Genomic DNA, 72,089 nt, shown 5'->3' on the forward strand with positions numbered 1-72,089 from the left:
AAACATGAAAACATCCTAATGACCAACAACAAATAACTATATAGGAAAAATCACTATTCTAAAAAAACCCCACAAAAATTAAAATATAACGAGTTTCACTTTTTCTTTGCCCATGAAAGAACTCTGCTTTTCTATGAATATAAAAGTGCTGCTCTTAGGAACCTGCTCATGAGCTTTTCAGTGTTCTTCAATTTAACTTATCACTGTTCAACTAGACCCCCTCTTTTGATTAGGTATACAAATCTCTCTCTAGAAGAAACAGTCCCGTCAATGGAAATAGACGGTATAGATGTATAGGCTAAATTCACTTCTAGTTAAGAACATAAAGAGATAAAGAACTGTCATTTCCTAGAAAGGAGCCCAAAGGATCCAGAGAAGCAGGTGATCAAACATTCCAAACCAGAGCTGCTGACCTCTTTCTCTGAACGTTTTCACGAACCCTCACCTAAGCTCCCTCACCAGCTAGAAGCTAGAAATACCTTGGAAATCCTTACCAAGTCCTAGGCTCGGGTAGGGGCCCCCACTATTTTATACAGCAAAGATCCTTGGGGTGGGGTGGGGCAGTGGTCTCAACACCAAAAGCTTATTATTTTTCCCTTCCCCATTTAGGATGTATCCATTCTTGAAAAACCCCTGGGGTGAAGGTGAGATGGTCCTTCCCAATATAACTGTCTATCTAAATCTAGGAAATACAGCAGCTGGTGATAGTATTACAACCAAAAAAGTAAAATGTAAACATGCAGGTTAGAAGAGCAAAGTGAGTGAAAACAATTAATAATAACTAACATTAAAAATTCTACCTAACTGATGATTTTCTATAGCCAAATACTCCATTTTCCAAATGAGGGAAAGAGGGAAACGAATTCCATCATCTTTCTGTAGCAGGACTTAGTTTGATCCTGGTTTACTCTAAAATACTGAGTCTTAACCACTAAACCGTGGATATTTCCACGCTAAGCAGGCAGTATGGAGCGTTACGCTACAGCAAGTTCAAAACCTTTTCGTTTTCTTACTCTGTTTCTTCCTTTTTCTATTGTGGCTTCTTTCCCAATCTTTTTAAAAATCATTTTATTGGGGGCTAGTACAAGTCTTATCACAATCCATACATGCATCCACTGTGCCAACCACATTTGCACATTTGTTGCCATCATCATTTTCAAAACACTTGCCTTCTACCTGAACCTTTGCTGTTAGCTGCTCCTTTTATCCCCCTTCCTCCCCACTACCCCCACCCTCTCATGAACCCTTCATAATTTATAAATTATTATTATTTTGTCATATTTTACACTGTCTGACATCTCCCTTCACCCACTTTTCTGTTGAACATCCCTTAGGGAGGAGGTTATATTTCCCCACCTTTCTAACACACCCTTCCTCCACCCTCCTAGTATCGCCACTCTGATGGTCCTGAAGGGATCATCTGTCCTGGATTTCCTGTATTTCCAGTTCCTGTCTGTACTAGTGTACATTCTCTGGTCTTGCCATAATTTTAAGGTAGAATGGGGACCAAGATAGTAGGGTGGGGGAAAGCATTTAAAAATAGAGGAAAAGTTGTCTATTTCACCATTGCTGCACAGCACCCTGACTGGCTTGTCTCCTAGCCAGGACCCATCTGTAAGGGGATGTCCCGTCGTCTACAGATGAGTCTTGGGTGCCCAATCTGTATTCCCCCTCATTCAAAATGATTTGATTTTTTTGTTCTTTGATGCTTGATAACTGATCCCTTTAACATCTCATGATCACACGGGCTGGTGTGCGTCTTCCATATGGGCTTTGTTGCTTCTGAGCTAGATGGCCACTCGTTTTCCTTCAAGCCTTTTTCTTACTTTTATATTTCCGATTTAACTTTCTGGCATCAAGATCCCAGCTATCATAGCCCATGTGTGCAGAGTGGATCTGTAGGATTTTCAAGGTCATGACTGTTCAGATGCAGATTGTCAAGTCTGTCCTCCAGGGTACCTAACAGTGGACTCAAACTGCCAACCTCTGGGTTTGCCTGCCTCAGGAATTCCTTTATTTATGCTACACTGTCTTTAAATGGAACAAAGGCAGAGAAAGTGTAAAGTATTTGTCAACAGAATAAGTTTAGACCAACTAGCAAACCCCCAAACCAAACTCATTGCCATTGTCGATACTGACTCAGCAACCCCGGTGTGTGTGTTTGTGAGAATGCAACAGGTGATGGGAGTAGAAAGCCCAGCTTTCCTGCCAGAGAGCTTTGCATGAAGAAAGGAGTGCCTGGGTGTGCAAGGTTAGCAGCTGGAATCCACCTCAACACCCGGCAGGGTTTCCTTGGGTTGTATGCAGGGTCAGTAGGTCTAGAAATCAACTCTGTGGCACCTACCAATGATGAGGTCATTATTAGTAGCCTCCAGGCAAAAGCTAGCATCTCTTTCAAAAGACTATAGAACGAGCTCCCCATGCTGTCTACTACCATAATGCTAAAAGTCTCCATCAATTCGAAGACATGTTATAAAAGCAAATGACATTAATTGAAACAGAGCATTGTTGATATTGGAACCAAAATCATCTTTCAAAAAAGGAAATGGGAAAGTATACTTAGAATGTGTAGGATTCAAATGATAAATGCACATATTATTAGTGAAGAGAGAGAATCGTGTTTGGGTGATTTGGGTGTCAGGTTTTAGGACCACCCAAGAAAAATAAGGTGCATGTCAGAGAATAATGACCAGACAACATGGTAACTCTTACCAAATCCACTGCTATCAAATAGATTCTCACTCAGAGAGACCCTATAGAAGGTTTCTGAGATGAATCTTTAAGAGAGAAGATATCCTCACCTTTCTCCCTCAGAGGAGCTGGTGGGTTTGAACCACCACCCTTGTGGTCAGCCAGCAAACAACAGACCCACAGCATCACCAAGTCTTTGCCCTCAACCCTGAACTGCTGATATAAAAGGCGGAAACAAACTAGACACAGCCATCAAGTCAATGCCAACTCACAGCTACCCACTGAAAAGGGGAGATTTTCCAAGACTGTAACACTAGGGCCTTAGAGAGCCCCATCTTTCTCTCTGCGCTGGAGGTTTCCACTGCTGATCTTGCAGTTGGCAGCCCACCATGCAACCCCAGTGCCCACCAGGGCTCCTTTCTAAAAGACAGAGAGGGAGAAGAATGGATGAGGAAGACAGCATGAATTTCCCATGTCAGAGAAACTTCAACTCAGTAAGGTATACTATGCAAAATGATGAGGGTGGGTGGCTGAGCAGTGGGAGGAAACCGAGAGTCAATGGACAACCTAGAACAGCGGTTCTCAACCTGTGGGTAGTGACCCCTTTGTGGGTTGAATGACCATTTCCCAGGGGTCACCTGAAACCATCGGAAACCACATTACAATTTACATTATGGTTCCTAACAGTAGCAAAATTGCTGTTACGAAGTAGCAAGGCAATAATTTTATGGTTGGGGTGTCACTCCAACACAAGGAACTGTATTAAAGGATCGTGGCATTAGGAAGGTTGAGAACCACTGACTTAGAATGTTTGAGATCTAGTAAAAAGTTTAGTGAAGGAAGGGAGGAGTAGAAATATGAGCTATGGACTAATTATGTACAGGATGTTTGGAACTTAATTTTACACTCTATTAGTTTTGTTTTTAGGGAAGAAAAGGGTGAGTGTGCATCAAAGTCTCAACTTTGAGGCACTTGATTTGAAGGAGTCTCTAACTCTAGCTTTAGATATCAGTATCAAGTCAGACCCTATTGTAAGTTAAACTTAAGCTATTTCTCTAATGCCTCCTGTCTTAAAGCAAACTTATGCCGCTAAAAATGTTTTTCCTTTGTGCTTACGCATTGATGTAGAAAGAGTATAGAAGGAATTTCTTCCATAAGAAGGTGCCAAAAAATGCGTGGGTGTTAGTGTTCTCTTAATGCCTTGTGAATTGAGAAAGACATCCTGATAGCTACTAAAAACCCATAAGAATTGTATCAGTTTACAATTATGGAAGGAGCCCCGATGTCTCTGAGGACTCATCACTGTGCTGCTCGCTGAATCCAAGTCAGTGGCTCAAAACTACCCGCTGATCCGCAGCATAGAAAGGAGGCACTTTGCTCCCATAAGATTTACATATTGGGAACCAATGGCAGTGGGCTGGGTTAGTACTTATATAGGGTGGCCAATCCCTACAACCTACAGTCAAGTATTCTCTAAATCAATCAAAGCCAAAACCTGCTCTGAATTGTCCCTCCTCTCATTTCTCTAATTTCACATTCTCCAGTCAAAATTTTATCAACCGAGTTCCTGATTTCTGCCTAGTTAAAGGTGCTGATAGCTGGGCTACCTCAGACTGCTTGGTTTCTAAAACTTGAGCTTTCATATGAGCAACCGGTATGTTCCACAGTGGCACGCTGGAGGAGGATTTTTACCCTAAGAGTCTGACTCCCTATTCCACACTCCCAGCTTTCTCATCCCATACTCTGAGACAGAAATAAATTCTAAATGTACTGTGAAATGAAAAGCGATCTATTCTTAATGTATGCACACCTGTTTGTATAGAGACAAGTGTGTAAAAAACAAACAGAATTACATAGAGTGCTTTCAAAAAGTAGTGTTAAAAAGGACCCTATCATTCCATTCCACTGTCCCATGAACCTCTTAGAGCTTGTTCATAGATAACGCGAGAGATATAAAAAATCGCACTATTGTCGTGCCCAGGAATGACAGCTGTCTCAGTAGGATATGATCTGGGGTGGAGGTGATATGGGAGGATCACTAAAGGTTGGGTCCGATAGAGGGAAAGCAGCAGCATACGCAGATTTGGGAGTGACAACAATCCTTGCGATACTCATAAGGAGTCTAGTTTGGCTAGATGCTAGTTCAAAGGGGGAGAGTAGGGAGGGTGACAAAAGCCAAGGCTGACTAAGTTGCCAAAAAGCACAGTGATTACTCTATTTTTATTCTATGATGAAGAATTTGGAACTTACTCTGAGGTCAAATGGGAACCAATAATTAAGTGAATGATCAAATATATAAAAGGTCACAAATGAGAACGATTTGCTTGATACTAGATCAGTCTATCTTCCTTGTCTTTTATTGCAATCATAAGCAGCAGGACTAGATGTTGCCCTTATTTTCTGAACCAAATATCTGCGTTCAGGCTAAGAGTTTTCAGAGATGTCAGAAAAGAATGAAAGGCTATAGGGAGCCGAATACATTTCAAAGCTTTGTTAAAGATATGGAACATGATGGGAAAATTAGGAATAACTGACTTCATTAGGAATGCTTTCTTCATTAGGGAACTTCTTCATTAGGAATGCTTATACATCATTATATTTTCTTAGATGTGCCTAGAGGGATGTGTAATATGATTTTTATTATCTCAACAATGAAGTGGGGGGATTCATTTTCTATTTAGAATTCAAGAATCAATATTAAAATTAACAAATCTTATCGACACACCTTTATCTAGGTTTCCACCTATTTTTTCCATCTACTGTATCAGAAGTGAGTCCTATATTCTTTTTTTCTCTACCTGTGTTCTTTTAATGTTACAAGACACAAATTTAGTTGCTTAAATGAGTGAACATTAAAAAAATGAGCTGAACGTGTCGATGTTGCTTCTGTCAAAATCATGTTCTTATGTGCCACTTGGGCGCAGTCAAAGTCATATGCATTTGTATGCACATATTACTATGTCAGCAGGTCCACCTAGACAAGATAGGCTGGACAAATAATGAGAGAAGAAAACAACAGGAACAACGGTCCTGGAGGGACATGAGAGCGTGGGAGGTAGGGGAAGGGAGGAGGTGTTGCCCAGCACAGGGACAAGGGAACAGCGAGTGGTTCAAAACCAGAGGCGGGAGGGGAGGACTGGTAGGGAGTGACCAAGAGCAAGGTAACTGAGAGGAATTACTGAAACCAGAATTCAGGCTAAACATGGTAATGGAATGGGAGGAAAATGAAAGGAAATAGAGGAATGGAGTAGGAGGCAAAGTGCATACAGAGAAGCCTAAATACAGACATGTATATATGTAAATATATTTATGATTATGGGGGCAATAGACTTATATGCATATATTTATAGGTTCAGTAGTAGAGTAGCAGATGGACATTGGGCCTCCACATGCATAATCCCCCAATACAATAGCACCTCGCCCTGCTAAACAGTCATTGCAGGATACCCACCTTCCCGACATGATCACTGAAAACAGACGTGTGTGTAAGCAAACGTGGTGAAGAAAGCTGATAGTGTCCGGCTATCAAAAAGATATAGCGTCTGGGGTCTTAAAGGCAAATAAGCGGCCATCTAGCTCAGAAGCAACAAAGCCCACAGAGAAGAAGCACACGGCCTAAGCGAATACAAGGTGTTAAATGGACCACGTAGCAGACACCAAGGAACAAAAACAATCATTGTGTGATCACTTTCCTCACATAATGGCTGAAGACGAAAGTGTGCATAAGCAAGTGTGGTGAAGAAGGCTGATGGTGCCCGGCTACTGAGAGATATAGCGTCTGGGGACTTAAAGGCTTGAAAGCAAACAAGCGGCCATCTAGCCCAGAAGCAACCAAGCCCACACAGAAGCAGCACACCAACATAGGTGATCGTGAAGGGAAGAGGAGACCAGGTCTCCAACAACAAAGGTGGGGTGGTGGTGAGAATCACATCACCGTGAAAGAGGGGGAGTGTGTGATGGGGACCCAATGCCCATCTGTAGACAGCTGGACACCCCTTCCAGAGGGGTAGTGAGGAGATGGGCCACTCAGGGTTCAGTGTAGCAGCAATGAAACTCAAAACCTACCTCTAGTTCCTGAACGCTTCCTCCTCTCCCAATCATCATGACCCCAATTCTACCTTGCCTTGTGGACCTGGTTATACCAGAGGATGTACAGCGGTGCAGTGGGGATCTGGAGGCACAGGGAATCTAGGACAGATGAACCCCTCAACACCAGTGGTGGGAGTGGCGACACCATGAGGGAAGGGGCTGTAGAAAGGGAGAACCGATCTCGGAGATTTATGTGTAACCTCCTCTCTGGGAGATGGGCGATGTGGAGGCGGGTGAGGGGAGACGCCGGGGAGTGTAAGATAAGATATAATAATTATTTATAAACTATCAAGCGACCAGGGGTGGGATCGCGGAGGGAGGGGGACGGGGGAAAAAACAGGAAACCGAGCTGATTCCAGGAACCCAAGTGGAAGGTGAATTATGAGAATGACGAGTGCAACAAATGTATAAGGGTGCTTTGCTCAATTGATGTATATACAGACTGTGATAAGAGCCTTATGAGCCCCAATAAAAATATATTTTTTAAATGAGCTGAAATGGGAAAGCCGACCTAATTCTCATTGAGAAGTTAAGAAACAGAGAAGAAAGAGAGTCTATGTAAGGATGATGCATATCTTTATAATATGCAGTCATCATTTATATCATATTTTAGAGATTAGAACTCACTTGGGAACTGGCTAAATAGAAAAGTAAATGCAAACATATTTTCAATTTATCTTCATTTTAGGTAATAAAGGAAAAATGTTGCTTAATCTACTCTGATAAACATTCAAATATTGATATATATATCATTTTAGAAGAGTGAAGCCTGGTCTTACTGACATAAAAATTAATAGTTCAAGTCATGGTTTAAAAGCTACAGCAGGTTTTTGTACTTTATAATATTTTCCTTAAAACCAGAATAAACTTTCCATTCGGTATTTTTAGAAATTTAATTACCTATAAAATGTTTTTAGAATTAAAAATATCTTTGAAAAGAAAATTAAGATTTTTCAGTGAATCTGAAGTACACAACTGCAGAATGTGGTAATGCCCTGGTGTCACGTGAAAATCTGATTGATAAAAGATGTAGTGAAGTTATTAGGAAATATGTATTGTGCATGTAACACTTCATTCATGTGTACATAAAGATTCCAGGCATACCTTCATGAAGAAAGGATAAGCAGAAGTTAATGTTTCTATGAAGAAAGGATAAGCAGAAATCTAGTTGGTTTGCTTTATGACTCTCTGGAATTAGAAATCAATATATCCAGGGGCTTGAAAAGCACCACTAGCTTCTCACTTCATTTTACCCCAAACTTCATAAAGCCCCGAGTTGTGTACAATTAGGAGATCCCAAAAGATCATGAAAATGGATGTCAGTCTCTATTACCCTTCTCTTTGAAAGCTGGCCTGGAAGTCTTAACCCATGCTAGCAGGCAACACACAGACAAAAGGTATTTCATTGGCAAAGAAGCAAAACTTTACTTGTGATTGATATGATTATATATATTATAACTTCCAGACTTCTTCAGAAAGAATATTGTTGAACCCAATTATGACAATTCAACACAACTCCAGGATCAGCCTGTGTGATCATGGGATGTCGATGGGATCAGGTATCAGGCATCAAGGACCCAGAAGAAGAAATCATATCAATGTGAAGGAAGGTGATTGCAAAATGGAGACCCAAAGCCCATCTGCAGACAACTGGACATCCACTTACAGAATGGTCACAAGGAAGAGATGCGCCAGTCAGGGTGCAGTATAACACCGATGAAACATACAACTTTCCTCTACTTTAATGCTTCTCCCCGCTGCCCCATCCCCTACTCTCATGATTCCCAGTTCTCCCTTACAATTGCGGGTAGAGCAGAGCATGTACACAGGTACAAATAAGAGCTAGAACAGAGGGAAGCCAGGACAGATAAAGCCCTCAGGACCAACAACGAGTGTAGCGATACCAGGAGGGTACGGGGAAGGTTGGTGGGAAAAGGGGGAACCAATCACAATGAGCTACATAGAACGCCCTCCTTGGAGGCTGGACAACAGAAAACTGGGTGAAGGGAGACCTCAGTCAGTGTAAGACATAAAAAAAATAATAAAAGTTTATAAATTATCAAGGGTAAGTGAGGGAGGGAGGGGGAAAAGTGAGGAGCTGATACCTTGGCTCAAGTAGAAAGAAAAGGTTTAGAAAATGATGATGGTAACAAGTGTGCAAATGTGCTTGTCACAACGTATGTATGTATATATGATGATAAGAGCTGCATGAGCCATCAGAAAAATGATTAAAAAAATAAAGTGACAGAATCAGCACAGGAAAATCAGCTGGATCCCTTCCTATGACACAGAGTGGTGACAGGACCAGGGCGATGCAGACCCATGTAGATCATCTCACGATCCAGGACGGACGGCAAGGTGGTAGTTTCAGCCTCAGTGCCCAGCAGTGGGAGAAGGGATACTTAACCATGCAGCATGCTGCAGTGTTCGCAACAGCAAGGAATCTGAGCCACACTGCACAGAACGGATGGGCCTGGAGGTCATTCTGCTGAGTGAAATTCCTCGAGCACAGAAGGACAAACATGACAGGAGGCAGGCTAATTATAGATCACTTTTTACAACTAACATAATGACTCCCCACAACACTGCCTCAGTTAATACGGTTTCATGAAGCTCCTTTAACACCAAAAACCAAGGTTCTATTTCTTTATTTTTCGTGTGTGAAACGTAATGATTTAGTCAACTCCCTATTTGACATTGGAGAAAATACAGACTCAGAGAGACTATCGAGCTTCTCAGAGGTCACAGAGCCAATTAACAGCAGACCTTTCCTCTATTTAAGCCGAACCCCCTTCTACTATGCTCGCTGTTTCCTCTTGTTTGGGGAAATGGAGATTGGTAAAGGAAACTTAAGGGAAACGAACCCATAAAACGTGTTCTGTAGCTCAGTGATGTACAGGTATGAGATATGAAAGAGTTGCTATAACCGTAGTATAAATACTAAAGTTACTGAATAAAATAAATAAACACAACCTATTAACATAGCTTCTGCTACTGGACATGAGCACACAACATGTGAGTTGCAACTGGACACATACTGTATGAGATTCCATGTACGAAACAAGCCCATAGACAGACGCCACCGCTGAAATTCAGAATAAACTTGATGATGGAAACCGGCAGTCTATTTCTATTTCTAGCTGGGGAACAAATGTGACCCAAACAATGTTCTACCTTGAGGTTTTATTTTTATCTTTGATACATTTATATAACAACATTTAGAGAAATAATTATTGGAGGAATTAAATGGACATTGGAGGAATTAAATGGACATTGGAAGAATAGCAACATGACTAAGATAAACGGAGAAAATTCTGAAATTGATAGTGCACTAAAATCCAGAGTAAAATTAATCTTGTGATTTGAAGCCGATGAAAACCATTTACTGAGTCGTCTGTGCCATGCATTGTCTTGGGTGCTGGCTGTACACACAGGTACTAGTAAAGCTTTGATAAAACAGTATCAGTTATATAGCTTATAATGCTTATACGATTTATAAAGCTGTCTGAGATAAAATCTTAAGTTCAAACTCAGAGGAAGGACTCATACTGAGAAAACAATTTTATGTGCTGTAAAATCTCACAATATTCTTGCTCAGGTTAATTTTAACTTCTGTAGTTATACTAATATATCCTTGAATGAGGACCCAATGAAAATGTACAATTCCTTCTGACACAGAGGATACACTATTTCACTAGGGAACTCGAATGTGAAATCTGAAACCAAAAATCAGCAAAAGGCATATGAAGTTGTCTATTTAGCATTCAGACAATATCAGCTGACTCACTCATTGACGAGGAGTCACTGCTGGCCCATCGCCACCCTAGGGGACAAGGCAGAACTGCCTCTGTGTGTTCTCAAGACTGAGCCTCCTTATGAGCCCAGAAAGCTTTGTCTTTCTCCCAACATTATCAGCTGGCGAGGCAATTGTAAAAGATGAACTACATGCAAAAGATTACTTGCATGGCCAAAGGAAGCGACCTCCAACCACTAGTTCAACTGAAACAGTGATACAATTCGTTTCCTCCACGTAAGAGAGACCCAGCTACTTAAAGAGAGCCACAGCAACAGAAACCAGCGTGAAATGTAGGTCTCTTTCCTGCATGGCTACGCAGGACATTAGCTTAACATGTACAGACCAAATAAACAAGTGATTATTTCACCAAATTAACAGCCAGATTAACATTTAAGAAATCTGCACCTTAAAGTATAACATAACAAACCTTACCCAAGTGGTCATCTGTGCTGTCATCTGCATCCTGGTGCCTACTTGCGGGAGGAACTCCCATGTAAATTTCTATGAAATATAGAACTAGTTGGAGCAGTTCCAAGGAAAGATGCCTCTCGGGCTTGCTGCATCACAAGGCTGTTGAACAAGGTTTGGTTCTGCTGCTTTTCCAGGGCTAGATTTGCACTGACCTCAGAGAGCCTCTCAGTGTTTCTGTGAAGATGACAAAAAGCAAACGGCTCTTACTCCACTTCTTTGTTCCCTAAATGATCCTTCAGTCAAGCTCATTAAGTTAAATGTTGCTATAATGGAGAAACTATACGGAAAGGTGTTTTTTTTCCTTCCTAAAATGCCCTCTGGTGATAATAAAAGTATTAACAATTTCACAATGCAAGTTTGAGATGTGCCCTTGGGATAGAAATTGTGCTGTTGGGCTTTCTACTCCCTTAAACAGTTCCACCTTCTGAAACCCACAGGGAGTCGCCATGAGTCACCTTGGCAGTGAGTTTGGTTTTCCGTTTGTTGTCAGGAAGAAACCCTGGGGGCAAAGTGGTTGAAATGCTCAGCTGGTGGCTGACAGAGTGACTGTGGGCACCCCAGCTGCTCCACAGGACAAAAATGTGGTGGCCTGAGTCAAAGAGAGCCTTGGGCCATATGGGCCAGCCCGGGCCGGAATACCTTTTCCCAGTGGGCTCCCAGGGAGGGAGTAGATTAGGGTTCAGTTTGGCTTGAGGTTTGGTGCTGGTGAGTCCCTGCTGACTCAGAGTGGCTCCCAGTGACCGAGTCGAATGGCCCCAGGGTGCTCTCTTGGCTGTGATCTCTAGGTAAGCAGAGTGCCGAATCTTTCTCCGGTGGAGAGGCTGGGTGGACTCAAACTGCCAACCTGTTCCTAAGAAGCTCAGTACCCAACTGCTTGCACCACCAGGCCTCAGCTTCTAAAACATAGTTCGCTCTGTTAATGTTTCTACTTCAGGGAATGCTGAAATGCAATTCTATAATGTAAAGTGTGTATACATTAGAAAGCTCCAGCAACCACTGTATACTAGTAGTACATCAGGCTTTCAAGAAGACCATAATATAGGAAATGATAATAATAAAGCCAAACAAAGCCCAAACAGGAAAGAGATGTAAGCTGTCCGACAGGAGACTATATTAGAACTGAAGAAGGCCCCGTTCTTTTCTATTGCCAAATGTTTCTTTAGTCATTTGAAAGATAAACAGATTTGCTGATGCTGTTTCCCACATTATACTGCCCACTTTGCACTTCTTAAATCACAAAACCGGCTCACTAAACCTTAGGTTTCAGAAGTCTGTCAATGAGTTCAATTTAGTATCGGTGGTTCTCTTTTGACTTACTTGTCTAGTTGTTTTGAGAACTCTTTCTTCACTTCTAATTCTTGAAGGTAGAGTTGTTTGTATTTCTCTGCTTCTGTTCTTTGTGAATAGATTTGGGAAGAGAATTCATGCTCCAGCCCCTTCATTCTCTGTTCCATCTCCCTTCTCAGTGAAGCAGTTTGTTCCTCCCATAAGTGTTCTCTATGACCCTGGGATTGTGCTTGACGCTACAATCAATCAAAGGGATGCATTTAAAAATAATCATCAGGCATTTTTATCTTTAGTTCTTCTCAGTGAACCTGAGAGCAACTTTAAATAAATCAGAAGTACATTTTTAAAAGTTGAATTTAAAAATCATCAATGTCAGCTGCCACATCGGAATTATAAACCACACTATCATTGTCAAGCTATTGCTTATGTGGTTTTGTCTTTGAAAGCAATGTAATTCATTTTAATTTAAAAATATAATACAGTAAGTTCTAAACCAATGTACGGATCATTTGTAACATCGTAACTTTCTTTTGGTTAGCCTCTTAGGAGTCTTCTGTATGATAACTAGATTTAATCATCAAGGGATTTTGTAAAGAGCATCATTATCCTCTAAGAGCAACTCAGTAACAATCATGATGGCGCTGACATATTACAGAGAGCAGCAAATGTCACCATCTTTCTAATAATCTACAAACAAATGACTGAACCGAAGTAAAGGAAAGACATGCAATGTCATAATCTGACATATAACTTTCAACTCCATGAGTGAAAGCACAGAACAGATCAAAGAGTTCGAGTTTACCTGTAAACTCATTTTGACTTGTTGGAGTTCATAGACTACTTCCTCTGTTTGTTCCTCAACTCTCCATGTAAACTGGTCCACTTGGCCAAGCTTGCTCTGGTTTTGGTCTAATTCCCTTTGGAGCTGGACGACCTTTTGTTCCAACTTCCCTTTTTTCTTCTCCAGTTTTTCACACTTCCGCTGTGTGTCTTTCATAGCTGACAACTCCTGCTGAAGGGCTTGATTTTGTATTTCCAAAGATTGCCATTTTGAATAAACAGTATCCCATTTGCCTGTAAGTGGGTCAATCTGCATGAAATAAAATAATATGATTTGGTAATAAAGGAAGTTAGCTGAGAATTGTCAAAGTTGGTACTGATAAACAAGTTTAAAATGAATTCACTGCAAGAAGCATTCTCTGTGCTACAGCAGATTCTCAGAAGGTGATGACTTTTTCTCAGTCTCAAACATCACTGCCATTGAATCAATGCAGACTCGCAGTGACTGCCTGTGGGTTTTCTGAGACTGTGACTGTTCATGGGAAGGGAAAGCCCAGTCTTTCCCACAGAGCTGCTGGTGGTTTCCAACTGCAGCCAGGAGGTTCACAGTCGAACTCTGAACCAACCAAGAAGGCAATGAAAAGACACAAAGAGCACAACACATGTTTCCTGTGATTAGTTGTGTTGTAAATTTCTGCCCTGGATCCTAGTTTTCGATGATGTGTCCTAAGCTGTCCCTCCTCCAAGGGGTCACCGGTGAGTGAAGGAGAAAGCAACCTGTCCACAAACGTGCCAGCCACTCACACCCATTCACATGTGGAAGACAAGGGCTGGTTTCGCTGCTCCTGAGCATGTCTATGTTCCCTCTGAGGCACTTCGTGTTCAAGTGGCTTGTGTCACAAAAGAAGTAATTGCTAATGACCCTGAAGAAGAGGGTGCTGTGCCTATCCCAAATCAAGCAAACAAATCAGAAACACATGGGAGGGGCTTGAGGTCCAGGAGGCAGGTAGAAGCTGAAAGCCCATAGGAAGGGCATCACAGAGAACCAATGGGCTCAGAGAGAGGGGCCTGGTGGCCCAAGAGGGGTCTGACTGTCAGGATATAAAGACAAGTAAATAAACAATATATTAAAATCTGGAAGAAAGGACACTTGCTTATTAGCAGCTGAAAGTAGAATATTAGTGGCTCTGGAGAAGCTAATGAAACATTGGTCAATAGAAAAGAACGGGGCCTTCCTCAATTCCAATATCATCTCCTTTGGTTATTTATAGGTTCTCTTCATGTTAAAATGAAGGAACAACATCTGACTCCCATCAGTCCACAGGCTGTCAGGAAAATATGCCCCAAAGCCAAGGATGACTCTGTAAAACCCTTGGTTAAAACCTTGGAAAGATTTAAGATGGCATCTCAACTTCATGAGGGAGTTTACTGAAGTGAGAACCTTTAAGAGTTTTGTCCTAGGCAGATTCACAGGAAGCCCAACATGGTGAAGAAGGGCTCTGTTTCTGAAGGTATCTCTTTCTTGGCGTATGTAAATTGAATGATCATAATTATGCAAAGGAACATACGCAAGTCTCACATGCTTAATGAGCTAAAACAAATAAAACGCATAATAGCAAGGGGAAGAAATATCAGAGGACTGGAGGATAGCGATGGATTTCCTGGGTGCTATTCCGCACCCTGGATTTATTTTTCTTCCTGTGGGGCTCTTCCGAGAAGGATTGTCCAATGATCTGGCAGGTGGGTTTTGGGTCTACACTACATCCCCACCCATTCACATAGATTTCCTTGCTAGTTTTTTAACTTCTGATGCCTTTCCTGCCGACACCTTATCTCTGGCCTCTTAAAACTTTATCCACTGACTCCTGCACCAGTCATAAAACATTAGTCTTGCTTCCAGATTATGTTTTATCAGATGAATAGGCAAGCTCACTGAACTGGTGAGATTGAGAAAGATTGGAAATTACATTAAGAATTTATCTATCCTGCGTGATACAACTGATGTATGGAATGTTGTAAGAGCCTCCAATAAAAGATTTATATATCCATATTCTAAGCACCACATCACCTACCGTTTTAAATCTGCACATACCTATGTGTCTATGTCTATGTCAGTGATTATTCAAGTTCATAAGTCGCTGTACGTGACCAGATTTTTTTCACAGAATACCGTAGTTTTGGAAGTAGACTAAATACAGGAGCCAGAATGGCTGACTGTAAATCCCAACTCCACTATTTACTAGTCCTGTGCCCTGGAGCAAATTCTGAAACATCTATACAGTCCCTATGTCTGTATAAGGAAGATAAAAATAGTATCGACTTCTTAGGGATGCTGGGAGAATGACATTAGGGCATATAGGTTACGTCGTTATAAGAGTATCTGGCACACAGTGCACGTTGTGAGGGATTGCTTCTAGCGTTATCATTGTGACTGGCCTTTGTGTTTAGTCAAATTTGTTCTTTCAATCTGGTGGTCTTCCAACAGAAATGGTGCCTAGAAAGTTACAGTGTGTCTTTTATATATCATTAATAGGGGCATTAAAAAAGGGTGGGTGTGAAGGCTAGTACTCAATAAACCTTTCTCCAATCTCACTAAGACTAGAATCTCTCTTCTTTTCATCTTATTTTCCCTTTATACCACGCAAAGGGGATGATCCCAGACTATCAGGCACTACAACTAGTACCTCCAGCATGAAGCAGTACATAATGTAGATGCCTGTCTGAATTGAGCTCAAGGCATTAGGCCCTGAACGTATGGGAGTCTATTACTGAGATACGGTTAGCATGCTCCATAGAGACAAGGATGTTGAGCCATCATGGTGCACACTCTGGATGTGCTGTCAGGAGAGACCAATCCCTGGAGAAGGGCATCCCCTCTGGTAAAGTAGAGGGGCAGCAAAAATGGAAAGGTCCTCAAGGAGATGGACCGACACAGTGGCGGCACAATGGGCTCAATATTGTGAGTATTGTGAGGCTGGCACAGGATTGGGCAGTGTCTCTTTGTTTGTGAGCAGGGTTTCTATGGGCCAGAAGGGACGCAAAGACACCTAACAATGACAACAACAACAACAACATTGCTGAAATAAGGTTCATGAATCCACTCCTGCTCAGCAAGTGTTTATGTTGAGCCAGCACATTGAGGAGGGAAGGCTATTTGGTAGGGTACTTCAGAAAGCCAGGGCCCAACATTTTATAATGAGTAAAGTGCTGTTATACATCTGTAAATCCCAGTCCTGGCAGCTTGATGAAGAAAGGCCAATTTAGATTTTTATTTTTAATAGTGTGGGAAAACAAAAGAACAAGCAAACAATGAGCATATGATTATATAATTTTCCACTATTCGTTTTAAAGGCTTTCAATTTTCACTAGATTGCATTCAAAATTTTAAAAACTTATTCATATTGGTGTTTCAAGGAAACTCTCTGGTGTGGTAAAAGTGCTGAGTATCATCCTAACTTTGTTAAACAATAATATTTTCAGTTTATACCATGTACGGGTGCCATAGACATCAGCTACTATTTCCTCTGGGAGTAAAAATCTCGTTTAAGTGACTAATCTCTCAGGGGGAAAACAGTACAAACAATCATAGAAATAATGAAGCTCCTTTGTCCTGCACTGACTGGATGGCAAGTGCTGACAAAGGGAAAGTCAATGAAAGAGCAGTTAGGGGAAGCTTCCGGTAGATGGAGGTATTGAGCTACCTGGGTTTGGATGCAGATTAGGCTGCGTGAAAAGAAACTGAAAAGTTTGAGAGAAGGCACCAAAACAAACAAAGAAAAAACACCACATGACAAACTTAAGCCATCACGTTGAAGCCAAGTCATCGTGAGCTTACAGGACAAGGTACAAATGCGCCTGTGCGTTTCTGAAACTACAACGCTGTATGGGAGTAGAAAACCTTGTTTTTCTCCTGCAGAGGGCCTGCTGATTTCCAACCACTGACCTTTTGAGTAGCAGGCCCGCAGGGAACGAGTCCACCACTCAAGGAAGACACAGACATGGCAAAGTAAGCACAAACAGTTCAGCATGCAATCCAATGACAAGAAAACATGCCCAAACAAGACTTATACACACACGGCCATTGCAGTAGTATTCATGATAAATATGTACAAAATGTGGTATGCCCATAAAATGTTCTATTACTTAACGAGAAATGAAATACGGATAACAATGATGAGCCTTGAAAACACTGTGTGACTTTGAAGAAGCCAATCCCAAAGACTATGTATTTCTGGACTGCAAATCTCACAAGAAGTAGACTGGGGGGAGGCCATGGGAGCAAGGCATGCAATGAGCTACATCCTACGTGGGAGGGAGGGCTTTCTTTTGGGATGGATGACAAATTTGCAAAGCATAAAATGTCAACAGAAAGCTCAAAATTAAATGGTTATATGAGTTGTACTGGTTTGGAAAATTCTAGACTGTACAACAATTTCTCTTTTTTTCATTGCAATTTAACTTTCACTTGTGAGTACCTCACATAGTCAATCCTCTGCTGAAATCCTTCCAACAGGGGCCTAGCCCATTCAGTATGACCATCATTACAATAGGCTTCAAAGGCTCTGTGGACTTCAGCCTCTACTTCACACCCTGGCCTCGGCTCTTACAACCCTCATCCCACCATGCCATTCCCAACGGCTAATATTACTGCGAAGAGGGAACCAAGCACAATACAAAAAGTGATAGACAGTTACAGTGATCATCGCATTGGGTAAATTCTTGTGAAATTATCATTGCTGAGACTTGAACTGAGGCTTATTATCCAGTTACAGTCCATTCTCATTACTCATGGATTCTGCTTTCACAAATTCACCTAATTTGCTAACACACACACACACACACACACACACAAACAAACAACAACCATTTTATTGGGGGCCGATACAGCTGTTGCCACAATCCATATCTATATCCATTGTGTCAAGTACATTTGTTGTCAGCATCATTTTCAGAACATTTTCTTACTACGTGAGCCCTTGGTATCAGCTCTTCATTTGTTCCCTCCCTCCCATACCCTCCCTCATGAACCCTTGTTAATTTATAAATTATTAATTTTCCATTTCTTGTACCCTCCAATGTCTCCCTTTTCCCCCTTTGCTGTTGTCCATCCCCGAGAGAGGGTTATATGTAGGTCATCGTTATCAGTTCCCCCTTTCTCCACCCATCTTCCCCTGTCCCTCCTGGTATGGCTACTCTCATTATAGGTCCTGAGGAGTTTATCTGTCCTGGATTCCCTGTGTTTCCAGATCTTTATCTGTACCTATGTACATGCTCTGGTCTAGCCAGATTTGTAAGGTAGAATTAGGGTCCTGATAGTGGGGGTGTGGAAGCATTAAAGAACCAGAGGAAAGGTGTATGTTTCATCCATGCTAAAGTGAACCCTGACTGGCCCGTCTTCTCCTCACAACCCTTCTGTAACGGGATGTCCAATTGTCTATAGATGGATTTGGGCCTCCACTCTGCACCCCACCCTCCCATTCACATTGACATGATTTTTTGTTCTGGGTCTTTGATGCCTGATTACTGATCCTGTCAACACCTCATGTTCACACAGGCTGGGGCCATTTTTCCATGTGGGCTCTTTTGCTTTTGTGCTAGATGACCACTTGTTTATATTCAAGCCTTCAAAACCCCAGATGCTCTATCTTTTGATAGTTGGGCACCATCAGCTTTCTCTACCACATTTGCTTATGCTTCCATTTGTCCTCAGCAATCGTGTTGGGAAGGTGAGCATGATGGAATGCCGGATATTAGAACAAAGTGTTCTTGTGTTGAGGGAGTACTTGAGTAGAGGCCCAATGTCCATCTGAGTCCTTAATACTAAACCTATAAATATATGCACATAGATCTATGTCTCCATCACCATATATAAGTATATTTACAAATGTGCATGCCTGTATCTAGATCTCTGTAAATGCCCTTTGACTCCTAGTTCTTTTCTCTATTTCCTTTAAATTTCCACTTGTCCCACTATCATGCTCAGCCTTCATTTGGGTTTCAGTAATTCCTCTCCATTACATTGTCCTCGGTCAAGGCCTACAAGGACCCTACACCATCCTCAACATTGATTTTTGGTCACCTGTTTTTCTATTTTCCCTGGGTTTGTTAGCACCCACTTCTCTTCCCCCACCTCCCTGTCTCCCATGTTCCCGCTGGCACTGTCTTCCAGATGTTTTCTCCTCCGGTTTATTTATTCAGCCTATATTTTCTAGATATACATGCAGAGATAATAATATGCACAGACACAGACCAAGCAAATCAAAGCAACAATAGAAATTAAAATAACTCCAACAATAACCAAAAAACTAATCACACACACACACACACACACACACAAAACCAATCAATAAATAGGGTTTTCCAGTTGAGTCTGATCGAGTGTCATGCCCTGACCCCACAGTCTAATTTTGGTGTTCTCTGGGGAATTCACTGCTCTGCTCCACTTGCTGTTCTGGTGTATGACATTAGTGTTTCATCTCAGCATCGTGGGGTCAGAACAGGCACAATTCCCACAGGCTAACATATTTTTTTAATCCTAAAACCAAGAGCTCTAGTGTCTTCATAGTCATTTGCTCGCACTGAGTGGCTACCAAAAACAAGTTTCCCAAATGGACAAGGCTGCCTCTGAATCAGCAGGAACTTCATAAAGCATAGCTTCTACAAATAATGACAAGAGACTTTATCTGTAACCAGGTTCAAATCAAATTGTAACTAATAGCGAAATATTTCATCTACTATGGTTTTTTTAAAGTTTGCCAAACATGTCCCTAAGTAGGATCTAAGAAATAACAACTATTTTCAAAAATTTGAGATGTTATAAGAAGACAAGATTTTAGAGGGAGGGTGAGGGCGAAAAATGAGCTGCTACCGAGGTCTTAACTGGAATGGAAATGTTTTGAAGATGATGATGGCAACATATGCACAAATGTGCTTGATACAATGGATGGATGGATGGTGATGATAGCTGTACGAGCACCCAATAAAATGATTTTAAAAAGAAGAAGAAGACGAAGAGGAAGCAGAAGCAAAAGAAGACATGCTTTTGATTCTGAAGTCATTTTGAGGGATAAGCTGCAGGGACTGGGCGATCAGGAATATGGTCTTGGGGGCATCAAAGTGTAGCGGCCTAACAGTTTCCACAAGATCATGTTGTACGTTTGACTTCGGTGAGGAGTAACTGGTGTCTTAAAAGTCCTTGAGTCTCCATCAAAAGAGGCAATCAGTTGTCTTTTCTGTCCAGAGGAAAGAAGACTGATGAAAATCAAAATACATATGGAAAGGATCAGTTCAACGAACTGATGGACCACAAAAACACCCATGCCCCCAAGCCTGAGAACAGAACTAGATGGCACCAGCGATTTGCTTTGAAAAGCATCACCTTCGAAGGACCTGGATAGGATGGGAAAAGCAGGTAGAGCACAACTCAAAATCATAAAAGAGATCAGGCTTACTGGATATGGACAGATGAAATCCCAAGATTACGACCCTTTTGTCACTGCGTAGGTCAGACACTGAACCCACCTCTGTAACAGAATCATCAACCACTGAAGATCCGAGATGCAACACTGAAGCTAGGACAAAATTCAGAGGGCTGGAAAGGAGGAGAAAGAGGCAACAGGCATAAGGGATGGAACATTGAGGGAATTGCATCAGAGGAGCAGAAACAAAGTCTGTCTGGGTTGTTGAATGTAAAACCGATGATCTGCTCTGTAAACTGTCACCTCCTTCACATGAAAGATTTCAAAATACATGATTTTGAATTGAACAATGAATTCAAATCGACATAAAGAACACGAAAATTACTCTATTAAAAGCTTCTGAAGGAAAACTCTTGCAAAATGTATAGCATTTAAAACCAGTTCATCTGGGAAATCTTGAATTGAATATCAAAAATGTAATCTACTCAACTGAATCCTCATTTCAAGTGTTTTACGTATACACACTTCTGCCTTGTATGGCCTTGTAAAACATACGAATGATTATCTTATCAAACACTGTAATTAGTCTCTACCTGTGAGCAATTTAGGCTTTCGCCTCTTGGAATTTTACAGCTGAGAGATACCACTTATTCAAAATAAAGCGTGCCTCAGGTCTAATGTTTCTTTGCTGGACAATAGGCATAGTTTGGAGAGCTGTAGTAAATACATTGGCATGCTACAGATTTTCATCAATTCAACATTTCACCATAATCCTATATTATTTTGAATTTTCTTTCAGGAAGTCTGAAAACCATTCATCTCTCTGTATACTTACTTTTCTTTCCGCTTTCTCCTTTTCACACTGACATAGCCGTCCTTGTAATAGATCACACATATTTGATAACTCTTTAATTCTCTCCTCAAGCTCTTGCCTTTTTTCGCTTTCATTGTGGTATGTTTTGACCAGTAAATGAAATTGATCTTGGAGCTTCGTGACTTTCTTTTCTTCAGTGTCCACTTTATTTTCAGCTTCATGCACTTTCTGTTGAAGTGAGTCATTTTCACCCTGGAGACGAGTGAGTCGTTCATAGAGGAGCTTCTCTGCGTTCTTGGATTCACACACTTTCTCGGGTGCATTTTGATATCGGTGTTCCGTTTCCTTCAGTTGACTCTGTGATTGATTTAGGTCTCTTTGCAATTGAGCTATCTCTTCTTGGAGAGCATCTTTTTTTTTAGTAAACTCGCTTTCTAGGCTACTGAATTTCGTTTCCATTTCAGAAAGCTTTTGGCAAAGAGTGTCATTGGTTTCTTTTAGCTTAGACAGGTCCGTTTTGAATTTCTTCTGTATATGTAGACACACATCACGTGCTGTCTGTAAAGACAGTTCTAATTCGCATTTTGATTTCTGACTTCTCTCATGATCCTGCACAGCAGCCGCCACTCTAGACTGTAAGGAATCAATATCTGTTTCTAGTCTTTGTTGGTTTAACTTTTCGTCCTCCAATTTGGAGTGTAGCCTGGCATTCTCAGCTGTGAGTTCCTTAAGCTGTCCGCTGTATTGAAATGTTGTTCTTCTTAATGATTCTTCACTCCTATTTAGGTTCTGTTGAAGGTCATCATTTTTCGCTTTCATAAATTCCATGTCCTCAGCATATTTCTTTTCTTTTACTCGAATCTGATTTTTCAGTGCATCTATTTCCAGCTGTAGATTGTCAATTAAGACACGAAAGGGACAATTTGGCCGTGAATCCGGTTTTTCTTTGCTAGGATTCTAAGGAACACAAAGGAAAGTCAACACTCAATAAGATGCAGATCATTTTCTTTGAAAGTTACCATTAACCTGTATGTGCAACCAATAAATAGACCACAATAAGTAGATATGCAACTGCAAAAGCTGGACTCAAACATCACATCTTTCATGAGCATGAATTCCGAAACTCAAAAATTTAATTAACAGAAAAAGGAATTCCTGAGATTAAAAGAAAGAAACTATGAAATAATAATTCTGCAGAATTTCAAACTCAGATCTTTCTTGAATTATAAACATCCAAATGGTATAAACTAAACGAACAATATACTGGACTACGTTAAAAAATACATCTGACTACATTAAAAACATCGACTCAAGAGCTACGTTATAAAGCTACACTTTGCTCTCCATGTATCTGCGAGGTTAACAATATTAAGTCTATTCTCCTCTGAAACACACATGCAATCACATTAGGATATAATACATTTGAAAAATCTTATCATGTTATGCAATCTCCTTGATTTATCCCAAATATTACTGCGACTTCCTCCACCTGAATTAATTGAAGTGGGTTTATGTTGTGACACCTAATCTATAGAGAAGGGGGTGCAAGAGGGCATAGAGGTTATTAGCTTGGGTAAAGGGAAAGGCAATATCCAACATGAGAGCGAAGATGTGGCGCATATGGAAGAATGGAAACAGGACAAGCCATTTGGAGGTTTGCTTAGATGTTGAACATAGAAATGATGATCTTATCTGTAAATTCTCACTTATCACAAAATAATTTTTTTAAAAAAGTGTAATGGCCTCATGATCATCTTGTGTCCTGACAGAAAATAGATTAAGAGAATCCCCTTGGGAATCTCCAAAGCCAGTTACCTCACTTAACCTTCTGAAATCATCTTTTGCCTTGCATTGTTTCTCCTCAGTAAGTCTTCCAAACCACCGCTAGGCCAAGACCATGTTTCAGAAGTCTCCCCACGGTCAAAAAGACAAGTGTATTTCTCAAAGACCTTGTCTGTAGCTGTATCTTTTAACAGAGATGTGATTAAACAAGTTTCCTTGGAATTAAACTCTTTAAATCAACTGGAACCACAGTAGCAATATTTTTTACTTATCTTCATATCTACACATACAAATGCATACAGACATTGAGTTGAAGATAACAAAAAGAATAACTCAGAATTCTTCTGTTCCTTGTGAGCCATTTCATGTTTTATTAATATTTGATTCTGAGCTTAATTGTGATTATTTTAAATAATAAGATGATTTTTGTTTGCTTAATGGATTATGAAAAGTGAATGGCATTTCTTAAGCTTTTCTGTTGGAATTGAAAAAGTAGAATTTCGGAAACCTTCACAAAGATCTTCTTGATTTTTGTACTCTTAACTAACATTGCCAACCCATGTATGACTGGCAGACACACAGATACTTAAAAAAGAAGATGCTACAAAATGGTCCCCTGTGGCCTGTAACCCCTCCGTTTCACATTCAGACACTCAACTGAGGAGGAGCAGCTCTACAGTCTTCGTCACAGAGATGAAGCCTTTATTTTCTGCACTACACGACCCACACCCACCCTCTACCGGCAAGGCCAATAACAATTCTTCCTCTCTTTATTACCTTTTGGATCCTGGGAATAGCAAAAGAGTGGAGGTGCTCACCGAGTGATAGAAGGACCAAATTGGACCAAAACACAAGGAGCAGGGTGAGTTGGCTGGCTGCTTAGTTAAGGATTCTGGAACATGAGGAATGCGTCCTCAGCTTCACATGCACAAACCATAAAACATTGCAGCTGGCGTGCATACAAGTAATTAGCTATTAGACTTTTACCATCTACTGATATGGGGATATAACCCAGAAAGGGGAAATGATTCCTCCATAAGTGCCTAACATGGAAGTATCTAGCAGTTTATGGCATCAAACCAGATAGATCAATTGTATATCTCTCAAGTCAATCAATGAATCAGATCAATTGCCAGATAAATTTATCAAATTAATGACATCGGTGAATGAAATGTGTGACTGTGGCAGCATCATTTAAAACCTTATGAGGAACTTCATTTACATTTTTTTTATTTTAATGGAGAATGGCTCTATTTGTGTGTGTTTGTTTTTTCCTCTATCTTTAAAAGTCAATGGACCTTTCACAGTAAAGTGGAAAAGAACACAGAGTAGCAAATGTAGGAGAGAGTGCAGAGAAATCAGAAACCTCCTACATTGCTGGTGGGTCTCTAAAAACATACAATCACGGTAGAAAGGGGACACGACACTACCTCACACACACACACACACACACAAAAGAGAAATTCCATGAAAGTCAGCTGTCCCTCTGCTGAGTTTAAACCCTAAAGAAGTAAGAGCCATAGCAGAAAAAGACATATGCACCACCATGTTTATCACAGCCTTGTGCACACAATAAGAAGTTGGAGACACACCAAATGCCCATCAGTGGAAGAATGCATAAATGAACTTTGCAACTTATACATAACACACTTCTATGCACTGCTAGAGAACAATGGTAAAACTAGAAGCACCTCGTGGGATGGTTGGACCAAGAGAACATTATGCTGAGTGAAATTAGTCAACCGCTAAAGGGCAAATAATGTATGTCACCACTGCTATAAAGGAAAAGTCAAGACAAAGGTTTCCATGACAAAAGAAGCAGATTTTGATAGCCAGAGAAGGAGTGGGGCAAAGGAGGGAAGGTAAAGCAAGAGGTCGGAGGGTGGACAAGTGTTAACTAAGGTCAAGACGAAGACTGTATTCCAAGAGAAAGAGAAAAGAAATCAAAGGCCCAGGAGGGTTGGGCAAGGTACTGAGGGCTTGATAAATGGCTTCAATTGTTGAATACAGAATAGATGATTTAGGATGTAAACTTCCCACCTAAGTCACAATAAAAGGTCTTTTAAAAAATCAAGGCACAACTTTTACTTTGGAATTGTTTTGAACTTTATACGGATGGTTGATGTTATGCACATGATAAAATAATACACTTGAACATTTTACCATAATTAACTCCACAAAATCATGCCTCAGGGAAAAAGCATTTGAGAATGGTGATTTTGAAAATACTGAAGAACATATATTCTGTAAAACACACCAAAGTGGTAATTTTGGAATTATAGATCCCACGGGTATGGGTAAAGCAGGTAAAATGGTACACACAGTAGGTAATAGATGAGTTTAGCTGGGAATCATTTTTATACCTCTCAAGATGAGGCAAACGTTTGTATATCCTTTGTTTCATTTATTGCTCCGTCTCATTTTATTGTCTAAAAAGCAATTACCATTTATACAAGAATTGGGAGAAAATGTTCCTTTATTCAATCTAGATGCTGAGAAATTAATTGGATCACCTGCATTATATGTAAAGAGACATGACTTCAGGATTGGAGGAAAGCTTATTAACAATCTGTGTATCCACAAGACACAGTCTTGTTTGCTGAAAGTGAGGAAGACTTGAAGCACTTGCCAATGAAGAACAAAGATTGTAGCCTTCAATATGGATTAGAACTCAAAACCAAAATCCTCACAACCAGAAGAATAGGTGACATCACGGTAAAGAGAGAAAAGACTGACATTGTCAACGATTCATCAAGCTATAATCCACAATCAATACGAGAGAAATAGTCAAGGGCTCAAAATAGCACATTGCATTGGGTAAACCTGCTGCATAAGATTTGGTTAAGGTAGGCAAAGCAAGAATGCTATCGTAAGTACTAGGATTTGACTGATTCGAGCCATGCTATTTTCAGTAGACTCATATGCATGTGAGACAGATACTGAACAGGGAAAACCAACAAAGAACTGAAGCGTTGGAATGGTGGCATCAGTGAAGAATATTGAAAGTCCCGTGAACTGCCCAAAGAACCAACATCGGTGTCTTGGATGGACAGCCAGAATGCTCTTTGGAAGCAATGATGGGAGGCTTCGTCTCATATATTTTGCATAGGACATCAGGAGAGACCTGTCACTGGAATGATTCGGGCGTAATGCGTGGTCAAGTAGAGGGGAGCAAACAAGAGGATGATCCCCGATAAGCTGGATTAGCATAGTGGCTGCAATGATGGGCTCAGACAGATGCACAATTGTGAGGTTGTCACAAGACTGTGCACTGTTTCCTAAGGTAGTACATAGGTTCGCTTTGGCTCAGAATTGACTCAACAGCACCCAACAAAAACACACGTTTTTGCCATTTACTTAGTTTATCCTCGTTTAGCAGGTCATGTGTTCTTGTGGTCAAATCCCTCGGGGTCCATTGCAACCTATGTGCCCCTGTATACAACAGAACAAAACACTGTCCTGTCCTCCACCATCCTCACAATTGTTCCTATGCCCGAGCCCATTGTTTCGACCAGTGTCCATCCATTGCTCTGAAGACCGTCCTCCTTTTCACTGCCCCTCCACTTTGCCAAGCACGAGATCCTTCTCTAGGGACCGGTCTCTCCGGACACCATGTCCAAACCATGTCATACAAAGCCTTGCCTTCCATGCCTCAAAGAATCCTGTGGCCTTACTTCTTCCAAAACAGGTTGCTTTTTCCTCTTAGCGGTCCATGGTGCTTTCGATCTTCTTTAGCAACACAGTTCAAAGGCTTCAATTCTCCTTTGGTTTTCCATACTCAATGGCCAACTTTCACATACATAGGAGGCAACTGAAAATGCCATGGCTTGAGCCAGGTTCTCCTTAGTGCTCAAGGTAACATCCTTGCTTATCAACACTCTAGAGGGTTCTTGTGTACTCGGTTCACCTAATGCAACACGTCCTTTGGCATCTTTACTGATGCTTCCATGAACATTGATTGTGGAATCACGGAAATCAAAAACCTTTGACAGCTTCAAGATTTTCTCCATGTACCATGATGTTTCCTTTAGGCCATGCTGTGAGGATTTGGTCTTCCTTTTATTGAGTTGTAACCCATACTAAAGGCTATAATCCTTGATCTTCATCAGCAAGTGTTTCAAATGCTTCTCACTTAGAGCAAGCAAGGTTATGTCATTTGCATGTCACATGTTAATTAGCTTTCATCCGATCCAGATGTCACATTCTTCTTCACAAAGCATATGGCAAAATTAGTCAGCCAATTCACAGAAAACTTAGGATACTTGATCGGCAGACTTTCGGTGATTAAAAAACACAAATTATGAGAATGCTTCACTCTCATTTAGGTGGCAGAACTAATTTATCACAATTACATATTTAGACAACATCACATTTTACACAATTTTTTATGAGTGGAAAAATCAGAATAGTTTAGACTATAGGTTAAAAAAAAGTAAATTTCTACCTCATTTTGAAGTTGAACTTTCTCTTTTCCAGAGGCCGGGAGTACTTGTAATGGGCTGATTTCATGAAGAAACTTCTGCATATGCTCCTGTAGATTTTCATTTGGATTTATCTCTAATGTTTCACAGCTCTTTGGTATAGTAGCACTCACATTTTCTAATTGAGGTCCACCATGTTTATACTTATTTTCACTGCGATGTCTACACAACTGGTTCTGGAATGAGTCCTGTGCTCGTACATGGTTATCATTTGAGACTGGAACCACAGGTTTCATGTCATTTGGGCCGAGATGATGTTCTGGATCACTGGGCTTATGCTCATGTTTGATGTCTAATTCTCTTTTGCTAGTATATTTACAAATGTATTTCTCCCTTCCCATGTGCAACTCTTGTCCTCCTTTCATGTCAACGGAAATTTCGTCTGGGTTCCTTAGGTTTTCGCAACTAAATAAAAGGCTTGCTTGGACTTTGTTACGTGCTGTTTTGTGATCAGCTTCAAAACCAAACTCTTCATTGTCTAAAGAAAGCTTAGAACACGATTGGGAAGTAGATTTGTCAGACCCAGAAGAGGAAGGGCCGGATAAGACATTTTCGAGGCTCGGTTCTTGATGGAATATTACTGAGGTAGCCACTTCAAAGTCATCCCTTTCCTTCCTGCTAGATGTAGAACTTGTCTGATTTTCCTTTATGGTTGATCTTTCTTTCGAGTTGCCAGGTACTGGTTCTCCCTTGATGTGAGCCATACTTTTGTACTTTGAGTACATATCACTAAACGTCTGCTTGACCACATTTTTGATGGTTTTCATGCCATTTTTCAACTTTCCTTTGCCTTGGTGGGTCTGCAGAGAAGACCGTGGTTGCACATGAGGAATCACTTCTCTATCACCCCTCTTCTTTTCTGGCTCCAGAGGCACTTGTGTCTGATGAAAAAGTGACAGAGGAAGGGTAAATTGATTTGGTTTCTCTTCAGCTGTATATCCTGTTGGGCTGCATGTTTTTTATAATACCTCTATCCTTCTATAGTCAAATATGGATAAGGGATCATTAGCAGCTGGAGAGTAGGTAAACTGAAAACTATTTAGGAGTCACAGTCAATACATGCAACTCAGAAAGAAAATGCTTAAATTTTGATTGAAATGATGCACAATGATTTTTTAGTAATCCTGCATAGACTACCTGCAGGAATCCACTTGAAATGTATTTTAAATTCCACCAGGAAGAGTGGACATGAAATTTGAAAATTGATATTTTCTGATTAACTGTTCTAAAATGAACTATAAGGAAGGAAAGCATTGAGTTGAATAAGGTGGAAAACCATTGTTTGTGCTCTTAACATGAAATGGCCCATTCTGGAAGATTTGATTCTCTAACTTGGCATTTGGGTTGATTTTATAACCCATTGTCTTCCTGGATATAGAGTTTTAAGTGAATTACATGGTGACTACGGGCAGCTGATGCCATCTTTAACCTTGGCATCTTATTCAGTGCCATTGGGTTGATTCTGACAACTTAGAGTAGAACTGCTTCTGTGGCTTTCTGAGAACGTAAATCTTTATGGGAGCAGAAATTCTCGTCTTTCTCCCATGGAACAGCTTGATGGTTTTTAACTGCTGACTTTGGTGTTAGCAGCTGAACACCCAACGTCCCATGCCACTAGGGCTGCTAACCGTGGATTAGTGGTAGGCAATAGGAAATGGTAAATTCTTAACCATTGAGAGTAATTAGGTATTCCTACACAAATTCAACTCAGTGTTTATCAACTTCCTGTTGATGTGATTCAATATTTAAAGTTACCTTCATTATCATATCAGGTGAAGTTATTAAAAGAAGCAAGCAATCAGAAAAACTTATTTCCCTCATTCTAAGGATAAGTTTACAGTAATGTTACAAGTTACTATATTCTCCTAAGAGTTTCAGCTGCAAAACTAGTCAAAATGATGTACACATCAAATGGTACGAGCTAGTTTTTCTTTCTGCTGTGCATAGGGTGACTCTGGATTTGAGCCCATTGATGGTTCCTCAAAGCAATAATGAAGTCTCCAAAAGACAGTTCCAGACGGCAATTTCACTGAGGCCATGCTATGCAATAAGCTATAGAAATATTAAATTCAAAACATAAAATTTTACAGACCTTTGATTTGTTATCTTTACATTCTCCAGGTATGTACTTCTTCTTTGAACTCATTTTAAAGATGTTTGCTGCTGACAAATAGACTCACTTAGTTATAATATATACTTAGAACACTTAGGTAAAACTTTGAGCTTTCTCATAATTGCTAGAAGACAACATTTTATCACATGAAAATATACGGAATATTAAGTTTAAGCTATAAACTAAGTATTCATTTGTTGTAGAAATAAACTTCATTGTCCTAAAAAGTAGATAATCTACTTAGGAAACACTAGCTATCATGAAGTTTAAAAGATACAGATGTATCAAAATTCATTCACAAGTTCATCTACTCAACATCAATCAAAAACAAAATTCAAAAATACATTAGGAATGTTCAAAGTCACATTGTGTACATTCTTGTTTTAAATTGATTTAATATTTTTACAACTCAAGTAGCATATAACACTCGGTATTTTTATTCCTGAATCATGGCTCTCTTTGTCCAGGTAAAGTGGGTGTCCCTTTCTTGGTGCTATATGAATGCTTAAGACATTTTTCTTCTGTGTTTTTACCTGCCTGAATTATAATTATTTATTTACAGGTCTGACCCTTATGGGCCCAGACTGAAGAAGACAATGGTTCACATCATCTTTGTACAAATATTTTGTATTTCAGTGGAGCACATCCTGGCTCACCAGGCCTTGAGGATGATGTTCCCACTCAGAGTAGCCAGTCCACAGAGAGGACCACATGGCCAGCCCCACTATTAGAAACAACGTCCCTCACTGACCCATAGCCCTACCGGGGACAACACTGGAGAAATAGTGTGGGAATTGCACTCGATCTGTTCCTGCCACGCTGAGGCAAAACACTCTGGGGGTACCACAGAACAGCAAGGGAATTGAATGGTGAGGTCTCCAGGGAATGCCGAAGGTGGACTTTGGGCTAGGGCTTGGTGCCCCAACAGACTGGACTGGAAAACACGCCTAAAGGCCAACAAAAAAATCCTTGAAATAACTACAACTTTTCTTTCTTGTGTTTTTTTGTTTCTGTGTCCTTGGTTTGTTGTTGTTTTGTTTTATATTATTGCTCGGCTTTGTTCTGTTTTGTTTTTGTGCATGTTATTATCTCCGCAGGTCTGTCTAAATAAGATAGACTGGATGAACAATCTGGAGGAGAAAAGAAGGGGACCGACAGTTCTGGGGAACATGGGAGAAGGCGAGGTGGGGGGAAAGGAAGGGGTGTTAACAAACCCAGGGACAAGGGAACAATAAGTGATGCAAATTGGTGGTGAGGAGGGTGTAGGAGGTCTGGTAAGGCGTGATCAAGGGTAATGTAACCAAGAGGAATTACTGAAACCCAAATGAAGACTGGGCATGATAGTGGGAGAAGAGGAATGTCAAAGGAAATAGAGGCAAGAGCTAGGAGGCAGAAGGCATGTACAGAGGCCTAAATAAAGGCATGTACATATGTAACTATGTTTATATATGAGGATGGGGAAATAGATGTGTATAAAATTATAGGTTTAGTATTAAGGTAGCAGATGGACATTGGGCCTCCACTCAAGTACTCCCTCAGTGCAATAATACTTTGTTCTATTAAACTGGCATTCTATGATGCTCACCTTCCCAACACAGTTGCTGAAGACAAAATGGGTAAATAAGTAAATGTGGTGAAGAAAGCTGATGGTGCCCGGCTATCAAAAGATATAGCATCTGGGGTCTTAAAGGCTTGAAGGTAAACAAGTGGTCATCTAGCTCAGATGCAAGAATGCCCACATGGAAGAAGCACACCAGCCTGTGCAATCAGGAGGTGTCGAAGGGATCAGGTATCAGGCATCATCAGAACAAAAAAATCATATCATTGTGAATCAGGTGGAGAGGTGGAGTGGACACCCAAAGACCCTTTATAGGCACTGGACATCCCCTTACAGAAGGGTCTCGGGGAGGAGATGAGTCAGTCAGGGTGCGGTGTAGCAAAGATGAAACATACAACTTTCTTCTAGTTATTAAATGCTCCTTGCCCCACACTATCATGATCTGAATTCTACCTTACAAATCTGGCTAGACCTGAAGAAGTACAGTGGTACAGATAGGAACTGGAAACACTGGGAGTCCATGGCGGATGATCCCTTTGGGATCACTGGTGTGAGTCCTGATACTGGTAGTGTGGAGGGAGAGTGGTTTGAAAGGTGGAACCGATGACAAGTGTCTACATATAACCTCCTCCCTGGGGACTGGACAACAGAAAAGTAGGTGAAGAGAGATGTTGGACAGTGCAAGATATGACAAAATAATAATTTATAAATTATCAAGGCTTCATGAGGGAGAGGTGAGCAGGAGGGTGGGGAAAATGAGCTGATGCCAGCGACTTAGGTGGAGAGCAAATATTTTGATAATGATGAGGGCAATGAATGTACAAATGTGCTTTTCACAATTGATGTTTTATGGACAGTGCTAAGAGTAGTATGAGCCCCTAATAAAATGTTTTTAAAAAATGAAGGAAAGGAAATCACCCATTCATTGTATCATTAAACATTTGCTGCATGTGTTTGTTCTCTCAAGGAAAATGAGAGAATGCTAATGATTTCAACCTTTACCACTACTTTTGCATTCAATAATAAAACAAATATTGAAATCAAAAACTTTTATTTAAAGAATTTGTATTTCTTTTACTCAGTAAGTATCTGAGTTTCTGCTGTGTCTAGGGTGCCGGGGTTTCAGGAGGAATTAGGGAAGTATCGGTGGAGATAATGAGAACCAGGAGTGGATTTTTGGGGAATGGCTTTGCGGAGACAGTGAAGTTTGCCATATGAAAGGGGTGAAAGACAGGGAAGGGTGAGAGCATGTGAGGAAGAATCCATATGGTGAAGGAAGTATTAATTAGAACCATAAATCATCTCTGTGTTATATCACATCCATATATACATGTACATGTACATACATGTATATTTATACATATGAGAGATAGTTGACGAGAGTATGATCAGCAGTTCAGTCATGTCTGAGAAATCAACACCAGGGAAATGAACTCAATATGGAGAGTTAGGGAGAGGGCAGATTAGGAAAGGTCCTGTCAGCTTACTCCTTGGACATGAATTATCTTTGGAAGCGTAGTCCATGGGGAGAATGACATTTAATAGAAATCATGTTACGTTATGTGGGACACTGACTGTGGCGAGCATAAGGATAAGTGCAGACAGGGCAGAAGGCATTCGTGTAAAGTATAGGTAACACCAGTCTGAGGTGGAAGGGCGCTGTGGGATACAGAATGATTAATGCTCATGATACATAAACTTTCATCAAAGGAATCCATGTGCATATGCGAGAGTGCTGGTAAATTACCATGGGTCTCGTCATAGCCAAAGGTATGAAGCTACACTTGCAGATTTCAATAGCATGGGTGAAAGCAGTAGTGGGTCTGTTTCAGCGGTGCCATTTTGATTATAAGTCTGCTTCTGACTTCTAACAAGCACACATAGGTACATAATGATGGCTATATTTATAGATGAAACATTAACCTAATTTCCGAGGACAAAAAAGATGCTGTAGCTGTAAGGTATAAATGATATTGAATACTTTATGAATATAGACATCATCAAACCACCAAATACCCACTGCTATCAAGTCAATTCTGACTCATTGCAAGAGAATCCCCAAGGGTGTAAATCAGTCAGGACATCATTCTCGCTTGGAGCACTTGTGGCTTTGAACCGACAAACTTGCAGCTGGCTGCAGATAGCTTACAAAACAGCACAGCCAGGGCTCTTTCCGCCACCTTGTGGTACTGGTTAAATTAAGGCCATCAAATCTATCTAAAGTGTAATGATGTACTAAATCAAGAAAATGGATATAGTAGTAGAATTAAAACTGATTATCCCTATTTCACTATGAATGGTCTCAGCACTCCTTAAAATTAATATTTATATTCAAATATATTCTTTATTGTTATTGTTATGTGTTATGGAAGTGATTGCAATTCATAATGACCCTACAGGTAGGTCAGAGTAGGGTTTCCAATAAAGTAATCCTGTTGGTTGCAGACTGCTACGTCTTTGTTCTGGGCAGCCACTGATGGGTTCCAATGGCTGACCCGCTAATTAGCAGTCCAGCACTTGTCACCACTGTGCTCCCACGGTTCCTTTATTCATTAGAAATAGTTACATGGGTATTCAAAGGTACGCAGGTACATGGACACACCTGAGAATAAAGAACTCTTAGAGAAAAGTTTCAGTAATTCTCATTAATATTGGAACAGCATTCTTAATTAGATAAAGTGATAACAAATCAGTTCAAATTTCTCTTCAGAAGTTGCTGGTTATGCTGCTTTGGAAACAGTAACATGTATACATCTAAAACTCACATCTATAGAGCTAAGCAGTCACAATGCGTTGGAGGGCTCCATCTTTATGCTCTACCTCGTTTTCTCGAGTCCCAAAGGTCAACAATTATGCCAATGTTTGGGAGGTACTCCAATTATATTTTATAACCAGCCTACAAGCAAGGACTTCACCTCCAAATTGTCCTTGGGATTTACTTCCTGTTTTGGTTCAATGAGGAATGCAAATGGAGTTCAATAAAAGGTGTGGTTGCATTGTAGGTTGCATCGAGAGAGTAAACATGAAAAAAAATATGCACTAAATGATTTGGAAAGTCAGAAGTGTAGACTGAAACCAAGAGAGGGTCTAGGATTGAATTCTCCGCATTTACTTACCTTTTCTGCTCTTTCGGTGTTCTGGGCACTCTGCTTTACCGATGTTATGGACAAGTTCATCTTCTGTTATACATATAATTCCAAAATTGTCCTTTTCCTTTTCTGCTAAGGACATTGTCCTATATTTTGTCAATGTTGGCTGACTTGTGGTTGGTGATGTTGACTTAGATGGACCCTGATCATCAGCGTTCAGTTTCTTGGAAAGTGTTTTACTCACATGGGGAGAATTCCAAACTGAAAAAATGGAAGGTAAAATGTTCCCTTATTGGAAGGTAAATATTAGTATAAATTTGACCGGCTTAACTAAAATCAAATTGTGTTTCAGTGAAGCAGTTGCACGTCTCCTTCTCCCTGAAAAACAGAGATCTCTCTGTCACACTGCATGTGGCATGGCGTATACCTTTTCTGGTGAGCCCCTGTGTTTCCATCAAGCCAGAATAGACTTAACAGTGACCAACAATACATTAGTTCTTCATTGAGATAATCTTATTAGCAATTGTATTTTTTTGTAGTTTATGTATTTAAAATTTTTATTTTGTATTATATGAAATGAATCAATTTCTTTATTAATTCTGCCAGAATTCATTCTTAAATAAAAAATATACGCTTAAACTTTTGAAGATTAAATATGCATAACAGTATATTTTGTATGTTCTAGAGATGCCATTTCTTAAAGCCTTTTTGAAGTAACTACTTTACATTTGAATGCTATTTTCATTGCAATATGATGGCTTCATGGCAATACACCATCTTCAATGTTCATTTTGTAACCTTTGGACAATCATCATGGATTAATCAAAGAAACGATAATCTTTAGCAATTGAAGCGTTTCCACTTAAGACAAGGCAATTCCAAGTCAACACTAGTGATAAAGGATAACTACATGCTCTGTGTGGCAGTTATATTATCTCCTGTTAACTTGCATAGGGTTGGAGCCTAACTCGACAATCAGGTGGCAGCTTGATGACCTCATTTGAAGGTGCCAAGGAGAAAAATAGCTCAGTAGAGGCCAGATACCGACTTCAGTTTATCTTCTTGATGACAATACACATAGAGATGCCTTAGAGCCCTGGAGCTAGAGTCGCCAAGTGGAGACTCCTGCCAGCACTGACATGCTTCCACTGCCACTGAATCCACAAGAATTTCCACCCAGTGGCCTGTAACCTTCCTGCATTCGGCATCATTGCCTGTGTTATGTGAGACTGAAGAGGACTTTATAGATTGTAAACTGACATATGGGCTAATATCATACTGATGGGCTTGATCTGGACTGGGCTGTAATATTTTCTCAATATATAATTTCTCTTTTACCTAAAGCTCTTTCTTATGTACCTATGAATGTCTATAAATATGTTTCTCTAGTCAAACCCTGACTAATACACTCTGAAACAAGAAAAGAGTATAGTAAGAAAAATAACTTTTAAATATTCTTTTTGAAACATCAAATATGAATATCATAAAGGGAAGTGAAAGAAAAATGATGATAACGTAGAAGTAAAACTGTAAAGACTGTTTCCAGGACACCATGATCATTTTACACCACGGACACTGTCTGGGTTTCAACAGCAATCTGTTGCCTTCGCGGTGATTTCATCTCATTGAACCACATGTGTGTCAAAACAGAGCTGTGCTCCAGTGCTTTCAAGGGCCATAGCATCATGGGACAGCAACACCAGGCCCAAATGTTCCAATACCTCTCATGGAAGGAATAAAAATGATGGTGCCACCCAGGGTTTTTAAAGTATAAAATGATGATTCTAAAAGTAGAAGCTGAGAAAGTCCAGACACCCAACCTCTGTTTCTGTGAGCCCAAGTTAGCCATACTGTTCTCATGACAATACAAAGTGTCATTGGTCATTCTGATTTCATTCTCTAATAAGTGCTCCTGGGAGGATTTCAGACACAACAAGATGTTTGAAAGCACCACATTCGAATGACTAATGGCAGTTCTGACAATATACCCTGGTAATTAACTTTGTTCGGCTGTCTTTGCTGATATGGAAATACGTATAACTGACTGAACACAACCATTGTGGAAGTCTAAATAATATTGAATACCTTAAAATGATCCCACGACTGAAGAGTTACAGAATCCATTATTTCAAAGATGACATAACAAATAGGCACTAAGGAATGATTAATGACTTTACCCTCATTATATATATGCATACCAAACAACCTCTGCTAATGAGAAGATTTGACTGACAAGATAAATACTAGGATTCTACAAAAATGAAGTAAAGTTAAAACACACACGAGTAAGTAAGGTTTTGCTGAAGAAGAAGTTCAGAATTCAGGTGAGCATTTTAAAGCATTAAAAAACATGTTTAGAGTTCCACAAGTTGCATGTGTGAATTTCTCAAAAATATAGAGTTACCAACGATGGGGAGTAAAAAGCATCCTCATATGTCGCTAGATATTTCAACACTACATGAATAGCAACATAGGCATATTCGTGATTTCTGTTAAGCCTGACTCCTAAATTTCTAAAAAGTGAAATAAATAACAAGAATCCTATAGACATGTGAAATAACTTAATGTCTTTTTAACAGAGTGAAATATGTATTGTGAAATTTACCTGGTTTGGGTGTGTGTACATGCTCAGGTGCTAACTCTGTATCATGAGAAGCATCTTTGATAGCCTAAAGGAAAACAAATCAAAGTGTATTAACAAATAAGGTACACAACCTGTAGTCTTAAGGTAAAAATGTGGAAATTTCACGTAAAATTATTACCTTCAGATGCATAAATTTCATCAGAGAACCTACAGGGCAAAAAGAATGTAATCAATTGGGTGAAAATATGGCAAAAACTGGTCACACAGACATGAGGAATGAAGATCACGCTGAATCCTCATACTGGGCCTTAGGAATGTGTAGCTTGCATGTTTTGGAGTGGCTGTTTGGTGCATTGGATAAAAAAGAAACATGGTACAAATCTGAATCCATCTGGAAATACTGAAGAAATCATAGGAACATAGGATAAGTAAACATGGCAAGAAGATTTAAAAAGAGATATTCTGGTTCTAATCACAGCTACTGAAAGCAAAAGTGTCCCTAAGTCAATGTGGGCATGCTGACTGATGAAGACAAAGGTGCTCTGTAAGCTGAGGAGCAAATCATGACCCTGAGAAAAAGTGCGACAAATATAGTGTGCGTATGAAAACTAAGCTAATTTTACAGTTAGGGAAAGATGGCATAACTAAAGGGCACAAGTGAGAGTGAACACTTAATGAACAAACTCATAGCAAGAGGATCCCCAAGGCTCCACATGTTTCTGGGCACAGTTAACCTTATGTTTCTCCTGTGGTGCAGCTAGTGGCTTTAGGACTTCCAGATAAACATCTGACGGGCTGAAATTTACTCCACAGTGCCACCAGGGCTCGGTAGGCTTACTTACAGAACTAGTTAAATTTAGCCCATTAAATCTACATAAAGTAAAACACATTGGATGCAAGGAATGGAGAAAATGCAGAGAGTAGCAGTATACAAAAGGATAAGCCCTATATCACTATTCAGGGCTACAGCATTGTTAATAATTAAGAATGTCTGAAAACTATTTGTTCAGTGTTGTTATTTTCTCTGTTTCTATGAGTTGATTAAAACTCATAAGGAACCTAAAGCCATGTCATAAACGAGATTTCACGTTGTAATTGTTTGGTTGCAGTTTTCTACATCTTGTTTCTGTGGTGGCACTGATGGCTTCCAATTGCTCACCAGCCAATTAGCAGCCAAGCACTGTGAACCCGGTGAAACCAGGGCGCCTATAATCATTGAAAACAAAAATGTGCATATTATATGACGATAGAGACATAGTTACTCCGGAGCATGAGAACTGCATAGCGAAGTTTCAAGGATTCTCAATAAGTGATCAACAGCATTGTGAATCATGCACACTGATAGGAAGTCATTCAGCATTTCTCTTCATAAGCTGTGAGTCTGTTTACAACGGAATACATTAGTATTTAAGCACCTAATTTCAGACATAAGCAATTGAAAAATCAGTAGTACTGTGTTCCTGTGGGCCATCTATAAAACTCTACCTAATGTGCTCCTCTAGTCCCAGAGTTTGACAATTTACCCACCGTTTAGTATCTACTCTCAAGTATATACCTACTTTTTGCTACCCTACAAGAAAGAATGCCTCCAAACACTCCTTGAAATCTACTTGCTGCTTTAGTTGGATGAAAAAAGCAAATACCTAGTAAAAGACTGGTTGGGTTGTAGGTTACATAAGAGAAGTAAAACCAAAGCGAAGTTTGCACAAAATGGTTATAGAAAGTCAGAAGTAGGCTGAAGCCAAGAGACTCTCTGATTGACTTCTCTGTGCTTGCTTACCTTTTCTGCTTTTTGGTTCTTTTGATCTCTCTGCTTTATCAATGTTGTGGACCGTTATGTCTTCTGTTACAAGCAGAACTTCAATATTGTCTCTTTCCTTTTCTTCTAAGGTCATCCTTCTACATTTTGTAGAGGTTGCCTGATTTGTGGTCTGTGATGGTGGCTTAAATGGATCTTGATCATCAACGCTGAGTTTCCTGGTACATTCCTGGTTCACCCGAGGAGAACCAGAATCTGGAAAATCGGAAGATACAATGTTCATTTATAAGAAGGTAAATAATAACATAAATATGACCAGCTTAGGTTATCAGAAATCATGCTTGAGTGCAGCAGTCACTTGTCTCCCTCTCCTTGACATACAGTGGTCCTTTATGTCACACTGCATGGGTCTTGTTTACACTTGTTTAGGGGAAACGCTGTGCTTCCATCAGGTCACAGTAGACTTGACAGTGACCAGAAGAACAGTGGTCTTCATTTAAATAATCTTATTAGCAATTGTCGTTCCTGTTGTTTAAAAATCTTCAATTTTTCTCGGTTGGTTATTTGTGATCACTCAGCACATTCAAGGATTTTTTTTGTATTCCATGAAGTTTCCTCATTAATTCTCCTGGAATTCGCTCTTTATTCCTAATAACAGACCCCTTGCCTCCGCATTTCAAGCTTAAGTATGTTTAACAGTCTGTTTCCTTTATTCTAGGGACATTACTGTGTGCATGTCATCCTTTTTGAAGATACTATTTTACATTTAAAAACTATTTTCATTACAATGAGCTAACCAAACTTCAGTTCACAGTCTTCAACATTTATTATATATCCTTTGGGTAAACATAATGAATATACCAGAGAAGCAATAGTCTTTGGCATTCCAAGTGCCTCCATTGAAACATAGGGTAAGTCCAAACTGAGCCTAGTGACCAAGAGGAACAACATGCTCTGACACAAGAAAATCATATAGTTAAAATAATGTGTTTTTTTCTCTTTTGTGAAATCCAAATGTAAGTATCATGTGATAAGTGAATGAGAATTACAAGGGACATTTCTGACAATGTACACTCATATTTACATTTGTTTGGCTATCATTTCTCATATGGAAATAGGTAAAAGTGCCTGAACAATACCTTTGTGAAGTATACATAATAATGAATACCATAAAAGGATCCCAAGGCTGAAGAGTTACAAAATTCAGTATTTCAATGGTGGTGTAACAGATCATCTGTGGGGAATGATTAATGACTTCACCTGCATTATAAATACACGTACCACACAACACACTACTTCAGCTAATGAAAACATCTGGCGGACAAAATCAGCTCTAGTACTCTCCTAAAATGAAATACAGTTTGAAAACACGTGACGATATAAGGCTGTGCTTCTGGTGAAGACAAGAATTCCAACGAGCATGGTCAAGAATGAGGAAAAAATGTTAGAGTGGCATAATTAACATCTGTATATTTCCAAGCAGTAGAGAAATTCCAAAATGGGAAGTAGAAAGCATATAAATCACAAGATATGAGTCCATGCTTCCTGTGGTGAATTCTTCCACTTATGCCGCCAGGTATTTAGATCACACATGAATAAAAATATGGGCATAATTCATGATTTCTGTTAAGCCTGTACCTGAATTTCCAAAGAGTGAAATAAATAACAAGAATCCTGTAGACCTGTGAAATAACTTAATGTCTTTTTAACAAAGTGAAATATGTATTGTGAACTTTACCTGGTTTGGGTGTGTGTACATGCTCAGGTGCTAACTCTATATCAGGAGAAGCATCTTTGACAGTCTAAAAGGAAATTAAAACAAAGAGTATTAACAAATAAGGTACACAACCTGCAGTCTTAACTTAAGATAAAAATGTGGAAGTTTTACATAAAATTATTACCTTCAGATGCATAGATTTCATCATAGAACCTAAAGGGCACAAAGGACATAATAAACTGGGTGAAAATACGGCAAAAACTGGTCACACACGGGCATGAGGAATGAAGATCAAGCTGAATCCTCATACTGGGCCATAGGAATGTGTAACTTGTATGTTTGGGAGTGGCTGTTTAGTTCATTGGTAGAAAAAGAAACATAAACAAACCTGAATCCATCTGGAAATACTGAAGAAATCATAGGAACATAGGATAAGTAAACATGGCAAGAAGATTTAAAAAGAGAGATTCTGGTTTTAATCACAGCAACTGAAAGCAAAAGTGTCCCTAAGTCAATGTGGGCGTGCTGATTGATGGAGACAAAGGTGCTCTCTAAGCTGAGGAGCACATCATGACCCTGAGAAAAAGGGCGACAAATATAGTGGGCGTATGAAAACTAAGCTAACGGTACAGTTAGGGAAAGATGGCATAGCTGAAGGTCACAAGTGAGAATGAACACTTAATGAACACAGACATAATCTTACCCACCCAAAGCCCACTGCCATGGAGTCAAGTCTGACTCATAGCAAGAGGATCCCCAAGGCTGGACACGATTCTGGGCACAGTTAACCCGATGTTTCTCCTGTGGTGCAGCTAGTGGCTTTAGGACTTCCAGATAAACCTCTGACGGGCTGAAATTTACTCCACAGTGCCACCAGGGCTCTGTAGGCTTACTTACAGGACTAGTTAAATTTAGCCCATTAAATCTACATAAAGTAAAACACATTGGATGCAATGAATCGAGAAAATGCAGAGAGTAGCAGTATACAAAAGGATTAGCCCTATATCACTATTCAGCGCTACAGCATCATTTATAATTAAGAATATCTGAAAACTATATATTCAGTGTTGTTATTTTTTTCTGTTTCTATGGATTGATTAAAACTCATAGGGAACCTAAAGCCAGGACATAAGAGGGATTTCCCGTTGTAATGGTTTGTTTACAGATTTATACGACTTGTGTCTGTGGTGGCACTGATGACTTCCAATTGCTCACCAGCCAATTAGCAGCCAGCACTTTGAGCCCCTGTGAAACAAGGGCTCCTGTAATCATTGAAAACAAAGATGTGCGTATTATAAGGCGATAGAGGACATCGTTGATGCAGAGCACGCGACCTCCATATCGAAGTTTCAAGGATTCTCTGTAAATGGACAGCAGCATTGAGAATGATGCAAACTGACGGGAAGTCATTCAGCATTTCTCTTCCTAAGCTGTGAGTCTGTTTACAACGGAATACATTAGTATTTAAGCACCTAATTTCAGACAAAAGCAATTGAGAAATCAGTAGTACTGTGTCCCTGTGGGCCATCTATAAAACTCTACCTAATGTGCGCCTCCAGTCCCAGAGTTTGACAATTTACCCACCGTTTAGCATGTACTCTCAAGTATATATCTGCTTTCTGCTACCCTACAAGAAAGAACGCCTCCAAACAGTCCTTGAAATCTACTTGCTGCTTTGGTTGGATGAAGAAAGGAAATACCTAGGAAAAGACTGGTTGGGTTGTAGGTTACGTAAGAGAAGTCAACCCAAAGCGAAGTTTGCACAAAATGATTCTGGAAAGTCAGAAGTAGGCTGAAGCCAAGAGACTCTCTGATTGACTTCTCTGTGCTTGTTTACCTTTTCTGCTCTTTGGTACTTCTGATCTCTCTGCTTTATCCATGTTGTGGACCGTTGTGTCTTCTGTTACAAGCAGAACTTCAATATTGTCTCTTTCCTTTTCTTCTAAGGTCATCCTTCTACATTTTGTAGAGGTTGCCTGATTTGTGGTCTGTGATGGTGGCTTAAATGGATCTTGATCATCAACGTCGAGTTTCCTGGTACGTTCCTGACTCACCCGGGGGGAACCAGAGTCTGGAATATCGGAAGATACAATGTTCATTTACAAGAAGGTAAATAATAACATAAATGTGACCAGCTTAGATAAACAGAAATCATGCTTGAGTGTAGCAGTCTCTTGTCTCCCTCTCCTTGACAAACAGTGGTGCTTTATGTCACACTGCATGGGGCATGTTGTACACTTGTTCTGGGGAAACGCTGTGCTTCCATCGAGTCACAGTAGACTTGACAGTGACCAGAAGCACAGTGGTCTTCATTTAGATAATCTTATTAGCAATTGTCGTTCCTGTTGTTTAAATATCTTCAATTTCCTGGGTTACCTGCTTGTGATCACTCAGCACATTCAATGATTTATTTTGTGTTCCATGGAATTTCATTATAATCCTCCCAGAATTCGCTCTTTCTTCCTAATAACAGACCCCTTGCCTCCACATTTCAAGCTTAACTATGAATAGCAGTCTGTTTTCTTTATTCTAGAGACAATACTGTGTGCATGTCAGCATTTTTGAAGATAATATTTCATATTTTAAAACTATTTTCAATACAATGAGTTAACCTCACTTCAGTTCACAGTCTTCAACATTTATTACCTAACCTTTGTGTGAACGTAATGAATATACAAGAGACGCAATAGTCTTTGGCATTCTAAGTGCTTCCATTTAAACATAGGGTAAGTCCAAACTGAGCCTAGTGACAAAGTAGAACAATATGCTCTGACACAAGAAAATCATATAGTCAAAATAAGGTTTTTTTGTCTTTTTGGAATTCCAAATATGAATATCATAACGGCAGGTGAAAGAGGATAACAAATGACATTTCTGAGAATGTACACTCATATTTACATGGGTTCGGCTACCATTTCTGATATGGAAATAGGTCCAACTCCCTGAACACAACCTTTGAGGAAATCTATGTAATAATGAATACCATAAAAGGATCCCAAGGCTGAAGAGTTGTGAAATTCATTATGTCAATGGTTGTGTAACAGACCTTCTCTGGGGGATGATTAATGACTTCACCCGCATTATAAATACACATACGACACACCACACTACTTCAGTTAATGAAAAGTTTTGGCTGACAAGATCAATTCTGGGACTCTATAAAAATGAAATAAAGTTGAAACACACATGAGGCAGAGTAAGGCTTTGCTTCTGGTGAAGACAAGAATCCAAATGAGCATTGTCAAGCATTAGGAAAAAAAAGTCGCAGAGTGCCATACTTCACATCTGCCATAAGGAACATCTGTATATTTCCAAGCAGTAGACAAATTCCAAACTTGGGAAGTAGGAAGAATATAAATCACAAGATATGAGACCATGCTTCCTGTGGTGAATTCTTCCACTTATGCCGCTAGGTATTTAAATCACACATGAATACCAACATGGGCATATTCATGATTTCTGTTAAGCCTGTCACCTAAATTTCCAAAAAGTGAAATAAGTAACAAGAATCCTGTAGACGTGTGAAATAACTTAATGTCTTTTTAACAAAGTGAAATATGTATTGTGAACTTTACCTGGTTTGGGTGTGTGTACATGCTCAGGTGCTAACTCTATATCAGGAGAAGCTTCTTTGATAGCCTAAAAGGAAATTAAATCAAAGAGTATTAACAAATAAGGTACACAACCTGCAGTCTTAAGATAAAAATGTGGAAGTTTTACATAAAATTATTACCTTCTGATGCATAGATTTCATCATAGAACCTAAAGGGCACAAAGGACATAATAAACTGGGTGAAAATACGGCAAAATCTGGTCACACACAGGCACGAGGAATGAAGATCAAGCTGAATCCTCATACTGGGCCATAGGAATGTGTAACTTGTATGTTTGGGAGTGGCTGTTTAGTTCATTGGTAGAAAAAGAAACATAAACAAACCTGAATCCATCTGGAAATACTGAAGAAATCATAGGAACATAGGATAAGTAAACATGGCAAGAAGATTTAAAAAGAGAGATTCTGGTTTTAATCGCAGCAACTGAAAGCAAAAGTGTCCCTAAGTCAATGTGGGCGTGCTGATTGATGGAGACAAAGGTGCTCTCTAAGCTGAGGAGCACATCATGACCCTGAGAAAAAGGGCGACAAATATAGTGGGCGTATGAAAACTAAGCTAACGGTACAGTTAGGGAAAGATGGCATAGCTGAAGGTCACAAGTGAGAATGAACACTTAATGAACACAGACATAATCTTACCCACCCAAAGCCCACTGCCATGGAGTCAAGTCTGACTCATAGCAAGAGGATCCCCAAGGCTGGACACGATTCTGGGCACAGTTAACCCGATGTTTCTCCTGTGGTGCAGCTAGTGGCTTTAGGACTTCCAGATAAACCTCTGACGGGCTGAAATTTACTCCACAGTGCCACCAGGGCTCTGTAGGCTTACTTACAGGACTAGTTAAATATAGCCCATTAAATCTACATAAAGTAAAACACATTGGATGCAATGAATCGAGAAATTGCAGAGAGTAGCAGTATACAAAAGGATTAGCCCTATATCACTATTCAGCGCTACAGCATCATTTATAATTAAGAATATCTGAAAACTATATATTCAGTGTTGTTATTTTTTTCTGTTTCTATGGATTGATTAAAACTCATAGGGAACCTAAAGCCAGGACATAAGAGGGATTTCACGTTGTAATTGTTTGTTTACAGATTTATACGACTTGTGTCTGTGGTGGCACTGATGGCTTCCAATTGCTCACCAGCCAATTAGCAGCCAGCACTTTGAGCCCCTGTGAAACAAGGGCTCCTGTAATCATTGAAAACAAAGATGTGTGTATTATAAGGCGATAGAGGACATCGTTGATGCAGAGCACGCGACCTCCATATCGAAGTTTCAAGGATTCTCTGTAAATGGACAGCAGCATTGAGAATGATGCAAACTGACGGGAAGTCATTCAGCATTTCTCTTCCTAAGCTGTGAGTCTGTTTACAACGGAATACATTAGTATTTAAGCACCTAATTTCAGACAAAAGCAATTGAGAAATCAGTAGTACTGTGTCCCTGTGGGCCATCTATAAAACTCTACCTAATGTGCGCCTCCAGTCCCAGAGTTTGACAATTTACCCACCGTTTAGCATGTACTCTCAAGTATATATCTGCTTTCTGCTACCCTACAAGAAAGAACGCCTCCAAACAGTCCTTGAAATCTACTTGCTGCTTTGGTTGGATGAAGAAAGGAAATACCTAGGAAAAGACTGGTTGGGTTGTAGGTTACGTAAGAGAAGTCAACCCAAAGCGAAGTTTGCACAAAATGATTCTGGAAAGTCAGAAGTAGGCTGAAGCCAAGAGACTCTCTGATTGACTTCTCTGTGCTTGTTTACCTTTTCTGCTCTTTGGTACTTCTGATCTCTCTGCTTTATCCATGTTGTGGACCGTTGTGTCTTCTGTTACAAGCAGAACTTCAATATTGTCTCTTTCCTTTTCTTCTAAGGTCATCCTTCTACATTTTGTAGAGGTTGCCTGATTTGTGGTCTGTGATGGTGGCTTAAATGGATCTTGATCATCAACGTCGAGTTTCCTGGTACGTTCCTGACTCACCCGGGGGGAACCAGAGTCTGGAATATCGGAAGATACAATGTTCATTTACAAGAAGGTAAATAATAACATAAATGTGACCAGCTTAGATAAACAGAAATCATGCTTGAGTGTAGCAGTCTCTTGTCTCCCTCTCCTTGACAAACAGTGGTGCTTTATGTCACACTGCATGGGGCATGTTGTACACTTGTTCTGGGGAAACGCTGTGCTTCCATCGAGTCACAGTAGACTTGACAGTGACCAGAAGCACAGTGGTCTTCATTTAGATAATCTTATTAGCAATTGTCGTTCCTGTTGTTTAAATATCTTCAATTTCCTGGGTTACCTGCTTGTGATCACTCAGCACATTCAATGATTTATTTTGTGTTCCATGGAATTTCATTATAATCCTCCCAGAATTCGCTCTTTCTTCCTAATAACAGACCCCTTGCCTCCACATTTCAAGCTTAACTATGAATAGCAGTCTGTTTTCTTTATTCTAGAGACAATACTGTGTGCATGTCAGCATTTTTGAAGATAATATTTCATATTTTAAAACTATTTTCAATACAATGAGTTAACCTCACTTCAGTTCACAGTCTTCAACATTTATTACCTAACCTTTGTGTGAACGTAATGAATATACAAGAGACGCAATAGACATTGGCATTCTAAGTGCTTCCATTTAAACATAGGGTAAGTCCAAACTGAGCCTAGTGACAAAGTAGAACAATATGCTCTGACACAAGAAAATCATATAGTCAAAATAAGGTTTTTTTGTCTTTTTGGAATTCCAAATATGAATATCATAACGGCAGGTGAAAGAGGATAACAAATGACATTTCTGAGAATGTACACTCATATTTACATGGGTTCGGCTACCATTTCTGATATGGAAATAGGTCCAACTCCCTGAACACAACCTTTGAGGAAATCTATGTAATAATGAATACCATAAAAGGATCCCAAGGCTGAAGAGTTGTGAAATTCATTATGTCAATGGTTGTGTAACAGACCTTCTCTGGGGGATGATTAATGACTTCACCCGCATTATAAATACACATACGACACACCACACTACTTCAGTTAATGAAAAGTTTTGGCTGACAAGATCAATTCTGGGACTCTATAAAAATGAAATAAAGTTGAAACACACATGAGGCAGAGTAAGGCTTTGCTTCTGGTGAAGACAAGAATCCAAATGAGCATTGTCAAGCATTAGGAAAAAAAAGTCGCAGAGTGCCATACTTCACATCTGCCATAAGGAACATCTGTATATTTCCAAGCAGTAGACAAATTCCAAACTTGGGAAGTAGGAAGAATATAAATCACAAGATATGAGACCATGCTTCCTGTGGTGAATTCTTCCACTTATGCCGCTAGGTATTTAAATCACACATGAATACCAACATGGGCATATTCATGATTTCTGTTAAGCCTGTCACCTAAATTTCCAAAAAGTGAAATAAGTAACAAGAATCCTGTAGACGTGTGAAATAACTTAATGTCTTTTTAACAAAGTGAAATATGTATTGTGAACTTTACCTGGTTTGGGTGTGTGTACATGCTCAGGTGCTAACTCTATATCAGGAGAAGCTTCTTTGATAGCCTAAAAGGAAATTAAATCAAAGAGTATTAACAAATAAGGTACACAACCTGCAGTCTTAAGATAAAAATGTGGAAGTTTTACATAAAATTATTACCTTCTGATGCATAGATTTCATCATAGAACCTAAAGGGCACAAAGGACATAATAAACTGGGTGAAAATACGGCAAAATCTGGTCACACGCAGGCACGAGGAATGAAGATCAAGCTGAATCCTCATACTGGGCCATAGGAATGTGTAACTTGTATGTTTGGGAGTGGCTGTTTAGTTCATTGGTAGAAAAAGAAACATAAACAAACCTGAATCCATCTGGAAATACTGAAGAAATCATAGGAACATAGGATAAGTAAACATGGCAAGAAGATTTAAAAAGAGAGATTCTGGTTTTAATCGCAGCAACTGAAAGCAAAAGTGTCCCTAAGTCAATGTGGGCGTGCTGATTGATGGAGACAAAGGTGCTCTCTAAGCTGAGGAGCACATCATGACCCTGAGAAAAAGGGCGACAAATATAGTGGGCGTATGAAAACTAAGCTAACGGTACAGTTAGGGAAAGATGGCATAGCTGAAGGTCACAAGTGAGAATGAACACTTAATGAACACAGACATAATCTTACCCACCCAAAGCCCACTGCCATGGAGTCAAGTCTGACTCATAGCAAGAGGATCCCCAAGGCTGGACACGATTCTGGGCACAGTTAACCCGATGTTTCTCCTGTGGTGCAGCTAGTGGCTTTAGGACTTCCAGATAAACCTCTGACGGGCTGAAATTTACTCCACAGTGCCACCAGGGCTCTGTAGGCTTACTTACAGGACTAGTTAAATATAGCCCATTAAATCTACATAAAGTAAAACACATTGGATGCAATGAATCGAGAAATTGCAGAGAGTAGCAGTATAAAAAAGGATTAGCCCTATATCACTATTCAGCGCTACAGCATCATTTATAATTAAGAATATCTGAAAACTATATATTCAGTGTTGTTATTTTTTTCTGTTTCTATGGATTGATTAAAACTCATAGGGAACCTAAAGCCAGGACATAAGAGGGATTTCACGTTGTAATTGTTTGTTTACAGATTTATACGACTTGTGTCTGTGGTGGCACTGATGGCTTCCAATTGCTCACCAGCCAATTAGCAGCCAGCACTTTGAGCCCCTGTGAAACAAGGGCTCCTGTAATCATTGAAAACAAAGATGTGTGTATTATAAGGCGATAGAGGACATCGTTGATGCAGAGCACGCGACCTCCATATCGAAGTTTCAAGGATTCTCTGTAAATGGACAGCAGCATTGAGAATGATGCAAACTGACGGGAAGTCATTCAGCATTTCTCTTCCTAAGCTGTGAGTCTGTTTACAACGGAATACATTAGTATTTAAGCACCTAATTTCAGACAAAAGCAATTGAGAAATCAGTAGTACTGTGTCCCTGTGGGCCATCTATAAAACTCTACCTAATGTGCGCCTCCAGTCCCAGAGTTTGACAATTTACCCACCGTTTAGCATGTACTCTCAAGTATATATCTGCTTTCTGCTACCCTACAAGAAAGAACGCCTCCAAACAGTCCTTGAAATCTACTTGCTGCTTTGGTTGGATGAAGAAAGGAAATACCTAGGAAAAGACTGGTTGGGTTGTAGGTTACGTAAGAGAAGTCAACCCAAAGCGAAGTTTGCACAAAATGATTCTGGAAAGTCAGAAGTAGGCTGAAGCCAAGAGACTCTCTGATTGACTTCTCTGTGCTTGTTTACCTTTTCTGCTCTTTGGTACTTCTGATCTCTCTGCTTTATCCATGTTGTGGACCGTTGTGTCTTCTGTTACAAGCAGAACTTCAATATTGTCTCTTTCCTTTTCTTCTAAGGTCATCCTTCTACATTTTGTAGAGGTTGCCTGATTTGTGGTCTGTGATGGTGGCTTAAATGGATCTTGATCATCAACGTCGAGTTTCCTGGTACGTTCCTGACTCACCCGGGGGGAACCAGAGTCTGGAATATCGGAAGATACAATGTTCATTTACAAGAAGGTAAATAATAACATAAATGTGACCAGCTTAGATAAACAGAAATCATGCTTGAGTGTAGCAGTCTCTTGTCTCCCTCTCCTTGACAAACAGTGGTGCTTTATGTCACACTGCATGGGGCATGTTGTACACTTGTTCTGGGGAAACGCTGTGCTTCCATCGAGTCACAGTAGACTTGACAGTGACCAGAAGCACAGTGGTCTTCATTTAGATAATCTTATTAGCAATTGTCGTTCCTGTTGTTTAAATATCTTCAATTTCCTGGGTTACCTGCTTGTGATCACTCAGCACATTCAATGATTTATTTTGTGTTCCATGGAATTTCATTATAATCCTCCCAGAATTCGCTCTTTCTTCCTAATAACAGACCCCTTGCCTCCACATTTCAAGCTTAACTATGAATAGCAGTCTGTTTTCTTTATTCTAGAGACAATACTGTGTGCATGTCAGCATTTTTGAAGATAATATTTCATATTTTAAAACTATTTTCAATACAATGAGTTAACCTCACTTCAGTTCACAGTCTTCAACATTTATTACCTAACCTTTGTGTGAACGTAATGAATATACAAGAGACGCAATAGACATTGGCATTCTAAGTGCTTCCATTTAAACATAGGGTAAGTCCAAACTGAGCCTAGTGACAAAGTAGAACAATATGCTCTGACACAAGAAAATCATATAGTCAAAATAAGGTTTTTTTGTCTTTTTGGAATTCCAAATATGAATATCATAACGGCAGGTGAAAGAGGATAACAAATGACATTTCTGAGAATGTACACTCATATTTACATGGGTTCGGCTACCATTTCTGATATGGAAATAGGTCCAACTCCCTGAACACAACCTTTGAGGAAATCTATGTAATAATGAATACCATAAAAGGATCCCAGCTGAAGAGTTGTGAAATTCATTATGTCAATGGTTGTGTAACAGATCTTCTCTGGGGGATGATTAATGACTTCACCCGCATTATAAATACACATACGACACACCACACTACTTCAGTTAATGAAAAGTTTTGGCTGACAAGATCAATTCTGGGACTCTATAAAAATGAAATAAAGTTGAAACACACATGAGGCAGAGTAAGGCTTTGCTTCTGGTGAAGACAAGAATCCAAATGAGCATTGTCAAGCATTAGGAAAAAAAAGTCGCAGAGTGCCATACTTCACATCTGCCATAAGGAACATCTGTATATTTCCAAGCAGTAGACAAATTCCAAACTTGGGAAGTAGGAAGAATATAAATCACAAGATATGAGACCATGCTTCCTGTGGTGAATTCTTCCACTTATGCCGCTAGGTATTTAAATCACACATGAATACCAACATGGGCATATTCATGATTTCTGTTAAGCCTGTCACCTAAATTTCCAAAAAGTGAAATAAGTAACAAGAATCCTGTAGACGTGTGAAATAACTTAATGTCTTTTTAACAAAGTGAAATATGTATTGTGAACTTTACCTGGTTTGGGTGTGTGTACATGCTCAGGTGCTAACTCTATATCAGGAGAAGCTTCTTTGATAGCCTAAAAGGAAATTAAAACAAAGAGTATTAACAAATAAGGTACACAACCTGCAGTCTTAAGATAAAAATGTGGAAGTTTTACATAAAATTATTACCTTCAGATGCATAGATTTCATCATAGAACCTAAAGGGCACAAAGGACATAATAAACTGGGTGAAAATACGGCAAAAACTGGTCACACGCAGGCACGAGGAATGAAGATCAAGCTGAATCCTCATACTGGGCCATAGGAATGTGTAACTTGTATGTTTGGGAGTGGCTGTTTAGTTCATTGGTAGAAAAAGAAACATAAACAAACCTGAATCCATCTGGAAATACTGAAGAAATCATAGGAACATAGGATAAGTAAACATGGCAAGAAGATTTAAAAAGAGAGATTCTGGTTTTAATCACAGCAACTGAAAGCAAAAGTGTCCCTAAGTCAATGTGGGCGTGCTGATTGATGGAGACAAAGGTGCTCTCTAAGCTGAGGAGCACATCATGACCCTGAGAAAAAGGGCGACAAATATAGTGGGCGTATGAAAACTAAGCTAACGGTACAGTTAGGGAAAGATGGCATAGCTGAAGGTCACAAGTGAGAATGAACACTTAATGAACACAGACATAATCTTACCCACCCAAAGCCCACTGCCATGGAGTCAAGTCTGACTCATAGCAAGAGGATCCCCAAGGCTGGACACGATTCTGGGCACAGTTAACCCGATGTTTCTCCTGTGGTGCAGCTAGTGGCTTTAGGACTTCCAGATAAACCTCTGACGGGCTGAAATTTACTCCACAGTGCCACCAGGGCTCTGTAGGCTTACTTACAGGACTAGTTAAATATAGCCCATTAAATCTACATAAAGTAAAACACATTGGATGCAATGAATCGAGAAATTGCAGAGAGTAGCAGTATACAAAAGGATTAGCCCTATATCACTATTCAGCGCTACAGCATCATTTATAATTAAGAATATCTGAAAACTATATATTCAGTGTTGTTATTTTTTTCTGTTTCTATGGATTGATTAAAACTCATAGGGAACCTAAAGCCAGGACATAAGAGGGATTTCACGTTGTAATTGTTTGTTTACAGATTTATACGACTTGTGTCTGTGGTGGCACTGATGGCTTCCAATTGCTCACCAGCCAATTAGCAGCCAGCACTTTGAGCCCCTGTGAAACAAGGGCTCCTGTAATCATTGAAAACAAAGATGTGTGTATTATAAGGCGATAGAGGACATCGTTGATGCAGAGCACGCGACCTCCATATCGAAGTTTCAAGGATTCTCTGTAAATGGACAGCAGCATTGAGAATGATGCAAACTGACGGGAAGTCATTCAGCATTTCTCTTCCTAAGCTGTGAGTCTGTTTACAACGGAATACATTAGTATTTAAGCACCTAATTTCAGACAAAAGCAATTGAGAAATCAGTAGTACTGTGTCCCTGTGGGCCATCTATAAAACTCTACCTAATGTGCGCCTCCAGTCCCAGAGTTTGACAATTTACCCACCGTTTAGCATGTACTCTCAAGTATATATCTGCTTTCTGCTACCCTACAAGAAAGAACGCCTCCAAACAGTCCTTGAAATCTACTTGCTGCTTTGGTTGGATGAAGAAAGGAAATACCTAGGAAAAGACTGGTTGGGTTGTAGGTTACGTAAGAGAAGTCAACCCAAAGCGAAGTTTGCACAAAATGATTCTGGAAAGTCAGAAGTAGGCTGAAGCCAAGAGACTCTCTGATTGACTTCTCTGTGCTTGTTTACCTTTTCTGCTCTTTGGTACTTCTGATCTCTCTGCTTTATCCATGTTGTGGACCGTTGTGTCTTCTGTTACAAGCAGAACTTCAATATTGTCTCTTTCCTTTTCTTCTAAGGTCATCCTTCTACATTTTGTAGAGGTTGCCTGATTTGTGGTCTGTGATGGTGGCTTAAATGGATCTTGATCATCAACGTCGAGTTTCCTGGTACGTTCCTGACTCACCCGGGGGGAACCAGAGTCTGGAATATCGGAAGATACAATGTTCATTTACAAGAAGGTAAATAATAACATAAATGTGACCAGCTTAGATAAACAGAAATCATGCTTGAGTGTAGCAGTCTCTTGTCTCCCTCTCCTTGACAAACAGTGGTGCTTTATGTCACACTGCATGGGGCATGTTGTACACTTGTTCTGGGGAAACGCTGTGCTTCCATCGAGTCACAGTAGACTTGACAGTGACCAGAAGCACAGTGGTCTTCATTTAGATAATCTTATTAGCAATTGTCGTTCCTGTTGTTTAAATATCTTCAATTTCCTGGGTTACCTGCTTGTGATCACTCAGCACATTCAATGATTTATTTTGTGTTCCATGGAATTTCATTATAATCCTCCCAGAATTCGCTCTTTCTTCCTAATAACAGACCCCTTGCCTCCACATTTCAAGCTTAACTATGAATAGCAGTCTGTTTTCTTTATTCTAGAGACAATACTGTGTGCATGTCAGCATTTTTGAAGATAATATTTCATATTTTAAAACTATTTTCAATACAATGAGTTAACCTCACTTCAGTTCACAGTCTTCAACATTTATTACCTAACCTTTGTGTGAACGTAATGAATATACAAGAGACGCAATAGTCTTTGGCATTCTAAGTGCTTCCATTTAAACATAGGGTAAGTCCAAACTGAGCCTAGTGACAAAGTAGAACAATATGCTCTGACACAAGAAAATCATATAGTCAAAATAAGGTTTTTTTTGTCTTTTTGGAATTCCAAATATGAATATCATAACGGCAGGTGAAAGAGGATAACAAATGACATTTCTGAGAATGTACACTCATATTTACATGGGTTCGGCTACCATTTCTGATATGGAAATAGGTCCAACTCCCTGAACACAACCTTTGAGGAAATCTATGTAATAATGAATACCATAAAAGGATCCCAAGGCTGAAGAGTTGTGAAATTCATTATGTCAATGGTTGTGTAACAGACCTTCTCTGGGGGATGATTAATGACTTCACCCGCATTATAAATACACATACGACACACCACACTACTTCAGTTAATGAAAAGTTTTGGCTGACAAGATCAATTCTGGGACTCTATAAAAATGAAATAAAGTTGAAACACACATGAGGCAGAGTAAGGCTTTGCTTCTGGTGAAGACAAGAATCCAAATGAGCATTGTCAAGCATTAGGAAAAAAAGTCGCAGAGTGCCATACTTCACATCTGCCATAAGGAACATCTGTATATTTCCAAGCAGTAGACAAATTCCAAACTTGGGAAGTAGGAAGAATATAAATCACAAGATATGAGACCATGCTTCCTGTGGTGAATTCTTCCACTTATGCCGCTAGGTATTTAAATCACACATGAATACCAACATGGGCATATTCATGATTTCTGTTAAGCCTGTCACCTAAATTTCCAAAAAGTGAAATAAGTAACAAGAATCCTGTAGACGTGTGAAATAACTTAATGTCTTTTTAACAAAGTGAAATATGTATTGTGAACTTTACCTGGTTTGGGTGTGTGTACATGCTCAGGTGCTAACTCTATATCAGGAGAAGCTTCTTTGATAGCCTAAAAGGAAATTAAAACAAAGAGTATTAACAAATAAGGTACACAACCTGCAGTCTTAAGATAAAAATGTGGAAGTTTTACATAAAATTATTACCTTCAGATGCATAGATTTCATCATAGAACCTAAAGGGCACAAAGGACATAATAAACTGGGTGAAAATACGGCAAAAACTGGTCACACACAGGCACGAGGAATGAAGATCAAGCTGAATCCTCATACTGGGCCATAGGAATGTGTAACTTGTATGTTTGGGAGTGGCTGTTTAGTTCATTGGTAGAAAAAGAAACATAAACAAACCTGAATCCATCTGGAAATACTGAAGAAATCATAGGAACATAGGATAAGTAAACATGGCAAGAAGATTTAAAAAGAGAGATTCTGGTTTTAATCACAGCAACTGAAAGCAAAAGTGTCCCTAAGTCAATGTGGGCGTGCTGATTGATGGAGACAAAGGTGCTCTCTAAGCTGAGGAGCACATCATGACCCTGAGAAAAAGGGCGACAAATATAGTGGGCGTATGAAAACTAAGCTAACGGTACAGTTAGGGAAAGATGGCATAGCTGAAGGTCACAAGTGAGAATGAACACTTAATGAACACAGACATAATCTTACCCACCCAAAGCCCACTGCCATGGAGTCAAGTCTGACTCATAGCAAGAGGATCCCCAAGGCTGGACACGATTCTGGGCACAGTTAACCCGATGTTTCTCCTGTGGTGCAGCTAGTGGCTTTAGGACTTCCAGATAAACCTCTGACGGGCTGAAATTTACTCCACAGGGCCACCAGGGCTCTGTAGGCTTACTTACAGGACTAGTTAAATATAGCCCATTAAATCTACATAAAGTAAAACACATTGGATGCAATGAATCGAGAAATTGCAGAGAGTAGCAGTATACAAAAGGATTAGCCCTATATCACTATTCAGCGCTACAGCATCATTTATAATTAAGAATATCTGAAAACTATATATTCAGTGTTGTTATTTTTTTCTGTTTCTATGGATTGATTAAAACTCATAGGGAACCTAAAGCCAGGACATAAGAGGGATTTCACGTTGTAATTGTTTGTTTACAGATTTATACGACTTGTGTCTGTGGTGGCACTGATGGCTTCCAATTGCTCACCAGCCAATTAGCAGCCAGCACTTTGAGCCCCTGTGAAACAAGGGCTCCTGTAATCATTGAAAACAAAGATGTGCGTATTATAAGGCGATAGAGGACATCGTTGATGCAGAGCACGCGACCTCCATATCGAAGTTTCAAGGATTCTCTGTAAATGGACAGCAGCATTGAGAATGATGCAAACTGACGGGAAGTCATTCAGCATTTCTCTTCCTAAGCTGTGAGTCTGTTTACAACGGAATACATTAGTATTTAAGCACCTAATTTCAGACAAAAGCAATTGAGAAATCAGTAGTACTGTGTCCCTGTGGGCCATCTATAAAACTCTACCTAATGTGCGCCTCCAGTCCCAGAGTTTGACAATTTACCCACCGTTTAGCATGTACTCTCAAGTATATATCTGCTTTCTGCTACCCTACAAGAAAGAACGCCTCCAAACAGTCCTTGAAATCTACTTGCTGCTTTGGTTGGATGAAGAAAGGAAATACCTAGGAAAAGACTGGTTGGGTTGTAGGTTACGTAAGAGAAGTCAACCCAAAGCGAAGTTTGCACAAAATGATTCTGGAAAGTCAGAAGTAGGCTGAAGCCAAGAGACTCTCTGATTGACTTCTCTGTGCTTGTTTACCTTTTCTGCTCTTTGGTACTTCTGATCTCTCTGCTTTATCCATGTTGTGGACCGTTGTGTCTTCTGTTACAAGCAGAACTTCAATATTGTCTCTTTCCTTTTCTTCTAAGGTCATCCTTCTACATTTTGTAGAGGTTGCCTGATTTGTGGTCTGTGATGGTGGCTTAAATGGATCTTGATCATCAACGTCGAGTTTCCTGGTACGTTCCTGACTCACCCGGGGGGAACCAGAGTCTGGAATATCGGAAGATACAATGTTCATTTACAAGAAGGTAAATAATAACATAAATGTGACCAGCTTAGATAAACAGAAATCATGCTTGAGTGTAGCAGTCTCTTGTCTCCCTCTCCTTGACAAACAGTGGTGCTTTATGTCACACTGCATGGGGCATGTTGTACACTTGTTCTGGGGAAACGCTGTGCTTCCATCGAGTCACAGTAGACTTGACAGTGACCAGAAGCACAGTGGTCTTCATTTAGATAATCTTATTAGCAATTGTCGTTCCTGTTGTTTAAATATCTTCAATTTCCTGGGTTACCTGCTTGTGATCACTCAGCACATTCAATGATTTATTTTGTGTTCCATGGAATTTCATTATAATCCTCCCAGAATTCGCTCTTTCTTCCTAATAACAGACCCCTTGCCTCCACATTTCAAGCTTAACTATGAATAGCAGTCTGTTTTCTTTATTCTAGAGACAATACTGTGTGCATGTCAGCATTTTTGAAGATAATATTTCATATTTTAAAACTATTTTCAATACAATGAGTTAACCTCACTTCAGTTCACAGTCTTCAACATTTATTACCTAACCTTTGTGTGAACGTAATGAATATACAAGAGACGCAATAGTCTTTGGCATTCTAAGTGCTTCCATTTAAACATAGGGTAAGTCCAAACTGAGCCTAGTGACAAAGTAGAACAATATGCTCTGACACAAGAAAATCATATAGTCAAAATAAGGTTTTTTTTGTCTTTTTGGAATTCCAAATATGAATATCATAACGGCAGGTGAAAGAGGATAACAAATGACATTTCTGAGAATGTACACTCATATTTACATGGGTTCGGCTACCATTTCTGATATGGAAATAGGTCCAACTCCCTGAACACAACCTTTGAGGAAATCTATGTAATAATGAATACCATAAAAGGATCCCAAGGCTGAAGAGTTGTGAAATTCATTATGTCAATGGTTGTGTAACAGACCTTCTCTGGGGGATGATTAATGACTTCACCCGCATTATAAATACACATACGACACACCACACTACTTCAGTTAATGAAAAGTTTTGGCTGACAAGATCAATTCTGGGACTCTATAAAAATGAAATAAAGTTGAAACACACATGAGGCAGAGTAAGGCTTTGCTTCTGGTGAAGACAAGAATCCAAATGAGCATTGTCAAGCATTAGGAAAAAAAGTCGCAGAGTGCCATACTTCACATCTGCCATAAGGAACATCTGTATATTTCCAAGCAGTAGACAAATTCCAAACTTGGGAAGTAGGAAGAATATAAATCACAAGATATGAGACCATGCTTCCTGTGGTGAATTCTTCCACTTATGCCGCTAGGTATTTAAATCACACATGAATACCAACATGGGCATATTCATGATTTCTGTTAAGCCTGTCACCTAAATTTCCAAAAAGTGAAATAAGTAACAAGAATCCTGTAGACGTGTGAAATAACTTAATGTCTTTTTAACAAAGTGAAATATGTATTGTGAACTTTACCTGGTTTGGGTGTGTGTACATGCTCAGGTGCTAACTCTATATCAGGAGAAGCTTCTTTGATAGCCTAAAAGGAAATTAAAACAAAGAGTATTAACAAATAAGGTACACAACCTGCAGTCTTAAGATAAAAATGTGGAAGTTTTACATAAAATTATTACCTTCAGATGCATAGATTTCATCATAGAACCTAAAGGGCACAAAGGACATAATAAACTGGGTGAAAATACGGCAAAAACTGGTCACACACAGGCACGAGGAATGAAGATCAAGCTGAATCCTCATACTGGGCCATAGGAATGTGTAACTTGTATGTTTGGGAGTGGCTGTTTAGTTCATTGGTAGAAAAAGAAACATAAACAAACCTGAATCCATCTGGAAATACTGAAGAAATCATAGGAACATAGGATAAGTAAACATGGCAAGAAGATTTAAAAAGAGAGATTCTGGTTTTAATCACAGCAACTGAAAGCAAAAGTGTCCCTAAGTCAATGTGGGCGTGCTGATTGATGGAGACAAAGGTGCTCTCTAAGCTGAGGAGCACATCATGACCCTGAGAAAAAGGGCGACAAATATAGTGGGCGTATGAAAACTAAGCTAACGGTACAGTTAGGGAAAGATGGCATAGCTGAAGGTCACAAGTGAGAATGAACACTTAATGAACACAGACATAATCTTACCCACCCAAAGCCCACTGCCATGGAGTCAAGTCTGACTCATAGCAAGAGGATCCCCAAGGCTGGACACGATTCTGGGCACAGTTAACCCGATGTTTCTCCTGTGGTACAGCTAGTGGCTTTAGGACTTCCAGATAAACCTCTGACGGGCTGAAATTTACTCCACAGGGCCACCAGGGCTCTGTAGGCTTACTTACAGGACTAGTTAAATATAGCCCATTAAATCTACATAAAGTAAAACACATTGGATGCAATGAATCGAGAAATTGCAGAGAGTAGCAGTATACAAAAGGATTAGCCCTATATCACTATTCAGCGCTACAGCATCATTTATAATTAAGAATATCTGAAAACTATATATTCAGTGTTGTTATTCTTTTCTGTTTCTATGGATTGATTAAAACTCATAGGGAACCTAAAGCCAGGACATAAGAGGGATTTCACGTTGTAATTGTTTGTTTACAGATTTATACGACTTGTGTCTGTGGTGGCACTGATGGCTTCCAATTGCTCACCAGCCAATTAGCAGCCAGCACTTTGAGCCCCTGTGAAACAAGGGCTCCTGTAATCATTGAAAACAAAGATGTGTGTATTATAAGGCGATAGAGGACATCGTTGACGCAGAGCACGCCAACTCCATATCGAAGTTTCAAGGATTCTCTGTAAATGGACAGCAGCATTGAGAATGATGCAAACTGACGGGAAGTCATTCAGCATTTCTCTTCCTAAGCTGTGAGTCTGTTTACAACGGAATACATTAGTATTTAAGCACCTAATTTCAGACAAAAGCAATTGAGAAATCAGTAGTACTGTGTCCCTGTGGGCCATCTATAAAACTCTACCTAATGTGCGCCTCCAGTCCCAGAGTTTGACAATTTACCCACCGTTTAGCATGTACTCTCAAGTATATATCTGCTTTCTGCTACCCTACAAGAAAGAACGCCTCCAAACAGTCCTTGAAATCTACTTGCTGCTTTGGTTGGATGAAGAAAGGAAATACCTAGGAAAAGACTGGTTGGGTTGTAGGTTACGTAAGAGAAGTCAACCCAAAGCGAAGTTTGCACAAAATGATTCTGGAAAGTCAGAAGTAGGCTGAAGCCAAGAGACTCTCTGATTGACTTCTCTGTGCTTGTTTACCTTTTCTGCTCTTTGGTACTTCTGATCTCTCTGCTTTATCCATGTTGTGGACCGTTGTGTCTTCTGTTACAAGCAGAACTTCAATATTGTCTCTTTCCTTTTCTTCTAAGGTCATCCTTCTACATTTTGTAGAGGTTGCCTGATTTGTGGTCTGTGATGGTGGCTTAAATGGATCTTGATCATCAACGTCGAGTTTCCTGGTACGTTCCTGACTCACCCGGGGGGAACCAGAGTCTGGAATATCGGAAGATACAATGTTCATTTACAAGAAGGTAAATAATAACATAAATGTGACCAGCTTAGATAAACAGAAATCATGCTTGAGTGTAGCAGTCTCTTGTCTCCCTCTCCTTGACAAACAGTGGTGCTTTATGTCACACTGCATGGGGCATGTTGTACACTTGTTCTGGGGAAACGCTGTGCTTCCATCGAGTCACAGTAGACTTGACAGTGACCAGAAGCACAGTGGTCTTCATTTAGATAATCTTATTAGCAATTGTCGTTCCTGTTGTTTAAATATCTTCAATTTCCTGGGTTACCTGCTTGTGATCACTCAGCACATTCAATGATTTATTTTGTGTTCCATGGAATTTCATTATAATCCTCCCAGAATTCGCTCTTTCTTCCTAATAACAGACCCCTTGCCTCCACATTTCAAGCTTAACTATGAATAGCAGTCTGTTTTCTTTATTCTAGAGACAATACTGTGTGCATGTCAGCATTTTTGAAGATAATATTTCATATTTTAAAACTATTTTCAATACAATGAGTTAACCTCACTTCAGTTCACAGTCTTCAACATTTATTACCTAACCTTTGTGTGAACGTAATGAATATACAAGAGACGCAATAGTCTTTGGCATTCTAAGTGCTTCCATTTAAACATAGGGTAAGTCCAAACTGAGCCTAGTGACAAAGTAGAACAATATGCTCTGACACAAGAAAATCATATAGTCAAAATAAGGTTTTTTTTGTCTTTTTGGAATTCCAAATATGAATATCATAACGGCAGGTGAAAGAGGATAACAAATGACATTTCTGAGAATGTACACTCATATTTACATGGGTTCGGCTACCATTTCTGATATGGAAATAGGTCCAACTCCCTGAACACAACCTTTGAGGAAATCTATGTAATAATGAATACCATAAAAGGATCCCAAGGCTGAAGAGTTGTGAAATTCATTATGTCAATGGTTGTGTAACAGACCTTCTCTGGGGGATGATTAATGACTTCACCCGCATTATAAATACACATACGACACACCACACTACTTCAGTTAATGAAAAGTTTTGGCTGACAAGATCAATTCTGGGACTCTATAAAAATGAAATAAAGTTGAAACACACATGAGGCAGAGTAAGGCTTTGCTTCTGGTGAAGACAAGAATCCAAATGAGCATTGTCAAGCATTAGGAAAAAAAGTCGCAGAGTGCCATACTTCACATCTGCCATAAGGAACATCTGTATATTTCCAAGCAGTAGACAAATTCCAAACTTGGGAAGTAGGAAGAATATAAATCACAAGATATGAGACCATGCTTCCTGTGGTGAATTCTTCCACTTATGCCGCTAGGTATTTAAATCACACATGAATACCAACATGGGCATATTCATGATTTCTGTTAAGCCTGTCACCTAAATTTCCAAAAAGTGAAATAAGTAACAAGAATCCTGTAGACGTGTGAAATAACTTAATGTCTTTTTAACAAAGTGAAATATGTATTGTGAACTTTACCTGGTTTGGGTGTGTGTACATGCTCAGGTGCTAACTCTATATCAGGAGAAGCTTCTTTGATAGCCTAAAAGGAAATTAAAACAAAGAGTATTAACAAATAAGGTACACAACCTGCAGTCTTAAGATAAAAATGTGGAAGTTTTACATAAAATTATTACCTTCAGATGCATAGATTTCATCATAGAACCTAAAGGGCACAAAGGACATAATAAACTGGGTGAAAATACGGCAAAAACTGGTCACACACAGGCACGAGGAATGAAGATCAAGCTGAATCCTCATACTGGGCCATAGGAATGTGTAACTTGTATGTTTGGGAGTGGCTGTTTAGTTCATTGGTAGAAAAAGAAACATAAACAAACCTGAATCCATCTGGAAATACTGAAGAAATCATAGGAACATAGGATAAGTAAACATGGCAAGAAGATTTAAAAAGAGAGATTCTGGTTTTAATCACAGCAACTGAAAGCAAAAGTGTCCCTAAGTCAATGTGGGCGTGCTGATTGATGGAGACAAAGGTGCTCTCTAAGCTGAGGAGCACATCATGACCCTGAGAAAAAGGGCGACAAATATAGTGGGCGTATGAAAACTAAGCTAACGGTACAGTTAGGGAAAGATGGCATAGCTGAAGGTCACAAGTGAGAATGAACACTTAATGAACACAGACATAATCTTACCCACCCAAAGCCCACTGCCATGGAGTCAAGTCTGACTCATAGCAAGAGGATCCCCAAGGCTGGACACGATTCTGGGCACAGTTAACCCGATGTTTCTCCTGTGGTACAGCTAGTGGCTTTAGGACTTCCAGATAAACCTCTGACGGGCTGAAATTTACTCCACAGGGCCACCAGGGCTCTGTAGGCTTACTTACAGGACTAGTTAAATATAGCCCATTAAATCTACATAAAGTAAAACACATTGGATGCAATGAATCGAGAAATTGCAGAGAGTAGCAGTATACAAAAGGATTAGCCCTATATCACTATTCAGCGCTACAGCATCATTTATAATTAAGAATATCTGAAAACTATATATTCAGTGTTGTTATTCTTTTCTGTTTCTATGGATTGATTAAAACTCATAGGGAACCTAAAGCCAGGACATAAGAGGGATTTCACGTTGTAATTGTTTGTTTACAGATTTATACGACTTGTGTCTGTGGTGGCACTGATGGCTTCCAATTGCTCACCAGCCAATTAGCAGCCAGCACTTTGAGCCCCTGTGAAACAAGGGCTCCTGTAATCATTGAAAACAAAGATGTGTGTATTATAAGGCGATAGAGGACATCGTTGACGCAGAGCACGCCAACTCCATATCGAAGTTTCAAGGATTCTCTGTAAATGGACAGCAGCATTGAGAATGATGCAAACTGACGGGAAGTCATTCAGCATTTCTCTTCCTAAGCTGTGAGTCTGTTTACAACGGAATACATTAGTATTTAAGCACCTAATTTCAGACAAAAGCAATTGAGAAATCAGTAGTACTGTGTCCCTGTGGGCCATCTATAAAACTCTACCTAATGTGCGCCTCCAGTCCCAGAGTTTGACAATTTACCCACCGTTTAGCATGTACTCTCAAGTATATATCTGCTTTCTGCTACCCTACAAGAAAGAACGCCTCCAAACAGTCCTTGAAATCTACTTGCTGCTTTGGTTGGATGAAGAAAGGAAATACCTAGGAAAAGACTGGTTGGGTTGTAGGTTACGTAAGAGAAGTCAACCCAAAGCGAAGTTTGCACAAAATGATTCTGGAAAGTCAGAAGTAGGCTGAAGCCAAGAGACTCTCTGATTGACTTCTCTGTGCTTGTTTACCTTTTCTGCTCTTTGGTACTTCTGATCTCTCTGCTTTATCCATGTTGTGGACCGTTGTGTCTTCTGTTACAAGCAGAACTTCAATATTGTCTCTTTCCTTTTCTTCTAAGGTCATCCTTCTACATTTTGTAGAGGTTGCCTGATTTGTGGTCTGTGATGGTGGCTTAAATGGATCTTGATCATCAACGTCGAGTTTCCTGGTACGTTCCTGACTCACCCGGGGGGAACCAGAGTCTGGAATATCGGAAGATACAATGTTCATTTACAAGAAGGTAAATAATAACATAAATGTGACCAGCTTAGATAAACAGAAATCATGCTTGAGTGTAGCAGTCTCTTGTCTCCCTCTCCTTGACAAACAGTGGTGCTTTATGTCACACTGCATGGGGCATGTTGTACACTTGTTCTGGGGAAACGCTGTGCTTCCATCGAGTCACAGTAGACTTGACAGTGACCAGAAGCACAGTGGTCTTCATTTAGATAATCTTATTAGCAATTGTCGTTCCTGTTGTTTAAATATCTTCAATTTCCTGGGTTACCTGCTTGTGATCACTCAGCACATTCAATGATTTATTTTGTGTTCCATGGAATTTCATTATAATCCTCCCAGAATTCGCTCTTTCTTCCTAATAACAGACCCCTTGCCTCCACATTTCAAGCTTAACTATGAATAGCAGTCTGTTTTCTTTATTCTAGAGACAATACTGTGTGCATGTCAGCATTTTTGAAGATAATATTTCATATTTTAAAACTATTTTCAATACAATGAGTTAACCTCACTTCAGTTCACAGTCTTCAACATTTATTACCTAACCTTTGTGTGAACGTAATGAATATACAAGAGACGCAATAGTCTTTGGCATTCTAAGTGCTTCCATTTAAACATAGGGTAAGTCCAAACTGAGCCTAGTGACAAAGTAGAACAATATGCTCTGACACAAGAAAATCATATAGTCAAAATAAGGTTTTTTTTGTCTTTTTGGAATTCCAAATATGAATATCATAACGGCAGGTGAAAGAGGATAACAAATGACATTTCTGAGAATGTACACTCATATTTACATGGGTTCGGCTACCATTTCTGATATGGAAATAGGTCCAACTCCCTGAACACAACCTTTGAGGAAATCTATGTAATAATGAATACCATAAAAGGATCCCAAGGCTGAAGAGTTGTGAAATTCATTATGTCAATGGTTGTGTAACAGACCTTCTCTGGGGGATGATTAATGACTTCACCCGCATTATAAATACACATACGACACACCACACTACTTCAGTTAATGAAAAGTTTTGGCTGACAAGATCAATTCTGGGACTCTATAAAAATGAAATAAAGTTGAAACACACATGAGGCAGAGTAAGGCTTTGCTTCTGGTGAAGACAAGAATCCAAATGAGCATTGTCAAGCATTAGGAAAAAAAGTCGCAGAGTGCCATACTTCACATCTGCCATAAGGAACATCTGTATATTTCCAAGCAGTAGACAAATTCCAAACTTGGGAAGTAGGAAGAATATAAATCACAAGATATGAGACCATGCTTCCTGTGGTGAATTCTTCCACTTATGCCGCTAGGTATTTAAATCACACATGAATACCAACATGGGCATATTCATGATTTCTGTTAAGCCTGTCACCTAAATTTCCAAAAAGTGAAATAAGTAACAAGAATCCTGTAGACGTGTGAAATAACTTAATGTCTTTTTAACAAAGTGAAATATGTATTGTGAACTTTACCTGGTTTGGGTGTGTGTACATGCTCAGGTGCTAACTCTATATCAGGAGAAGCTTCTTTGATAGCCTAAAAGGAAATTAAAACAAAGAGTATTAACAAATAAGGTACACAACCTGCAGTCTTAAGATAAAAATGTGGAAGTTTTACATAAAATTATTACCTTCAGATGCATAGATTTCATCATAGAACCTAAAGGGCACAAAGGACATAATAAACTGGGTGAAAATACGGCAAAAACTGGTCACACACAGGCACGAGGAATGAAGATCAAGCTGAATCCTCATACTGGGCCATAGGAATGTGTAACTTGTATGTTTGGGAGTGGCTGTTTAGTTCATTGGTAGAAAAAGAAACATAAACAAACCTGAATCCATCTGGAAATACTGAAGAAATCATAGGAACATAGGATAAGTAAACATGGCAAGAAGATTTAAAAAGAGAGATTCTGGTTTTAATCACAGCAACTGAAAGCAAAAGTGTCCCTAAGTCAATGTGGGCGTGCTGATTGATGGAGACAAAGGTGCTCTCTAAGCTGAGGAGCACATCATGACCCTGAGAAAAAGGGCGACAAATATAGTGGGCGTATGAAAACTAAGCTAACGGTACAGTTAGGGAAAGATGGCATAGCTGAAGGTCACAAGTGAGAATGAACACTTAATGAACACAGACATAATCTTACCCACCCAAAGCCCACTGCCATGGAGTCAAGTCTGACTCATAGCAAGAGGATCCCCAAGGCTGGACACGATTCTGGGCACAGTTAACCCGATGTTTCTCCTGTGGTACAGCTAGTGGCTTTAGGACTTCCAGATAAACCTCTGACGGGCTGAAATTTACTCCACAGGGCCACCAGGGCTCTGTAGGCTTACTTACAGGACTAGTTAAATATAGCCCATTAAATCTACATAAAGTAAAACACATTGGATGCAATGAATCGAGAAATTGCAGAGAGTAGCAGTATACAAAAGGATTAGCCCTATATCACTATTCAGCGCTACAGCATCATTTATAATTAAGAATATCTGAAAACTATATATTCAGTGTTGTTATTCTTTTCTGTTTCTATGGATTGATTAAAACTCATAGGGAACCTAAAGCCAGGACATAAGAGGGATTTCACGTTGTAATTGTTTGTTTACAGATTTATACGACTTGTGTCTGTGGTGGCACTGATGGCTTCCAATTGCTCACCAGCCAATTAGCAGCCAGCACTTTGAGCCCCTGTGAAACAAGGGCTCCTGTAATCATTGAAAACAAAGATGTGTGTATTATAAGGCGATAGAGGACATCGTTGACGCAGAGCACGCCAACTCCATATCGAAGTTTCAAGGATTCTCTGTAAATGGACAGCAGCATTGAGAATGATGCAAACTGACGGGAAGTCATTCAGCATTTCTCTTCCTAAGCTGTGAGTCTGTTTACAACGGAATACATTAGTATTTAAGCACCTAATTTCAGACAAAAGCAATTGAGAAATCAGTAGTACTGTGTCCCTGTGGGCCATCTATAAAACTCTACCTAATGTGCGCCTCCAGTCCCAGAGTTTGACAATTTACCCACCGTTTAGCATGTACTCTCAAGTATATATCTGCTTTCTGCTACCCTACAAGAAAGAACGCCTCCAAACAGTCCTTGAAATCTACTTGCTGCTTTGGTTGGATGAAGAAAGGAAATACCTAGGAAAAGACTGGTTGGGTTGTAGGTTACGTAAGAGAAGTCAACCCAAAGCGAAGTTTGCACAAAATGATTCTGGAAAGTCAGAAGTAGGCTGAAGCCAAGAGACTCTCTGATTGACTTCTCTGTGCTTGTTTACCTTTTCTGCTCTTTGGTACTTCTGATCTCTCTGCTTTATCCATGTTGTGGACCGTTGTGTCTTCTGTTACAAGCAGAACTTCAATATTGTCTCTTTCCTTTTCTTCTAAGGTCATCCTTCTACATTTTGTAGAGGTTACCTGATTTGTGGTCTGTGATGGTGGCTTAAATGGATCTTGATCATCAACGTCGAGTTTCCTGGTACGTTCCTGACTCACCCGGGGGGAACCAGAGTCTGGAATATCGGAAGATACAATGTTCATTTACAAGAAGGTAAATAATAACATAAATGTGACCAGCTTAGATAAACAGAAATCATGCTTGAGTGTAGCAGTCTCTTGTCTCCCTCTCCTTGACAAACAGTGGTGCTTTATGTCACACTGCATGGGGCATGTTGTACACTTGTTCTGGGGAAACGCTGTGCTTCCATCGAGTCACAGTAGACTTGACAGTGACCAGAAGCACAGTGGTCTTCATTTAGATAATCTTATTAGCAATTGTCGTTCCTGTTGTTTAAATATCTTCAATTTCCTGGGTTACCTGCTTGTGATCACTCAGCACATTCAATGATTTATTTTGTGTTCCATGGAATTTCATTATAATCCTCCCAGAATTCGCTCTTTCTTCCTAATAACAGACCCCTTGCCTCCACATTTCAAGCTTAACTATGAATAGCAGTCTGTTTTCTTTATTCTAGAGACAATACTGTGTGCATGTCAGCATTTTTGAAGATAATATTTCATATTTTAAAACTATTTTCAATACAATGAGTTAACCTCACTTCAGTTCACAGTCTTCAACATTTATTACCTAACCTTTGTGTGAACGTAATGAATATACAAGAGACGCAATAGTCTTTGGCATTCTAAGTGCTTCCATTTAAACATAGGGTAAGTCCAAACTGAGCCTAGTGACAAAGTAGAACAATGTGCTCTGACACAAGAAAATCATATAGTCAAAATAAGGTTTTTTTGTCTTTTTGGAATTCCAAATATGAATATCATAACGGCAGGTGAAAGAGGATAACAAATGACATTTCTGAGAATGTACACTCATATTTACATGGGTTCGGCTACCATTTCTGATATGGAAATAGGTCCAACTCCCTGAACACAACCTTTGAGGAAATCTATGTAATAATGAATACCATAAAAGGATCCCAAGGCTGAAGAGTTGTGAAATTCATTATGTCAATGGTTGTGTAACAGACCTTCTCTGGGGGATGATTAATGACTTCACCCGCATTATAAATACACATACGACACACCACACTACTTCAGTTAATGAAAAGTTTTGCTGACAAGATCAATTCTGGGACTCTATAAAAATGAAATAAAGTTGAAACACACATGAGGCAGAGTAAGGCTTTGCTTCTGGTGAAGACAAGAATCCAAATGAGCATTGTCAAGCATTAGGAAAAAAAGTCGCAGAGTGCCATACTTCACATCTGCCATAAGGAACATCTGTATATTTCCAAGCAGTAGACAAATTCCAAACTTGGGAAGTAGGAAGAATATAAATCACAAGATATGAGACCATGCTTCCTGTGGTGAATTCTTCCACTTATGCCGCTAGGTATTTAAATCACACATGAATACCAACATGGGCATATTCATGATTTCTGTTAAGCCTGTCACCTAAATTTCCAAAAAGTGAAATAAGTAACAAGAATCCTGTAGACGTGTGAAATAACTTAATGTCTTTTTAACAAAGTGAAATATGTATTGTGAACTTTACCTGGTTTGGGTGTGTGTACATGCTCAGGTGCTAACTCTATATCAGGAGAAGCTTCTTTGATAGCCTAAAAGGAAATTAAAACAAAGAGTATTAACAAATAAGGTACACAACCTGCAGTCTTAAGATAAAAATGTGGAAGTTTTACATAAAATTATTACCTTCAGATGCATAGATTTCATCATAGAACCTAAAGGGCACAAAGGACATAATAAACTGGGTGAAAATACGGCAAAAACTGGTCACACACAGGCACGAGGAATGAAGATCAAGCTGAATCCTCATACTGGGCCATAGGAATGTGTAACTTGTATGTTTGGGAGTGGCTGTTTAGTTCATTGGTAGAAAAAGAAACATAAACAAACCTGAATCCATCTGGAAATACTGAAGAAATCATAGGAACATAGGATAAGTAAACATGGCAAGAAGATTTAAAAAGAGAGATTCTGGTTTTAATCACAGCAACTGAAAGCAAAAGTGTCCCTAAGTCAATGTGGGCGTGCTGATTGATGGAGACAAAGGTGCTCTCTAAGCTGAGGAGCACATCATGACCCTGAGAAAAAGGGCGACAAATATAGTGGGCGTATGAAAACTAAGCTAACGGTACAGTTAGGGAAAGATGGCATAGCTGAAGGTCACAAGTGAGAATGAACACTTAATGAACACAGACATAATCTTACCCACCCAAAGCCCACTGCCATGGAGTCAAGTCTGACTCATAGCAAGAGGATCCCCAAGGCTGGACACGATTCTGGGCACAGTTAACCCGATGTTTCTCCTGTGGTACAGCTAGTGGCTTTAGGACTTCCAGATAAACCTCTGACGGGCTGAAATTTACTCCACAGGGCCACCAGGGCTCTGTAGGCTTACTTACAGGACTAGTTAAATATAGCCCATTAAATCTACATAAAGTAAAACACATTGGATGCAATGAATCGAGAAATTGCAGAGAGTAGCAGTATACAAAAGGATTAGCCCTATATCACTATTCAGCGCTACAGCATCATTTATAATTAAGAATATCTGAAAACTATATATTCAGTGTTGTTATTCTTTTCTGTTTCTATGGATTGATTAAAACTCATAGGGAACCTAAAGCCAGGACATAAGAGGGATTTCACGTTGTAATTGTTTGTTTACAGATTTATACGACTTGTGTCTGTGGTGGCACTGATGGCTTCCAATTGCTCACCAGCCAATTAGCAGCCAGCACTTTGAGCCCCTGTGAAACAAGGGCTCCTGTAATCATTGAAAACAAAGATGTGTGTATTATAAGGCGATAGAGGACATCGTTGACGCAGAGCACGCCAACTCCATATCGAAGTTTCAAGGATTCTCTGTAAATGGACAGCAGCATTGAGAATGATGCAAACTGACGGGAAGTCATTCAGCATTTCTCTTCCTAAGCTGTGAGTCTGTTTACAACGGAATACATTAGTATTTAAGCACCTAATTTCAGACAAAAGCAATTGAGAAATCAGTAGTACTGTGTCCCTGTGGGCCATCTATAAAACTCTACCTAATGTGCGCCTCCAGTCCCAGAGTTTGACAATTTACCCACCGTTTAGCATGTACTCTCAAGTATATATCTGCTTTCTGCTACCCTACAAGAAAGAACGCCTCCAAACAGTCCTTGAAATCTACTTGCTGCTTTGGTTGGATGAAGAAAGGAAATACCTAGGAAAAGACTGGTTGGGTTGTAGGTTACGTAAGAGAAGTCAACCCAAAGCGAAGTTTGCACAAAATGATTCTGGAAAGTCAGAAGTAGGCTGAAGCCAAGAGACTCTCTGATTGACTTCTCTGTGCTTGTTTACCTTTTCTGCTCTTTGGTACTTCTGATCTCTCTGCTTTATCCATGTTGTGGACCGTTGTGTCTTCTGTTACAAGCAGAACTTCAATATTGTCTCTTTCCTTTTCTTCTAAGGTCATCCTTCTACATTTTGTAGAGGTTACCTGATTTGTGGTCTGTGATGGTGGCTTAAATGGATCTTGATCATCAACGTCGAGTTTCCTGGTACGTTCCTGACTCACCCGGGGGGAACCAGAGTCTGGAATATCGGAAGATACAATGTTCATTTACAAGAAGGTAAATAATAACATAAATGTGACCAGCTTAGATAAACAGAAATCATGCTTGAGTGTAGCAGTCTCTTGTCTCCCTCTCCTTGACAAACAGTGGTGCTTTATGTCACACTGCATGGGGCATGTTGTACACTTGTTCTGGGGAAACGCTGTGCTTCCATCGAGTCACAGTAGACTTGACAGTGACCAGAAGCACAGTGGTCTTCATTTAGATAATCTTATTAGCAATTGTCGTTCCTGTTGTTTAAATATCTTCAATTTCCTGGGTTACCTGCTTGTGATCACTCAGCACATTCAATGATTTATTTTGTGTTCCATGGAATTTCATTATAATCCTCCCAGAATTCGCTCTTTCTTCCTAATAACAGACCCCTTGCCTCCACATTTCAAGCTTAACTATGAATAGCAGTCTGTTTTCTTTATTCTAGAGACAATACTGTGTGCATGTCAGCATTTTTGAAGATAATATTTCATATTTTAAAACTATTTTCAATACAATGAGTTAACCTCACTTCAGTTCACAGTCTTCAACATTTATTACCTAACCTTTGTGTGAACGTAATGAATATACAAGAGACGCAATAGTCTTTGGCATTCTAAGTGCTTCCATTTAAACATAGGGTAAGTCCAAACTGAGCCTAGTGACAAAGTAGAACAATATGCTCTGACACAAGAAAATCATATAGTCAAAATAAGGTTTTTTTTGTCTTTTTGGAATTCCAAATATGAATATCATAACGGCAGGTGAAAGAGGATAACAAATGACATTTCTGAGAATGTACACTCATATTTACATGGGTTCGGCTACCATTTCTGATATGGAAATAGGTCCAACTCCCTGAACACAACCTTTGAGGAAATCTATGTAATAATGAATACCATAAAAGGATCCCAAGGCTGAAGAGTTGTGAAATTCATTATGTCAATGGTTGTGTAACAGACCTTCTCTGGGGGATGATTAATGACTTCACCCGCATTATAAATACACATACGACACACCACACTACTTCAGTTAATGAAAAGTTTTGGCTGACAAGATCAATTCTGGGACTCTATAAAAATGAAATAAAGTTGAAACACACATGAGGCAGAGTAAGGCTTTGCTTCTGGTGAAGACAAGAATCCAAATGAGCATTGTCAAGCATTAGGAAAAAAAGTCGCAGAGTG

This window comes from Tenrec ecaudatus, chromosome 3 (genome assembly GCF_050624435.1).
Source record: "Tenrec ecaudatus isolate mTenEca1 chromosome 3, mTenEca1.hap1, whole genome shotgun sequence".
NCBI lineage: Eukaryota > Metazoa > Chordata > Mammalia > Afrosoricida > Tenrecidae > Tenrec > Tenrec ecaudatus.